The sequence below is a fragment of the Rattus norvegicus genome, chromosome 1 (assembly GCF_036323735.1).
Source record: "Rattus norvegicus strain BN/NHsdMcwi chromosome 1, GRCr8, whole genome shotgun sequence".
NCBI classification, from domain to species: Eukaryota; Metazoa; Chordata; class Mammalia; order Rodentia; family Muridae; genus Rattus; species Rattus norvegicus.
Window position 1 is genome coordinate 133,595,654 of NC_086019.1, and position 72,089 is coordinate 133,667,742.

Sequence of the window (72,089 nt, forward strand, 5' to 3'; positions counted from 1 at the left end):
TAGTGGATGCACTGCAAATCCTGCCTCACTGGGATTTGAACTAATTAAATGACATAGGATCTTAAGTGCTGGTTTTGGCAATATGTAAGTGAAACACCCTGATGGTTTTACAGCCATTTTGATGAACCTCAGGATTTTTCTAACTACTTTCTTGTTTCTGGGCCTCCAGCCTGAAGCAGAGCTTTCCAGATACTGGACCTCCACGTGGCTGATGCACGGTTGTGTTATGACTGCTAACGTTGGCATTCTGTAAAAGCCAGGGTCAGTCTGCAAATTGTGCACTGTAAAGACCCTCTAAGGAAGCAGCTCATCTGGAGATTATATTGTATACTTCAAGGACTGTTTTCAAACTTTGGTCACGCATACAGAGTCCTGTGCTGTTTACCACAGTGCTAAGTGTACTGTGTGAAAACGATAGTCTTAGGAATCCAGAGCAACTGTGGGTGAGGTTTGAAAGGCCAGGAACCCAGCCACTGCCAAATAGACTGCCTTTCTTTAAATAGGCTCATAAGACAAGAACCCAGTTTCCCCTGGGTCCCACAAGTGTGTTTGGTGCAGGCATCCTATGGAGGATGCTTCTGCAGCTTCCATTTGATGTGTCTGTTTACAGAGAGCTTAAACAGAGAAATGAAATTTGGTCTCTTACTGTGGACTTAGATTCTACTGGAGAATATACTCCTATTACAGCCAATGGACCTTGGGGCTAATCTCAAGGAGAATCTACTTTAGTTACATTTAAGGAAAAGAAAAGCTAACTCAACCAAGTACTGTAGAGGTTAAGGCAAAAACCAACCAACCAACCAACCAACCAACCAACCAACCAACCAAAAAAACGAACAAAAAATTGAGAGTTCCAGGCCCCTGTCTCAAACAAAACCATACCTAACTCAAGCATGAGTATCACCAAAGATTGGGACAGTGGTCATTTTGTCCTACATTTTAGGGAGTTTTGTTTTATGCCTCTTTCTTACTTTGTTGTAGATTGTTTTTGGAAGAACCAAACTATTTATTCATAATTTCTAAAGTAATGATAAATGTGCTATGGGTTCACCTTTCTATTTTATTTTTAAGATTTTTATTTATTTTATTTTACCCATATGTATGCCTATGTATCATGTACATTCAGTATTCAAGAAGGCTGGAAGAGGGTGTTGGCATCCCTGGGACTGGAGTTATAGACAGTTGTGAGCCACCATGTGGGTGCCAGGAAGAGAACCTGGGTCCTCTGGAAGAGCAGCCAGTGCTCTTCCCTCCTGAGCCATCTCTCCATCACTGAGTTCACCACTTAAAACATGATTTTATTGAAGCACTATTGGCAATAGATTGTGTATATTTAATGTCTGTGATTTTGTAACATTTGACATAGACCTCAAACTCTAATGTCATTAGCATAAGCACAAAGCTTTATTTTTCAAAGCATGTTTTAGCATTACACAATTTAAGAACAGGGATTGAATTTAGAGGCTAAATATTCATGTTCACTACTTCTATCTCCTTAACTCATCGAACACTCCTCTTCCTGCTTGATCTCTATATCCAACCTGCTGATGGTCTGGATTTCCTTATGCATTTCAAAATAGACTCTAGGAAATGACAGCCCAGAAGTGATACAATGCAGATTACTGATTAGGGTAGAGTATTTATGTACAAGACTTTTTTCCTTTGGAATTACAGGAATACAATGTGTAAGCTGTAAGTGTACATTTTGAGTTTTGTTATTAATGTTTTCATTATATTTATTTAGTGTTTGTATATATGTGTGCATGTGCACACCTGTGTATACCCCATTGGACAAACGTGAAGGTTAAAGTACAACTTTGTAGCGATAGATTTTCTCTAACCATGTAGGTAGTGAAGATAAAACTCAGTTTATTGTCTGACTTGGTAGCAAATACCTTTATTCACTGAGCCATCTCGATGGTCAGAGATGTACATTTTGACTGATCTTTGCCAAATGCGTACAACCAGGGAACTCAAACAGCTAACCAGATCTAAAATGTTTCTATTAACCTAGGGACTCCCTTAAGGTCCATCACAAACAATCCTTGTTCCGATTTCCTTTTTTCCTAAGAGACTATATTTTTTTGAGATAGATTCATTTTATCTGTGTTGAAATTCCATAATCCTAGAAATAGCCCATAAGACAATCTGTGCAAGCCTATCGGATTCACATTCTGGAATGAATTGTGTGTATGCGCACCACCAAGCACAGTTTTAAGAGGCAGAGAGTATGCGAGTTACAGTAGAAATGCTAGGGGATCCTAGGCCAAAGTGCCTAGGATGAAAAAATGCTGAAGGACTTGAGAAATATTACCGTAAGAAGAACTTTGGGGGAGCAGTAGAGAGATGGATCAGTTGGTAAGATGCTTATGATGAAGGTAAGAGGACCTGAGTCCTCCATTATAAAAAGCTGGGCACGTTGGTGGGTGGTACACATTTGTAATCTCAGCACTGGGGAAGTAGAAACATCTAGAATGCTGGAGTTTACTAATAGCCAGTCTGGCCAAGCTGGTGAGCTTCAGGCCAAGAGAGAGACCCCGATTCAGGACAACAAGAAGGACAGCAAAGGAGAGCAATACTAGATGTGAACTCTGTCCTCCACACTTATACATACATGCACACACAACTACAAGACATACAGCCACATACCCTTACACACACACGCACACACACACACACACGTAAAGCATTTTAGGAAAGAGCATGCATGAGAACTACCTACAACTGTTTAAAGCGGCAAACATTTAGTACAACTCACAAGAGAGTAAACATTCTAGGTTTCACTGACCATAGAAGTCTGTGTTGTAATTACTTAATTCCACTGGCAAGTTAAGTGAGCTCAAGCCATAAATAATATGTAAATGAAGTCTCACTACATTTCAACAAAACTTTATTCATGGATACTCATATTTGAGTTTCCTAATTTCAAGCATTATATAATATTCTTTGCCTTTGATTTTTTCCCTACCCATTTGGAAGTTTGGAATTCATTCTAATCCAACCACACTCATAAAGAGATAAGCTACATTTGCTAATACTTTATATATAATGGGCTATCAAACAAAAGAGGATGATCATCATTATTTGTATTACATTGAAACCTACGTATCTAAGATTCATCCATATCTGTCTGTCTGTCTGTCTGTCTGTTTACCCACCCATCGATGTGTGATAGAGAATACACTCTTACTACAGGAAGCCTGCGACAGACAAAGGGCATCATGCTGGAGCGGATTCTCTCCTGCTGATTGAACTCAGGTCATAAGCCTTGGAGCCAAACGCCTTCATGTCTGAGTAATTTCATTATCCCACACAAAGGTAAAAATTTTTCTTCTCTTTCAGGTTAGTGTGCAACATACGAAGAGACAAGGAAGCAGCTTTTACTAAAATACTGAAGCTGAAATCCTCTAGCAATTAGAGTAATTCAAATGGGATGGTTAGTTGCCTTCCTTTCCCCGTCTTGGTAGCACAAGGATAAGCGGTGGTATCCACACTTGCCCTATGTAACTTACTTCCCCGGCTCTGCTATGTCTACTCTATGAACTGGGACAGGTTAGTTAGCCCCATTCTATGTGTGTGGGAATTCATCCGAAAATAAGAATAATAGAACCAGATATCTAGAGGTATCCTGAAGATTCAGTGTCTATAAAATCCTGAGAACAGGGGATGACATCTTCATCACTGTCATCATCATTATGGTTGGCCTTGGTCTTGTCCCTGAGAGGCCATATAGACATGTGTGTTGCTCCATTGTTTATTATCACAAAATACCTGAGGCTAGCAACTTATAAGGAAAATTTATCTTGGCTCAGAGGGTTCAGCACATACTCTGTAGTGAGGCAGTATATATAGGGCTATGTGCTGAAGGAAGCTGCTTATATTGATAACCAGGAAGGGGGAGGAAACAATAGTTAGAGAGCAGGGGAGTGGGGAAAGGAGAGGTGAAGCACATCAGTGAGCTTAGAATCCCAGGATCCCATTCAAAGGCACACTCTTTATGACCTGGTTCCTCTCATTGAGCCAAACCTATTAGAGGAACTTCCCAATAGCACTACAAATGGGACGGGGTTTGAACCTTTAGAATATGGACCTATAGAGGAAGACACTTCACATAAAAATTAAAACAGTGTGTGTATTTTACGGAAAGGATTCCATATCATGCGCTGGAATAACAGATGTATGTAGATGCTTGCATTTACTAGTGACTATCAATCTCCTTAAGCTACTGTCCAGTGCTTCGATCCCGAGACTCACCTGTATTAAAACTTGAGAAGAAACAGCACTGTGTTTCTAGCCATACTGTTAGTGTGGCTCCTGTAATAAGGATAAAGAATTTCTACTCAATCTTGGCTCCTGTCCTTTGTCTCAAGTACGTTATAAACTACAGAGTTTTATGTAGACACTGCCTGCTTGATTGTAATTCTACTTCAACTTTTGTTTTTTCATGAGAACATGTTCTAGTCACCTTTGCTTTGTAAAGGGAAATCTGTTCAGTTATGCCCTAACCAAGGGCAGCATTATCTCTATGGGTTATAGCCATTTATTAGGCCACAATTTGCCTGAAGAATGATTTGGCACTGTTTAGATGTCATATGACCCATGTCGTGGGCATTGCAAGCCCAACCCGATTCATGACAAGCCTAGGGAAGAGACCAGTCAATGTGGAATCAACACTAGGACTCTCCACTTCTCGTCGATCCCTTCTGGCATGAGTCTTATTGTACCAGTTTGGTCTCATCCATTACCCAAGCTTGTTTATCTTTACTTTGATTTTTGACCATGTGCCTTCCTTTCTGTTATCTAGCTGGAATGATAAAACCAATGTCCAGGAGCAGTAAACACAACAAGAGTCAGCAACCAGCAGAAAAGACCTGTAAGGCTGTTCATAGCGTCATTTCCATCTTTCAGATGAGGAAGCAAAGGGGAAGATGGCATAAAAACTCATGCTTCCAGCCTAAATGCTCTTCTTACCACAGTTCTTGTCTCTAAGCAGGATCTGATGTGGGAGGGAGGGGTGTTGTGAAGGTGGTCAGAAAGGCCAGGTGGACATGAGTTCATCCTCTGTCCCTTAAATGAAGTGCTTCTGGACAGCTGCCACTCAGAGCTGTATAATCGCTGGACTATTGCTATGGTGATGCAGATTCTCAGACAACATTAAGAAGTATCAGCAGTCAAACCAAGCCTATTTCTAAAATAATGTTTATGTTTTTTTGTAGAGTTTAGTGGATTTTATTAATATTTTCTGCTGGGGTTTTTTTTGCCAGCTTAATATTGTATTGTTATAAGTATACATTTCTTTTTTTGTAGTGGATTTTTTTTAAATTTACATTTCAAATGTTATCCTCTTTCCTGGTTTCCCGTCCATAACTCCCCTATCCCATCCCCCACCTTCTTCTATGAGGGTGTTCCCCCACCCATCTACCCACTCCTTCCTGCCTCCCTGCCCTGACATTCCCCCACACTGGGGTGGTCAAGCCTTGGCAAGACCAAGGGCTTCTCCTCCCATTTGTACCCCAAAAGACCATCCTCTGCTACATATGCAGCTGGAGCCATGGGTCTGTCCATGTGTACTCTTTGGATTTTGGTTTAGTTCCTGGGAGCTCTGATTGGTTGAAATTGTTGCTCTTATGGGGTTGCAACTCCCTTCAGCTCCTTCAATCCTTTTTCTAACTCCTCTAATGGGGACCCTGTCCTCAGTTCAATGATTGGCTGCAAGAGTCTGCCTCTCTATTTGTCATGCTCTGGCAGAGCCTCTCAGGAGACAACTATATCAGGTTCCTGTCAGCATGCACTTCTTGACATCAGCAATAGTGACTGGATTTGGTGGCTGTATGTATATGGGCTGGATCCCCAGGTGGGGCCCTCTGGATGGCCATTCCTTCAGTCTCTGCTCCAAACTTTGTCTCTGTATTTCCTCCAATGACAGGAAACACACCTCAGTGACAAAGACTGACACTACCTCAGAGAAAATGTTTATGTTTTTATATAGGAGTCTGAAAGAATGTCACTCTCAGACTTTCTATATACAAAAGCCCTAGAAGTGAGAAAGTGAACTCCTCTAGTATTGACGTAGATGTTTCAAGGCCTGGATAGTCACATAAGCAGATGATTCCAGAAAGAGCTTTTAGAGACCTAAAGCAACACGGAGGGGAAACATGAGCTGATGGAATGTTTGTCACATGGGGTATACAGAAGTGGTGGCATAGAGCAAGATACAAGTGAAACAAAAGGGAAATGACAACACACAAGGAAAAGTAAGAATTAGCAAGGAGGAAAGTGGGTACCAGCAGTTTCTAGAAAGTTAAGGTAGAGAAGGAAAGCATGCAAAGCACCCCAGGAAGAGGTATCCACCACCTTACAACTCATCACTTTGTACACTTCAAAGATCCCATGTGATTTTTGAAGGATCAAAGAATATGAGTGGACTCTTCACCATTTTCTTGTTTGACCCAAAGATGGGTGTTACCAGGTTCCAGATAAACAATGACATTTTGTGTAAAGGGGATAGTCTCCTAACCAACTGTCTAAATTTCCAATTTAGTATGTTCTGCCTTAACACAAGTGTACTCTCTCCATATAAAAATGCTTTTTAGAGTATAATATAAAGTGATATGCCGGTATGGACTTAAATGGTCAATTGATGCAAATTTTTATACAAAACGTTATATCTATGATGCAAATTTTTATACAAAATGTTATATCTATGAATTTGGAAACTTATTTCATTTTCCCATGTAAGACACAAATACTAATATCTTTTGATTCATTTAAAAAAACCCTGAAATCCTCTTTATGTTGGAGGAGAATCAACAGTTCTTTGTACAAACAAGCTGAAAGCATGAATATATTGACTTGCAAGTTCTAAGGTCACCCATGTCCATTGGAGATTTCAGTTTAGGGTCATACCACAGCCGAGAAGAGACAGTAATTAGACGTCTGTTTTTCTTTTCTAAGTCCCGTCTATTTTTTCACCCTCCTTAAAACACCCTTCAGAAGACAGATATATCATGAAGGTTAAAAGAAAAGAAGAGAAAAGAAAAGACTACCAGAAACAACGAGAGCTTTCTTTTATTGCCCAGTAGTCATGTGTAGTATAACTGCTCATCCTTAGCAAGAGAAAAATGAAGCCAGTGTTTGATAAGAAGATGTGCAACACGGTAGAATAATATTCTGTTTTGTCGAGGCATAGGGAGACAAGAGCCAGGGAGGGGCCTAGCTGTTTTCCCACAGTAGAAGAAAGATGGCTTCAAAGTTGCAGCTGAAGTATTTGCTTAGAGTGGGGAGGATCGAGACTTTCTGGTATTTACAGTGAAAGAACAACGGCGAGGCAACCTGTCTTTTCTGAAAGGAATGCTTGCTTTAAATTGGCTCCACTCGGCCTTAGCAACCTCAGCTCCCAGGCCACATTTTTCCCTCTCTAAGAAGCAAGTGGGAACTTGAAAAGTATGTACCATGTCGCGAAGAGGGAGCAGTGAACTTTGCCCAGGTCTGCAGCCAGCTCTGAAATCTGAAACTTCAGAAGCTGCACCACCAGGGTTTCCCTCCCCCTCCTTCCTTTTTAATCCTGCACATTTCTTGCCTTTGCAAACTCCCTTGGCCTCGAAGCATAGGAGTGTCCCTGCTAAGAGAAAAACCTGTTCTCTAAGTTTTTCTGGTATCAATAGAGAGGAAGTACTAAACAGAAAACAAAACATTAGACCCGACTTTATGCTTGGAGTGGCAAAGTTCAGACCATAGGCATTATGCACAAAGATTTATTTCACATTCATTTTCAAACCTAATCAACAACATTTTAAGATTCCCCCATGTAGAAATGATGGGGTTGAGGAGAATTCCCTTAGTTTATTGGGAGGGAGAGAAATGACAAAAAGTCCTGTGTTTAGGGTGCTTTCTGTATGAAGAGCTCACAATTGTAAGTGACTTGGTAACTTGAGCTTTGTTCGCTGCTAAGATTCTTTCGCGTAATTGAAGATTAATTTGATTCCCCAGATTGTTGAGGGTGGCTGACAGTGGGGGGGCTGGGCTGGGTGGAAATACATTATTCCCATCACAAAGAAGTAGGTGGACCCTAAATGACTGCTCTATGACTGCTCATAAATGTTTGCCCAGCTAAGTAGTCACCAGACTCTCTAGTGCAGAGATTGGGTTCTGCTGGTTGGAAGGAGGGCGCCCTGCCAGCAAGGATAAGGCAGGTGAACCCCAGAGCAACTTCAAATATTTTGTAAAGAAAGTAATATGTAGTAATGGCTACTCCAGAATCCATTAACTTGGAACAAGCCGACTCAAGGGCTCTGGCTTTCTCAAGTGTCTAATGTAAACAATATGAACGTCAATAGTGGGGGACATTCCAAGATAGTATTAACACGATTGATTTATTGATGGTTACACAATGGGAGGTTATCTTTTGTTAATTGACTCTGTAAATAAGCTTGCAGGCGGCAGGGCATGGGAGTGGAGGGAGGGGAGTAACCTGGAAAAGCCAGGCACCTGGACTGTAAGTTTTTCAACTTCCAGACTGTTTTGGGAAATCTCAGGGCACTTACTCTTGTAGTTTCAAACTCAGTTTAGCAGTGTTAACTCCACTCAAAGTTTCATACATGTCCTTCACTGAGGGGACACTGCAGAGTGATGCATCATGGTGGAGACACTCAATATGTCCAGTTAATGTTCTGCTTCAGGAAGATGTAAAGTCTAACGATTGTAGGGGTGGGGAACAGCAGGAGGATGTGTGTGTGTGTGTATGTGTGTGTGTGTGTGTGTGTGTGTGTGTGTGTGTGTGTGACAGAGAGAGATAGACTGAGAAAGTGACAGACTGAGAGACAGAGAGACAGACCCACACAGAAAGACACACAAAGACAGAGTGGGAGACAGAATCCATCAATTTGAGTTAGTCACAAATCTTGAAACAGGGAGCAAATGTTAACCTTAGTCCCTAGAGTCTTGGAACCTCTGAGCAGTGAATAATGACCAATGGACTCACCTCCTTTGTTGCTGATGCTGTTTCTGCAGCCCCTTCTGTAAAGGTGATTGCAATTTGGTAGGTCCTACTGGGAAAGAGAAAAATCCTTTCTCAGTTCTAGCCTCTCCTTAAGATTGATCAGTTGAAGTGAGTCCTTCTGGATAGACATGAAACACTGTGACCTCTTCCAGATGTGTGTGTGTGTGTGTGTGTGTGTGTGTGTGTGTGTGTGTGTGCATATATAAAGGGTAAGCATGTCCTTGCAGATGCATGACTGTGTGTAACTGTTAAAATCAGATGACTGTGCTGTCCACTTTTTGGCTTTATGTTTTGTTTTGATTTTTGATTTTTTTTAAGGTGAGGTCTCTTTCTGGCTTGAACTTGCCTAGTAAGCTGAGCTGGGTCGTCAGTAAGTTCCAAACATTTGTGATTCTGTGCCTCCAGTGCTAGAATTCCAAGTGCCCATAATCCCATTTCACTTTTCCCATGAGTTTCAAGGATCAAACTCAGGCCTTCATCATGGTAAGGCAAGTACTTTCTCAGATGAGCCAGCCCTGGACTGTTTTCTAGAAGTTTCTGCATCCATCAGAGACTGTCTGAGAATTTAAATGTCTCACTGTTCATCCATTTACATTTTTTAGAACATTCAAACCACATCAGCTCTCCCTTTATGCTGGCTTTCCTTCTCGCTACTGCCCATCTTCTTTGATCTGACTCTTTCCGACCGTGGCCTTTCCTTCTGCCTTGTTGGTTGTCAGATGCCCTGTTGCTCTTCCACCTGGCAGCTATGATTCCTTTCAGGAGAAGACAGAGTCACACCTGTATCAACCGGGCTTACTCTGTCTCCACTAGGAACCTACCCTGGCTTATTTCTTCCAGGACATTACTTTTCTATCATCAACTTCCCTATCCATTCATCATTTGTTGGTTTGGTTTGGTTTGGGTTTTTTTAAGGGAGGCATGAAGGTTGGTTTTTTTTAAGAACTAAAATTTTGGGTCTACCTCCTTCCTCTTTTGTACACATAGTACATGCTCACATGTTACTGTATTCTTTTTTGTAGTTCATCTTCTCTGAACTTGTGCCTATGAACTAGAATATGTCAGCCCACAGATGGTGCTTCTACACCGTGATACACAAACACTGTCAAATGAAGATGTCTGTAGCCTCACATGGGATTTGTGTCTCTGCTTCATGTGTTGCCTCTCCTGATTTCTTCTGTGATCATGTTATTTCAGAGTTCTAAAATGTCCAGTACCCAATACCCAGTGTTCTGCATTCAGTGGGCTTCTCTTCTTCTTCTTGCATTACATCTACAATTTATTTTTCGTGCATTCTCTAATATTAGCCAGATGTGCTGTGCTTTGTATAGATGGTTCTTGACTACAAAATTAATGTATAATTTTTCTCATTCTAATTTATTTGTTTTACTGATGACTGACTCTACTAGCCAGATATGCTGTGCTTTGAATAGATGATCTTTAAAGGTTTAATGTACAATAAGTTTTTTTTTAATTCTTATTTATTTATCTGCTATACTGAGGGTTGACATTAGGGTACCATTTTTCTACTAAACTGGTTGTATCCCCAGCCACCCTTCTTGTTTCTTTAAGTTTTATTTGAAATTATTTTTTTTAAAATGTACCCATGTTTTTCCCTTCATACCACTTTATTGAATATTAAAACAAAACAAAACAAAAACAATGAGCTCACTAAGGGTGTCAGTAACTTCTCAACAAGATCTGAGTAAGAGTCCCCTTCTGCCATTGAACTCTTTCTTCAGCCCCAGCCAGTCTTGAACTTCTGGTGCCCTGCTTTAGCCTCTCCAGTAGGCAGGGGCTACAGTTGTGCAGCATCTGGTCTGGTGTTACTCACACCCTCTTGATGTCATGATGGTAGGAAAGCAGGAGCATTCAGTCCAAGGTGAGCCTTCATTTTTGAACTTTAGTCTCCACCCAGGCTTGTGATTGTGGTCTAGTCTCTGTTAGGATTCTGGGCCACCACAGTGAGGTACATCTCTGTCAGCCATGTGCCACTGACTGGAAATCACTAAACTCTGCAGTGTTCTGTGCTACCAGTGTGTTTTGGATGGTGGCATTCAATAAAATCAGACAGGAGCTGGTCAGCGCATCATTAGAAAATGAGCTTTGTGTTGGATTGGTTTGCTTGGTGGGAGGATTTTAGGTATTCTAAATGTATTTAAGGCAGATGATTTTAAACTTAGATGTTCAACAAGGTATGTCTACTAAGTGTATTTTTTTATATTCTCATTTGCCATGGCTTTATCAGAATGCATTTTTATCTTAAATCTGCATCCCTCATTTTCCACAAAACTTATTATACCTCTCTACTTCCTGGTCTTAGCTCATCTTCAGTTCTTTAATCTGGATGCTTATATGCTTAATCATCTCCTTCTCCTTTTTCTCTTTCCCTCCCTACCTCCCTCTTTCTTTCTGTCTCTAAGGCAGGTTTCTCTGTGTAGTCCTGGTCATGGAACTTGCTCTGTAGAACAGGCTGGCCTTGAACTCACAGAGAGGTCTACCTACCTCTGCCTCTTGAGTGAGGGAAACCACATTGTCTAGCTCAGCTGTCTTTTGAGGCTGACTTTTTCCTGGGTTTTAAAGGCCCATCTTGAATGTTTCCTGTTCCATGGAGTTATCTTTGTTTCCCCCATCTTGCTCCTTGTTGGGGACTTAGTGCATTCAGCATGTTCTCTAGTTATTTCTGGACTTGGTTTCATTCTTTTCCAAAAGAATATAAACACTTGGGAGATAGAAGCTAAATCTTTTTTCTTCATGACTAGGCTCTTCATGCCCCACACATAGTAGGTACACAGAATGCTCTCACTCAGTTTCGTTGGTTTGCTGCTCCTCCTCCTCCTTCTCCTTTTTCTTCCTCTTCTTTTATGGTGTAGACATATTTCTTTCCCTTTCAGTTGCTTATTAGTGTTCAGAATTGTGGTAAGTGTGTGTATGGAGAGGGTTTCCCATGGTCCTGTCCACTTGACTCCTTTAATCTGGAAGACCACATTCATTAATGTTCATATGAAAGTACTCTCCAGGATGAACTCCAGATCATGGGCAAGAACCTCCTTCAGTTTGGATGCAGTTCCAGGCAGCACACTCTGAGTTTATCCCATGCCTTTCACATCTGGGAACAAGCTACACTGAAGCCCTGGGGCACACAGAGTTGCCTGCAACCCAAAAGGCAAATTCCGGCACTGTGGGCCACTGGTTAGAAGCATGTGGTCATCCAGAAAACAAAGACATCATTGTTTCCTCTTCTTGATAACAATGAAGACAGGAGATTAATAGAATCTTTCAGTTCTTTGAATGATGCTTCCAGACTAGTTTGTGTTTGCTTTAACACAAAGGAATACTTTTGAACCCTAAAGGTCTCCTAAGAACTAGGAGAGGCACAGCTTATGAATGTGTGCTGGCAGATTTTTCAAGAATGACATGAGTCCTTTGCATTGTATTCTGGATTAGAAGTTCCATAGCAGAAGAGGTCTCTGTGATTTACCTCAGACAAGCATTTCCTGGGCTGAGTCCCCTGTATGGAAGGGCATATGGCATTGGAAGGAGAGGCCACTGTGTTGAAGTGTGAAAGATGGCTTCTCAGTTCACAGTCTAGAATTTATGTAATGAGCGTAATGAATGTTCTTGCCAATGGATCTGCCACAATACCTTCTCCTAACCCTGCCACCAAAGATGAAGACTACCAGTCCTCTTTCTAATACTGTCTGCTTGGTAACTGTGCTGAAGTTGGCTTTCCTAGTTTTCAAAGTGCTAATCTTAGAATCATCTTTGCTCAGAAATAAATGAAGAACAGGGCTCAGGTTTCTCTACAGTGGGTGTAAAGGAAGCAAGGATTGAGTGCTAGTGTAAAACTCTTCCCAACAGTAGACAAGGTGTCTGCTGCTAAACATTCTATCATAGAGTGCTCTCAGTTCTCATTATTTTTACAAGGCTGGAAGTCAAGCTTGGGTAGGGAATACATCAAGGCAATTGAGGTCCTTTCTAGAGTTGCTGGTTAGAGGGATGAGACTATATTTAGCTCTGTAGCTGTCTCTCCAGGAAAGTACCCTCTCTAGGCAATTAAATAGCAAATGGTGTGTGTGTGTGTGTGTGTGTGTGTGTGTGTGTGTGTGTGTGTGTGTGAATGATGATATACAGGACGAAGGCAAGGTGGATGATAATACTGTAAGCCTTTGAAAAGATCTGCTCAGGACAAGACATTTCAAAACAGCTACACTGTGTCATATAGATGAAACAGCCCATGGACTGACCACAAGTCACACACATTTACTCTAACACAATACATACAGAATCTGATTGTCTAACTCGAAGTTAGCCTGTTACCTGCATCCTAGGCCCTCTACATTAGTAATGGCAACCATAAATTCTTTGCCTTTTATTGAGTAGCTACTGTATACCAAACATGGTGCCTCATGTGCATTATGTTATTTGGTATTGACAATTGTGCTCTGAGAAAAAGGGAAGGGGAGGGTTTTGCTCAGAGTACATGGCTGCTAAGTGGCAGATACAGATTGGGATCTAGTTCATTAACTCTGGTTTTAGTTACTTCTTTGCCCTGCTTCATGCTTCCCTCAAGATTTTAAATCCCTATGTGAGAACTCTTGGAACACCTATGCATGCATGCTCGCACACACGCAGACACGCACACACATGCATGTATGCTCACATCTGTATGCAAAACTATGTAAGACTCTTGTTTACATATTAATCTATATGAAGATCTCCTGGAGCTGAAGCTTGTTCTTCTCATTCCTGGAAACTCCCCCTTCTTGTCTCCTGTTTATTAGGGTGCCCATAGATTTTTGCACTTAGCACGTTTCAGATATGGGATCGTGGGAAAGGGACAGAGATGGCAGTAAACCTGTTAGGAAAGGAAACAAAAGAGTAGAACGAAGTGTTCCCCGCTCTACAGGGTAATGCTAAGACAAGTTCGGGGTGACATCTTTGAATTTAACCTCCATGTCAATCAGTTACACAGTAACCAGTGATTTCAAACGGAAATTGCTGATTTCTAGAAGTTAAGTAATTTGACCTAATCTAATTATAAAACTATTCTTCTAAGAGTGCCTTTCAAAACATTCAGGACAGCTCACTGGATAGAGATCTTATTTGTTCTTACATATCTTCTTCTTGTTTGTTACTTTCTTCATTTTTTGTTTGTTTGTTTTTTGGGGGGGGGGGCTTTTTTCTTTCTTTTTTTTTTTTTTTTGGTTCTTTTTTCCGGAGCTGGGGACCGAACCCAGGGCCTTGCGCTTCCTAGGTAAGCGTTCTACCACTGAGCTAAATCCCCAGCCCGACTTTTTTCTTTTGATAGTGTATTACTGTGTAGTCCTGTTTGGGCTGGAACTCATTATGTAAACACTGCTGGCCTCGAACCCACAGAGATCTAATTGCTCTTACTAGGATTAAAGGTGTACCATCATGCCTGGTGTCTTGTCTCTCTTCTTTATAGGACAGGTTGGACCCAACGCTTGGCACTTTTGGAAGATTAATAAACATCTTGTTTGAAACAATGAGAACTGAGTATATATAGAAGAAATAAATTTCTTAAATGATGTGATTGCTAGTTTAATAAAGTGGAGATTTAAAAATAACCATTCTAGTGCAGAGAACCTACCAAGATTTTGTTAAAAGTAGAGAAAAAGAATACTTGGCACTCTTACTGGACCCGGGTGGACAAGATCATCTCTCAGGGTTTGCAGATGATGCTATGAATAATAACTTTTAAATTTTCATTTTTTGCCCTATTTCTCTGGGAGCAAAGTAAGTGACCAAAGGTACAAAAGGGACTGATGAGTCCAGATATGGCTTCCTATATGAACCAAAATCCTCCTCTCAAAGTCCTTCACTCAGAGAGTGAAAGTCTTTTGATCTGTTGCTGTTTGAAGAACACGGAGAGGCATCCAAAATCATGGTGAAATTAAAGAGCTAGGCTTATTACAGAAACCTGGGAAGCAGTTCCCAAGTGATAATCTGGCTGCCAGGTACCTGGTATTATTTAATTATAGGCCACCCATGAAACAGGGGGAAGGTTATGGAAAATGCCAACAGTGAAAAGTGGCAAAAAAAAATCCTATAATCTGGCTTGGGAATTTGCTGCATGATTTTCCTCCCTTAGAAAGTTGCCTTCCTAATTCTGTTTTGTTTGTTCTGATAGTTGGTTTCCCAGGAGTAGCTCGGAAGTTAAACTGAGAAGGGAGTTGGTTGAGGATCATGCCAATTGGAACATGGAACATGAAACATCTTCTGGCATTAGCGTAGCAAAGCTATCCCCAGAGTTATTTTCATCTTAAAGAAAAGCATAATCGTGAACACATCACCAGCCTTTCACATTGTGGGAAAGGATTGAAGTTGGTTTGAATGGAGCTGTCCCTCAGACACTCATGTGGTTGGACTTGGTCTCTAGCTCCTGGTGGGGATTTAGGAGGTCAGGAACGATTTAGGAGATAGAACCTCACTGGAGGAGGTTGGCCACTGTGGACAGGACATGCCTTGAGGTTTATGAGTCTGGTGTCACTTTCTGTCTGCTGCTTCCTGCTTCCAGAGTGTGGCTGCAATGTGGCCAGCTGCCTCATACTCCTGAGAACTGGAATAAACCTTCCTCTTTGAAGCTACTCCTTGTCAGGTATTGATTCTCAGCAATGAGAAAAGTAAAGTGTATGATTTCATTTCTTTTATTGAATATGTGAGTCTTACTTTTAGTATCTATGCTTTTGTTTTCACCCTTCTTGGAGAAGATAGCAAACACTTAACCAGATTTCTCACATCCACACCCAATGCCTGGCAAATATAGGGGCCAGGAATGAAGTGAATGCTATTGTTTAGGACAGTCTTATTGTGTAGTTTTGAGGTAGTAGCACAGGCTAGCTCTGAAGCATTCGAACTAAAGGTGATGGAACTTGAGATTGTTAGGCTTTGAAGGTATTGCCATTGGGTTTGATAGCACTTCTCCCCTTCATTCTGTCCATGTTTCCAACCCTCTTTAATTTAATTTAATTTTTTTTTTGAGGCAGTGTTTCATGTAGCTCAGGTTGTCTTGCCTTCAACTCACTACGTAGCTGAGGGTGATCTGGATTCTCCTGTCTTTGCCTCACAAATGGTGGGTTCACAGACAATGCTGGTTTACACAGTCCTGGGGATCAAACCCAGGGCTTCCTAGATGTTAAGCCAGTGCTCTATTGGCTGACCTTAGCCCCCTTCCTTAGCCCTCCTCCCCCATCCTTTAATTTTTTTTCCTGAAGTTTGACTGATTTCATAGTTTAATGTTTCCTAAGTATGGGAAAACTCCAAAGTGGACAAACATTTCTTAAGCCTATGGCAAATCTGAAATAAATGTAGAGCTTCAGTTAAAACAGGATGACAAAATCAGCATTCAATTGAACATGTTGATTTGAAGTGACACATGAAAGGTTGCTAAGATTTGGTCACCATTCATGACTTTAGGTCATGTCAACTGGTGGACTCATCATGCTTTCTAAAGTCTTGCCTAGCTACTCTTGGAATGCACTAGAGAACTCTAACCTTCTACTTACACCACTGGAAATCATTGGAGAATGCGGCCTGCTAGTACATTCTCTGATCATCACTGGGTAAGAATATATAATTCAATTTCTATCCCAGAGACAGCTTTGTTGGCTTAACAAGTATCTAATTTTGGGAATACTTCATGTATGTATGCATGTGTATGTGTGTATGTGTGTGTATATGTATGTATATGTGTGTATGTGTGTGTATGTATGTATAAGTGTGTGTATGTGTGTGGCATGTGCACACATGTGCATGGGTGTGTATGCATGTGTGTTCTATACAGAGTCTTTCTCGGTGACTGTCTACTCTGTTTTGCAGCAGAGTCTCTCGCTGAACATGAAGCGAGACTGGCTGATCAGTGAGCCCCAGAGACTCTCTCCCATGCTGAGAGTTCGAGCATTAGCTACTGCATCTGGCTTTTTACCTGGATTTCAGGCATTGAACGCAGGTCCTCATGTTTGTATAGTAAACACCACGTTTCATACTGAACTATCACCCCAGAGGCCAAGGGCTATTTTTAATAAAACAAAATTAAAAATGGTGAAAACAGGGTTGGTAGATCCTGGTGAAGACATGGGAAGGCATGCGTGCACAGAAGTCCAGGAAGTCAAGCTTCATGAACTTTATACAGCCATCACGCTCAATTACCTCTCTGTTGTCTTGTTGTTTGCAGCAAAGGAGTCTGAACTGGGCATGAAGGGGAGCATTTCTCTTTCTAAAGATCTAACTTTAAGTATATGCTGGAACATCTAGGAATAGTTCTGAGACGCAGAAAATTGATTATGTTTGTTGATAACACAGAGATGGTTGAGAAATACCTCTGTATTCAATATTTTCCCACTGTACTTCCTAGTTGAAGATCTTGTGACACAGATGTACAGCTCCTGTCTTATTTTGCTGCACCTAAGACCCAGGTAATAGAATGTAGAATAGAGACAGGGGTTAGGCTCAGATTAATTTTTGTGCACAGTCACCAAAATCTACACAGACCCTGGGCTTGGGGTCTTGCCTACCTTTGGCCTAATGATCTATGGTCAGCTAGGGCCAAGGTAAACCTCAGATTGATATTTCTTTAGGGACCAACGGGACAAACAATACAGAGGTCATGATCTGTTTTAGGGACAATGTCTCAGAGTTCAGTGGCTGTAATCAGGTGTGTTGTAAGTTAGAGATGTGAGGCAAACAACAGGCAGAGGGGACATGAACAGATCAGACAGGCAACAGAAACCAGGCTCAAGAGAATTCAGGGCTATGATGGCAGTAGGCAGGGTAGGGCGGATATAAATGTCATCATTAAGCAAGGGATGTAAGACATTTCTATTTTCTTTTTCAGATAGATCTCAAGTCTGCAAGATTGTCCCTGGTCTACTATACATTGGCTCAGAAACCTTTTAAAAGATAAGACATAGATGTGGCTTTCCTTACTGTAAAGAGTTTAAAATTACTGCTGTTTAAATTTTTAATATGTTTATTTATTTATCCCTCCCCCCTTGTGAGTTGGTACATGTGTGCACATATATATGTATGTGTGTAAGTGTACACACATGCATGTGCAGGTATGTGTGTGTGTGTGTGTAGGGGGTGACAAGCATATCACAGCACATGTATACAGGTCAGAGAAGAATGTGCAGGAGTTTCATCCAACCATCGTGGGTTCCATAGACCTGACTTAAAGTTGCCACTCTTGATGGTAGGTGATGTTATTCACAGAACCGTCTTACTAGGCCCTGAAACTATTTTTCATAGAAGATTGGAGAATAAAATGGGATTGATAAAACCATCTTCTTCCTCAGGCTTTCTGCCTTCTTAAGACTAGAAAATCTTCTGCAGTGTCTCTGCAAACTGGAGGCCCAACTGCACGAGAATCCAGGGGCTCCCCTCTAAGAAAATATGTATATCTTGGAACATGTGAATCTTGTCCTCAAAGAATCTTAACTTCCTAAATCTCTACCTTACGAGCCCCTGTGGATTTCAAGTAAGATTATGCATTGTTTCCCCATGTACCATGCCATATGTGTGTGTGTGTGTGTGTATGTGTGTGTGTGTGTGTGTGTTAGTGATATACGCCCATCCCATCCCATTTCTTTCTAATAGAAACATTCAATTCTGTCTTACCTAAAAATTGCTTCTAAATGATATTCTTTTACCTGTCACTTTATACTTAAAACATTTTTTTTCTGGTTTCTTTCTGCTTTATTTGAGTACCACCCCCTGTTCATAGTGAGAAATAATTTTTGCTGGTTTATTAATTTACTCATTTATGAGACTTGAACTAGAACCTCAAACGTTCAGGGCAAGCACTGTAGCTGTGAGTCCGATCCCTAATCCTTGCTGGAAATTTTCCATGGTGGGGAAAAATGCTTTTGGGGAAGGGGAGGGCTTCTAAGATTGAACTCAAAGCTGTAAGATCTGGAATGTCAACATCTGTCTAACAACCAGATCTCTAGAACAATGCTCGGGTAGAGGATAAGCCCTCAGTCCCATGCGGCTTTATCAGTTATAATACCTGAAAAAGAATTAGCCATTCTGTTTTGATAAAACGATGAGTGTGGGGTGTATTCACTTTTTCCCCAGAAATATTTGGGGGATTTGCAAGCTTAAGGGTAAACAGGTTGTTTTGTTTGAGGGACCTCCTCTGAGTTAAGAAGGGTTCATCTACTGACATTAGCTGGAGATTAAAGAGAGATTGCCATGGCTCACACAAAGAATCATGGGAACTTGACTGGGCAGGCTCCTCCTTGACTTGGCACCCTTTTCACACCCAGTCACAGACCATTTAGGTTGGCGATGCTAGCTGCTCTATTTTTGTGGAAGCCAACAAATGTTCAGCAGGCAAAATAGGAAGCAAAAGAAGTCATAAGGAAGGATGGAAGGATATACTTTTTTTTTTTTTTTTTTTGAGACTGGGTTTCTCTGTGTAACCCTGGCTGTCCTAGAACTTACTTTATAGATAACACCAGAACTCATAGAGATCCGCCTGCCTCTGCATTCCAAGTGCTGGGATTAAAGGGGGAGGCGCCACCACCTCCTGGCTTGACTTCTGGATAGAACATTCCAGAACAACTTGTCACTCAGACCTGCTAAGGAGCCTTAAGACATAAAGGAGAAATATGTTGGAGGCGGGAGGGGAGGGGCTTTGATTTTTTTATTCTCATAATGTTTTATTTTCTGTTTAACCATCCTTCCTTGACTTTGAACTTTTCACATATGCTTTTCTCTTGAAAACAATTTAATCCTTGATGGTCTTATCAACTCCTTGGGACAATGAGATAGGTTTACCCAGGAACTTCGCTGAATAAAGATGAGTTTACATTTTTAAAACGGAAACAGCTGGATAGCCCCAGCCAGGCAGGGATGTGGCTTTTCATTAGCAAAGGGAAACTGCAGGGCCCAGAGTGAAGAACTGGGCTGGCAGCCACCACAGGGAGAAGAAAAGGAAATGCGCCATCATAAAGAACTAATCGTGAAAAATGGAAAGTGAGATAGAGCCAAGAACAACAGGCAATAAATAGATCTGGAAGCAGCAGAGACCAAGAGGCAAGCAAAACAGGACTCAGAAAGGGAGCAGTGAAATCGGGAGCATTCAAACCATTGGACGGTCCTCCAGATATGTCTGAAGATGCCATCAAATCCGGCCTGTGTCATTACACAGTCTGTTTCAGTGCATGAGACTTGACGAGTAATAAACTTCTGAGTGGTTGCTTTCTGCTTTCTTACAACAAAATAAAGCACATCTATGCAATCCAGCCTGGTGGTCGGAAGGAAGAGATCAGTTTGACTCTGTAGTTGGAAAACTGCATCCAAGCAGTAAGTTAGGGTCTCGTTAGGGGTTCTACAGGTCTAATTTTTAGTTTGTGTGTGTGTGTGTGTGTGTGTGTGTGTGTGTGTGTGTGTGTGTACCAGCATGCATGCATGTATGCATATGTATGTATGTATGTATGTATGTATGTATGTATGTATGTATGTACCTGTGTATGCACATGCATGCGTATATGTGTGGTAATGATGGTGTCACATAACACATGTGGCCTTAAAGTGAAGGTCCATAAAAGAAGTTTAGGAAATGCATTCTCTCTTTTTACCATGTGGGGTTTAGGGTTGGAAGTCAGGTAGGCTTGGTCTTTACCCACTGTGCTGGCTAGTTTTTATGTTAAGTTTACACAATCTGGAGTCAGTTTGGAAGAGGAAGCATCAATTAAGAAAACACCCCTGCCAGACTGGCCTGTTGGCAAGACTATGTTGCATTTCTTCTGTTGATGATTGATATCAGAGGGCCTGCTCATTATGTGCAGTGGTACCTGTGGGCCGCTGGTCCTAAGTTGTATTGGAAGGCAGAGTGAGGAAGACATGAGGAGCAAGCCAGTAAGCAGCACCCCTCCACGACCTGTGCATCATCTCTTGCCTCTGGGTCCTACTCAGTTTGAGTTTGTGCTGACTTCCCTCAGTCATGGACTGTGATGTGAAAGTCAAAGTACACTCTTTGCTCTCCAGGTTACTTTTGGTCGTTGTGTCTGTTGTCACAGCAATGAAAATCTAACTAAGGAGATCACCAAACCATTGCAAGCAGGCAGCTTCTAGTTTTGATTAGTTGTCTCAACTACAACCACAGATAAAGTATTATCTGTGGAAGAATTACGCAATGTCTATCTGTGAGGGGACAATGGGTCAGGACTACATGTCCAAACAGTCTCAGGTGAACTAGCATGGCTTTAAGCAGAGAGCCTAAGAGAAAAAAAATCAAGCCTCATTCATCAATCATCCTGAAATCTGTGAGCAACATGAGCAAACATGCAAAGGTGGCCAACATTCCAGGCTTTGCCAGGGAGAAGAGTCTTCCCTAATTATTTCAGTTTTATATTGGTTATGGGTACTACCTCACCAATGAGACAGCATTGACCTTTCATTTTTTGAGGGGGGCGCTTATTAGGTTTTTTCTTTTAAAATTAGTTTTTAATGGCAGCATTTGTTTAAGGAGGAAAATGCTTGGTGGTGTCTTCTGGAATGTACATTAATCTTGTTAATGACATTGCAATTCATGGTTGGCAAAACAGAACTTTTGAATCAACCTTTTTTCTTTCTTCTTCAGTGTTTTTTTTAAAGTTATACTTCAGAAATAAAGCCAGAGAGTTAAAGATACATGAAGAGTCTATGAGGACAGGATACAGGATTTCCTATGACTTTATGTTGTTCTTAATTAGGAAGTATATTGGCAACACATGCTAACATATGTTAGTATGATTAGTTATAGCCAAATAACTGTTTTCTATTACAACTCTGAATTCCATGCTTCCTTGGAAACCATTCTGCTCTGTTCATGGCTCACCAAGTCCTCTCACAAGGTATCGTGAGGGCCAACTTTCTCTTGGCTCCCTGAGAAACATTACTTGGACTGAGTTCTCCTATAAAGTCATCTACAGCATGAGAGATCAAAGTGTGGAGGAGAAATGCCTTCTCATTCTGGAATTGTTTTGCATGTGGTAACAAGTGGTTCTTAACTAGTAACTGAACTTGAACTCAGAGTTGAAAATCGGATGTTAGCAAGCCAAGACAGTGCTCTTGCAGCTGTATTTCTTTTTGTCTTGAGGAGATGCTAAGGCAAGATGATGCACAGTCTAGCAAAATAAGTGATGAATTAGGTGTACCCACCAGGAAAGTAGTTTGCTATGTACAGGGAAATGTGTACAACAGTGATGCTCGAGACTGCTTTTTTTTTTCAGTACAGGAAGTTGGAAGCAACATAAATATTTATCACATGGGAATGGAGAAATATACTGTGACCTGGTGACCCCTGGAGGAACACTGAGAACTGAAAAATCTCCACTACTTGTAACAATGGGGCCAAGCTCTTACTGTCACAAAGTACAGGGGGAAATAATCATGTTTCAGAATACAAACATTATAATATTTGATTTTTAAAAATACAAGGTTTTATGTTTTCCAGGGTATATGTAAAAAATGAAAACATTTCCTACACATTAAGAAATACAACAGATTTAAAATTCTTTTGTCTCTAATAATCTGAGAAGAGAAAAAATAGCGAAGATGGTCAAAGAGAATTTTTAATCTCTAGTAGTCTATGATGTTGGAGGGAATAGTCATTCTCTATTTCTAAAGTTAGAAACAAGTTGGAAAAGGTAGACCCAGTGAATGGTGATGAATTTATCTCCTGAAGTAAAATAACAAGGTACATTTTCCCTTTTGGATCTTACATTCCAATCTGACTATATCACACCCACCATGATTACTGGGGTAATTAGTGCATAGACTGTCTTATTTGAGTAAGAGAAATCCTAAAAGTTTTCTTTAAATTTTTGTTTTATATCATATATATGATTCTTTTGCCTGTGAGAATAAAGGTGGACCTCATACTTGCTTAGAAGACCTCAGATCCCCTGAAACTAGAGTTATGATTGTGAGCTGTCTATGAGTGCTTGTGATGGAACCTCAGTCCTCTATAAGAGCAGCAAGTTTCTTAAGTCATGAATCATCTCTCCAATTGTAAGACAAGATTATCTAACAATGCATGTTTCCTTGCTGTATCACAGAAATTTTATACCCAGCTGAAATAACACAGCAACTCCTCCATACCTGTGACTCAATTGGAGACTGCTTTCTTTCTTTCTTTCTTTTTTTAAATTGGACTTTTAATTTACATTTCAAATGTTTTCCCCTTTCCTAGTTTTCAGTCCATAAACCCCTGACTGCTTTCTTTTAAAAACACGACTAAATCTGTGAAATTTAATTCTTAAGGCAATTGGCTATCTGTTTACCATGCTAGGAACACATCAAGAACTCTTTGCTTTTTGTCTCTTTAATGCCCTTATACATGTTGATTCTGTCTTCTGGAACAATCTTCCTTTGGTTTTCACATATTTTCTACCCTTACTTTGTTCAACTCTATTCAACTGCCAATCACTATTATTGTTCCTCTTTGCAGTTATTTGTTTTTAATCCATCATTCACTTTCCTCTCCTCTTGTCTAGATGTGCATTTCAGGAGGAAGGGGATTAAGTTTTATTTTTGCTACTGCCCCTCAAAACCTAGAACCATGTGAGGAATATAGAAGATCAACAAATACTCTGCTCAAGGAATTTACAAGCCCATGGTATTTTTTTGTTATTTTTTTTATATCCAACGTTCTAACTGTTTTAAAGCACTGGGAATAATTGAATCAATTCTATGCATTTTATATGCAAAATTCCTATTCTTACTAAGACTCAGTCTTACATCCAAATTGTCTTTTTCTTATAACTAATTCCCTTCTGTACATGGGCTCGAAACATATTTGATAAAAAAGCTATAGTGTACAAAAAGAGCTCTCCCATACTGAGAGGCAGGGTTTTTCTATATTCTTAAATGAAGACCTTTACCAAATATATCAGCTCTTTTGTAAACCATGAAATGAAATGACTAGCTATCAGAAGTAATTTTGCAAAGAAAACCTGTCATCTTCAGAGCAGTAAAATCTCTATAAAACCACATAAACTAATTACCAGGTTAAGTAAAATCACTGGAATACATCAGGACCTTCTCTTGTCTCCAGGGCAGATATAGTACAGTAATTCCCTAATAGTCACTCTGGGAAGATTCTGTAATGGGTGGGATGAACTTGTTATAATCTGTTCACTCCATTTTGGTCCTGAGAGTCATAAAGAGAATATTGGTGGCAGATCACAGAGCACAGAAGAGATGCCTATTAATTTTGCATGACACTAGCTGGCCTTGGCAGACATTTTAGTCATGAGCTCAGAGGAACCCAGGTGGTGGTAACAAACTCATTTCTTCTGCCCGGAACTTGGATATAGATATTATGTATGTGTTTGCGTACATACACATATTTATATGAGCCAGAAGGAAGAGGGAAGGTGTGCATGTGTGAATGCGTGCGCACACACACACACACACACACACACACACACACACACACACAGGAGGGAGAGAGAGAGAGAGAAAGAGAGAGAGAGAGAGAGAGAGAGAGAGAGAGAGAGAGAGAGGAGACAAAGAGACAGAGAAACAGAGACAAAGACACAGAGACAGAAAGAGATGACTGTGGCTGAAACCCAGGACCTTACACATGCTTAGCAATCACTCAACCACTGAGCAACAGACCCAGTCCTCAGAGAATAGTTATCACTCTTGAAGAGTATTTGAATATACCTCCTTACCCCTCCTCATCAAAGGGGAAAATATAGTATTTTGTATATAACACTTTTATGTTAGATCATTCAGATACTTTTGTGCATATTATGTGTTTCATGGAAGGGTGAAAACAAACTACACAGAAGAGGGAAAAAAACCCATCAGAGGCCTCAAAGTAGCAGACATGCTAAGGAAGATGTCATGTTTCTTTGATTTACTAAAAACATTATTTTAAGTAGGTTTGTTGATAACTCAGGGCAAATCAGAAGGATATTCTCAACTCATTGGAACATGGACTGTTTTACTATAATTTTAAATACTCAAATGATTAAATTGATGGCATTGTTCTCTCAAGTCCTGATCCAATCTTATGCTCAACACAGATGCTAGTCATAGTTCATTGTTCTAGGTCACGAGTGGCTGTTTTGTTATGTCTCCCTCTTGTATCATGCAGGTAAGCACTATCCTATTTGCTTTACTATGCCACATGCATTGAGTGAAGCAGATGGATTACTCTGAAGGGAGACTGATCAGGAATTCCCTCTGCAGCCATTTCATTTTAGGGATTTAAATTAGATACACTTTCTTTCTTTCTTTCTTTCTTTCTTTCTTTCTTTCTTTCTTTCTTTCTTTTTTTCAGAAAATTGCCACTCCTCAGATTCATTACATGTGAAAGTTGATTTCCTCATGGTGATCTCTACCCTGGCTGAAGGCTGTGATTCATGAACATTGGAAAGAACCAGATTTCATAGATGTGTGAGCATTGGCCCCTAAGCTCAAAGATAGTATAGGAGGACTAAAATGGTATGACGTATTCACAGCTATTTGTCCAAATGCCTCCTGCAATAAAACCCAGATTGTACCCCCTCCCAATTAACATTGAAGTATATCTTTGAGCTGGATTTTTTTCTTCTTCTGTGTTTGAGCCTGCCACTGCCTGGCTAGACTGTGAGTCCCTTTGGATTTGATAATGAGGTTCAGGACAGGAGCATAGCCCCCACTAAGCATGTCACCCCTATTTAGCACCTTTTCCAGGATGGCAGCCACTATTGTTTTATTATGTCCCTGATCAGCTGTCACTATTCATAAAGTAATCACTGCCATTAACACGTCATGCCTCAAGCCATCTGCTGCAGCATGGCACATACCAAGCTGTTGGTTCCCAAGAAAGCAGGTGTCACCTAAGAGTGACAATACCAGTATTGCCAGAGCAACGGTAAGAGGACATTGTGGTGAGAGAGTATGTAGTATCAAATAATTCAGTTTTGTGTGTGTGTGTGTGTGTGTGTGTGTGTGTGTGTGTGTGTGCAGTAACAATAGCATTTCTTGCTCAACTTGAAGAAGGCTAAACTATAAAGTTTTATATGAGATACTAATTAATATTGGTCACTTCTGGAAACAAAAATGTCGTTGCAGGTGTTAATAATAGATCTAGATTCTAAGATGATTTCAACATTCAAGTTGCAATGAAGCTGAAGGCACACTTGGAAAGTCATTCTAACCCATGACATCTTTATCTGGCATATATTTATTGAGCATATATTAAGTAAGAGACAATCTCTTAAAAAAGATGGGCTGATCCAGTCGTAATTTGAAATCTCCATTTTATCCTATTTTATTTACATTTTTAAGGATGAGTACCAAATTCAAGGCCTTGTACTTGAGTACCAGACACTACCTCTGAGCGAAATCCTCAACCCAAAATTTCTACTAAAAAAATAAAAATAAAAATAAAATAAATTCCTTAATGTATGCAATGGGCATCACCAATTGCTACTGCATTCCTGGTTCTCGTTTAATACCTTAATGCTTCACTTGATTTGGGACAACTTTATGTTTCTAATAACTTTCCATGTTGACTAGATTTTATGGGGATAAGAAACTTGCATTGGAAAATTGTAATGATTGAATGAAACTTACTAGACAAGATTGGGCATATTCAGGGTGATATGGCCAGAGACAAACAATAAAGCCTATCCTAGCAGACAATGCCTCCATAGGATAATTAGTTATTCATACTGTTTTGTTACGAAAGGGATTTGCATTTCTCCAAATATGAATGGAGGTAACTGAAGACTTTTAAGTGTCATGAGAAGTGACATTAAGCGATAGTAGGGTTATGTTTCTGGTTTCCTTCATTCAGAAAATTCAGTTATCTTACTTACCTAAACCTCCAGTTAAAATATGTACATCTAAAACTGTAACCAGAGCAGCTGCCTCCATTGTAGTTAACTTTGCTTCTTTTCCAGGAGCAAAAGATGCGGTGTAAGAGTGGATTTACAACCCCTCAGTTATCCTCTGCAACATTTTCCCACCCTTTCATGGCCTTGTTTGAATATTTGGCTGCCTGGATGGTGGCTTATTTTAATATGTTTTATCTTATAGAGCTGAGAATTGAGCCAGGGGCCTCATGCATGCTAGGAAAGTGCTCTACAATGATGCTGTGTCTCCAGGTAGGTGGTGGTTTTATGTATAAACATAGTAGCTCTACTCACTGTACTGCATCCATGCAATGTCCCAATGATAGCTCAAGAGAACTTTTAAGGGTAAATTTGTCATATCCTTGAAATCTATGGAGTAGATTCCTCAACTACAAACCTAATGAGAATGAGGCATAATTTGAAGTTCTACAGAATACAAAGTTATGCACTATACGTGCCACCAATGCAATAAAACCAAGACTAAGTGGGTAACTGTGTGATTTCTGGCTGTTACCAGTCTGCCAGAGGTAGGCATCTGGATGGCATAGATGACAATGGTGTCACAGATGACTTAGAAATTTTCATAAAAGCCAGGAAATTGGTATACTATCTGTAAGAAAAAATCTTGATGACTTTATTGGATTGGTTCTTAAAGTGTCACAGGGCCTTGTGGTGGCCTTAGAATGACTACAAGGGCAGCAAGGATCCTGGGTTCTACTGACAAGGCAGGGACTGACTGACTAGTGCTGGTCTCCAAAGGGCAGTGGCTATGGTAGATACTAGAATGACTCTTATGTCTGCTAAATTTATGTTTTCAAAAGAATCTGTGTGTATGCTTTAGGGGTATGAGTGTGGGTGGGTGTTGGCTATGGCGTATGTATGGAGGTCAGAGCACAGCCTCAGGTATGGGTCCACTCCTTCCACCTTGTTTGCAACAGGGTCTTTACTGGTAGATGGTGAGTCTGCAGGACTAGCTCCTTCACAGCTCACTTCACCATGAGAGACTGGGATTAAGGATGTTTTCTGCACCTGGTTCTGGGGATTCCAGCTTGTGAAGCAAGCACTTTCCCCCTCAGAACCATCTCTCTACCCTAAAATTTTATGGTTTTGAAAAGTCACTAAGCTTCTGAAAATTCAGAGACATGTTCAAGAATATTTTATTATTATCTTTTTGTGCCCAAGGAAGGAAGAACCAGAGGACTTCAAGCCAATGGGCAGGGAGCTGGGAGAATAGTGGGCATTAGGGAAATGTGCTCCTGAGGCCTATCTCTGCAAGTATGCTTTGCCTCAGGAACAAACTTGCTCTGCCTTTGTGTGACCCACTTATACCTAAGGGAGGCTGGCTGAGCAAAGTACATTAGTAGGCTGTGAACCATTTTTGATGGTTCTATATCATCTCTTTGATGTCTTCAAGGAAAACTGTGCTGGTCATTTTGCTCCTGGGTGTCTGTCAGTCAGGATGAATCAAGTTTTCTTTGAGAAGAAACTTCAAGCCTGACAATTTCCTACTACAGCTCTGTCTCAATCCACCTATCTACCCACTGACCCACTCACCCAACTCCTCACCCATTCTTTAACAAACTCCACTCTTTCTTTTTTTTCACTAAACAAAGGAGTCTGCTAACTCTTGAGGCTAGGACAATGTAATGTAAACATGGTAGCCACACGTGTTACAGGAATAAATAGTGAAGTATAAATACCTCACGGACAAATTGAAAAAAACTGAAGGTCCAATTCTAAAGAGTTGTCAGGATGACATGACAATTTTTGTGATCTGTAAAATAATTCCACACTTATAAGATGCTTACAGCATTTATCAAAATAGAATTCATAAAAATACAATATTTTGCTTATTGAGCTACTAATTAATATTTTTAAACACACATACATTTGCTATGGGATAAGCACTGTATAAATATAGTCAGTTACTATTACAACGTAAAATAGAACCAATAAGGTAAGCTCAAGCCATGCTTGCCCTTTTGAAGCTTAGTGGTGTGGGGTAAGAAGGTGTAGACTAGATAGCAGAATATTTTGAAGGAAAGTTCTTAGAGTGGGTGACCTTTGAACTGGCCAAAGGAAGTGAGAAGAGTTTGTTGAGGGGAAATTGCACAAAGTTTTGAACTGTGAAAGAGATGCTTTCTGCATTCTGTATACAATAATCCTTTTCTGCTTGCCTTTATTGCCATCTTATATATTCCTTAATCTACTTGCCCATTTGTAGGTGTACATGATCTCTGACCTGCTATTTGGATTCTCTTTATGGTCCTAAGCCTTTTAACAAGGGTCTAATTAACACTATTATTCATTTGTGAGTATGGCTAATAATTATCTTATGGTTATTATATAATGATTTTTAAGGTTTGGCTTATTCAAAATCAACTTCTCTGAACCTTTATTATGGGCCTATTTTTTTATTTAATTTATTATTGATATCTTTCTTCTCTCCTTCCTTTCTTGACTTAGTGGTCATGGAAAAATGACAGAAAAATGAGAAAGGAAGCATGTTAGAAATATTGTATATAACTGCTGGCTAGTTTAAATACTTTTAGATTTATCTGTTTTATTTTATATGTATGAATGTTTCACCTCTGTGTATATGTGTACCATATATATATACATATATATATACATATATATATATGTATATATATATATATATATATATATATATGCCTAGTGCTTGAAGCAAACAAAGGAGGCCTTTGATCTCCTGAACTGGACTGGCATAAGGTTATGAGGTATGATGTGGGTGCTAGGAACTGAACCCGAGCTACTTTGCAAAAGCAAAAGTGCTTTGAACTGCTAAGCCCTCCCTCCTCTAGTCTTACTCTATTTTTTTAATTAAAATTTTTCTGATTATTTTTTATTAAAAAGTAATACTTGAGAATCACCGGCCACCAGAGGCTTGGTTGGTATCTTTTGGTTTTGGTGACCATCTATGTCTGCATTCATGAAGAGAATATTAATTTTCCTTGGGGGACCCAACCCTGTTGGACTCAGTCCACATGATGTAGGTACTTGGTTGAGTCTTCTCTCTAAATTCTCTAAGTTGCTGCTAGTACCTAAACTGTGCCTTAAGGTCCTTATACCAGGGAAACTGAGTTTTGAGGGGAGAGAGACATCATTAGAAATTGTCTTAAACTGGTTTTTGTTGTTGTTGTTTGCTTGTTGTTTGTTTTTGTTTGTTCCTGTGAGCAATCTTTAGGGTATGCTCATTTTGAATGTCTATACTCTGAGACTGGAGGCTCTCTGGTTCCCATAGTCATCTGGTGATCACAGAGTGATCAACACCTTGGCTCTTTGACCTGCTCCCCAGGATCTTCAATGATCTTCCTCTTCCTTCCCCTTCACCTACTCAGAATCTAGGTAGTAGGACCAAGAAGTTGATAAGAAATGCAAATCTATTGGTTCAGTTGGTAAAGAGTTTTCTCATATGCAAGAGGTCTAGAAATTAAATTCCCAACACTCACATGAAGCTGGGTGTATCACTGGGCACCGGAAATCCCCGTGGCAAGGAGGTAGTAACCAGAGGATTCCATGCGCTTACTGCCTAGCCATTCATCTGAAACTGTAAGCTATAGATTCATTGAAAGAGATCCCATCTTAAAAACATAAGGAGTAGAGGGAACAAAGAAGACACTTGACATCAAAATCTGATCTCTGTGTATATGTACCATCTCTCTCTCTCTCTCTCTCTCTTTCTCTCTCTCTTTCTCTCTCTCTCTCTCTTTCCTTCACACACACACACACACATACACACACACAAACACACACATACACACACAAACACACACACATACACACACACACATACACACACACACACACACACACACACACACACACACACGGGGGGGGGTGGGAAGGAAAGGCAGAAAGCATCAGGGAGATATCAACAGATAACAGAACCCAGATTCACAGTGGACATGTATTTTGAAAACAATGCCCTATTGCCACCTCCAATTCTGGGCCCTTATTCAGTGATAAACAGAAGAAGGTATTAAGGTGAATAAATGTTTTACCAGAGAGCAATGTACAATTTCTAGAAACTAAATTAATAGGCTAATGACATTCATTCAACCTTTAAGATAATTTTCTACACTATCCTAGATAAGAACGTCTAGTACAGTTTTCACCAACAGAATATTAACAAGAATCCAAGTAAGCCTCTTAGAGTTTGTCCTGTGGAAAAAGCAGGTAGATTGTAGATTTCAATTTCTCATTGACTGAAGTGTTAAGTAATATTTGCATAGAACCTTCTATAAACCATATCCATTTAAGCAAACCTGTAAATGTGTAATGGGAAAAAAAGTAAAACTATTGAAATAATACATTTTCTTCATGCCAATGCTATCTTTTTTTACAGTTTCTAGCATGTAACATTACCCTTCATAAAAACCAGCATTAAAATGAGATAACATTGGTAAAGGAAACAATGGGCAGTTAATAGAAGGAGGACTACAAAGCTGGGCTCTGCTGGAGGAGGGAGATGAGAAAACAGAATTCATCTGGGATTTCTCTGAGCTATGGGCCATGGTCCATAGCCTTTTAAGGGACAAGCAGTACTCAAAGCTGAGCATTTTATATCTTTACTTTGATTATTTGTTTTTTTCCTTAGAAGGAATCAAGCACAAGCCATTTGTAAAAATGAAATTCACTTCATTATAGTACTTTATGAGTGGAGTTGGGAAATGCTCACACCTACGAGACATTTTAATATTCTTCATGGATGCATGCCTAGATGCTTCCTCTCTTAGTGTAATGTGATTGACGTTCTTGTGTGAGGCTGTTTGGTGCTGCGGGAAGGATGTAGGCTCTGTTGCAGAAGGCTGAGCTCTAGCCCCGATGGCAGCTGCATACCTGTAACCCCATGACCTTAGGCAAGTAATTTCATCAGTGTGTGAAACAGAGGTCACAGTTCCTTCTGAGTAGGAGGTACTTCAACTGTGACAGTGTCTTTCCTTCACCACCATCCTCCCTCCTGGGGGTACCTTTCAAATTAGGAGCAGACAACTTACTCGAAACTAGGAGCCATTATAGGATTATCAAAGAGTCCCCTCTTAAGAAGCTCAAAGCCTTTTGATATGTGTGTGCCAATCAAGTCCAAATCACATCACGTGCTTACAGAGACTAAATGAAAAAGAAAGTTGAAATTTTTAAGTTTACGTGCAAATGAGAATCCATCCAATGGTTCATTTCGGAAAGAGAAGTCCCCGTACTCTGAAATGCTGTACTTCCCAATCAGTAAACCATGAAGACCTAGGAAATGCATGGCCCATACGAGATATTTAGAAGACAAATCTAAATTATGTGTGATTCTTGAACTACAAAAAGCAGGAATGCACGATGGAGATCCCATGCTGAAAGTTATAGGCTGCAAGATCACTGGAACTTGGAGTAGGAAGCTCGTTGGTTAGGGTGGAGTAGAATGAAAGGAAACAATTTCCAAAAGAGGGGCTCAGGGGTTAGCGGTGGTATCCATGTTGAGCTTTCAAGTGTGGGAAGAAATGACCAATATAGGCTAAATGGGAGAGCTTAGAGTAAGGTAACATTTTAGGAAGAAGAGCAGAGAGACCACAAGGCATAGGTAGATGAACCCCCAACAGTGTGTGTGTTTGTGTGTGTGTGTGTGTGTGTGTGTGTGACTGTGTTTGTGCATACATATGTAGTATACATGTGAATACCCAAAGCATCATCATGCAAATAATGATGAGAGTGATACTGTGGAAGGCAAGCTGCGACCAGAACATGGAAGTTTTCCTCTTCAGGCCACGTTACTGAAGCCGTAGGCATGAGAACAAGAGTGGTCCTGGGTAGATGCTGAAAAGCCCCTGCATAAATCTGCTCAGAGAATAGCAGTTGGGTGGTAAAGCCCATTAGGAGACTGCTGCTGATGTTGGGAGCTCAGGATTGGGCTTTAAGGGCTAGATCCAGGCAGGTGGGTGGGATGCAGAAAAGTAGAGGACCTCTAGGAGTTGGCAGCTTTTGGAAGGCATAAGAATAAAGGATAAGGGGGAGTGGGCAGAGTTGCCCAACTGTGACCACGGATACATTAGGCAAAGCTACCTGTCAAGGTAGGAAGTACGTAGATACAGATAGTGTTTAGGCCTTGATTTCCCACAGTAGATGAGTGATACAGAAAAGATGTTTATTACTGAATTGTGTGGTCCTTAAGGACAGGGGCATGATGGTGAATCTTTTTTTTTTTTTTTTTCAGAGCTGGGGACCGAACCCAGGGCCTTGCGCTTCCTAGGCAAGCACTCTACCACTGAGCTAAATCCCCAACCCCTATGATGGTGAATCTTAAGACTTCAGAAAGGGCATGCCATGGGCAGATCTTGGAGATGGTATAGCATGGCTCAGTCTTTACTCTGTGCCTTACTATCTTACCTGCCATAAGTTTTAGCATTTAATGTTTCCCACAGTCCATGCATGTATCCTGGCTCATGACTTTTGTGAGACGGTGGAATTTTAGAAGGTCGGGCCTAGTGGAAGGAACTTAGGTAACTGCATTTGTGCCCTAAGATACTGGAATCCCAAATCCTTCTTGACTGTCTTCTCAGCCTCCCTGGGGTAGGTGCGGAATGTCACCCTAGCCCACCATGATATGGTGTGCTGAAAGGCAATAACACATGTCATTATGGGCTGAAACGTCTGACGTTGTGAGCCCCAATATTTTTGTCACAATAACAGTTGATTCAGTGTGGTAGTTCTGGGCTCGCAGTTTTGCAATCATAAGTCTCTAGATTTTCCATTTCTTAGGAAGTTTGGCAAGTAATATCTATTTTTGATAACTTTGTTTACTAGCTACCATGTCATGAGTATTGAGTATATACAGCAGAAGCAGTGCCTTCTCCTCACAGACGGAAAAACCTGGTCCCAATGCTCAACACTACCTCCAAAAAAGCATGCACGCGATTCTTTCAGTTCTCTGTACCTTGTCCAAGATTTCCTTTTCCTATGTTTTGAGGCATTTACTAACTGATGCTGTAAAGGGTTTTTGTTTGTTTGTTTGTTTTGTTTTTTGTTTTGTTTTGTTTTAAGTCTTAAAAAGTTTTTAGCTCTTTCTTGTCACACGTAGGGGACAGGAGTAGGATGAAAGCATTTATTCTCCCGACATTAAGAGATGTTTTGGAAAGAATACCATCTCTTCCACAGAGGTTTCCTTAGGTGTAACACAAATCCACAGAGCTTCCCTTCTGAGTAAACTGTCCAATCTAAACACCTCTGAACTGGAGGGTTCTGGGACAAAAGAATGTATTATAAGTAAAACAATGTGTTTTTAAATTAGCACACATACCCCTTGAAATATATTGACTTAGTGCCCCTTAATGGCTTTCAAAAAGCCATTAGGCTCAACTCAGTGAACATTAGGAGCTTTACTAAATATGCACAGTGTAGCCCACATAGGCATTTGACCCGTGTGCACAATGGGATAAGCCAGTTTCTCTCTGAATTCCATGTTATTTTTTGCCAAGTTATTTTCTTGGGCCACTTTGGAGCAAAAGGACCCATTTCCTCAAGTTTCAAGCATTCATTTGCTCTGTTCCAAAGTTCAAGGCAGAAGTAAGCCATGTCTTTGTCCCTTGTTGAGCAGCTCAAGTGAGGGACATTCTATTGGTTAAGACCTACAAGAGTCATGGTGGTCATAAAGCCATGTGAGGAAAGCCCATAGCGATTCATAGAGAATATAAACGTCTTTAGGATGGAATAATTACCTGGGAAAACACCTCCCCCTACTCCCGCCATCCTCAATTCAAGCTTGAGACACTTTAATTGGACAGATTCAGTGTTCAGATTGGGAACGTGTTCAATTGCTACCTGTTACCAGAGAGAGAAGAGGCAAAGGGGTTAATAATTACCTACTATTTTTTTTTAAACAATCAGTTTTATTGCAGAAATGGGAGCTGAACCGTAACATTCACAGTCAGAATGAAAGGGCAGGCAGACAGGTCTGGAGAACTCACTGCCGTGTCGGGAGAGAGAGGAAGTTTTCATGGCTTTCTAGAAAGGCCAAAGAAAATGGCTTATTTTTATCTCTGAGAACATAGCATCTCATTTCAGATTTTTGAAGGAAAAGTCACCAAACATTCGCAGGTCAGAGTTCTACGGAGAAAACAGCAATGCCTCCAGTTGACAGCAGGGAGGAAAGCGTTCAAAGCCATGTTCATGAGGCATATATATCTCTTAGGTGATTTTGCAGGAACTCAACATGCAATTTGATAGACTGACTTTATTGATGAAGATTTCTGCCATTAACCTGGCTACTGAGCGGTTACTGAACTACCTTGAATCATGGTACGGAATAATGGGCCGTGCCTTCCGACACTTCCCCAGTTCGTACCGGAAACAATGAGAAGCAGAGCAATCACTGTAAGGTGATGAGAGAAAGGCCCACGAACGTGGTAGTGAGATAGGATTCAGTCTCGGCTCTTGCAGGCGTGCATGCATGCATGCTGGACAGATAGCCCAGTGGTCAAGAGCACTTGCTACTCTTGTAAAGAACTTGAGTTCAGTTCGCAGACTGCACACTAATGGCTCGCACCTGTCTGCAACCCCAGTGTAGGGGATTGAATCCCGTCCTGGCTACTGAGGGCACGAGATACACACGCAGCCTGGATACACACTTGCAGGCACTCACGCGTGCTCATGGGGGATAAGTAACTCACTCTATTTGATCGCAAACATAACTTACAACAAAACCATCTATCAAGCGTGCACATCCGCACATATACCTGTCTGTACCCGGTCTCCTGGGGTTCTGGGTCAAGGGGTCAAAGATCGATCTTTATGGTTTGCAGGCAGCCAGGGTAAATAACTACTGGAAAGTCACTGTGCTCCAGTGTCCTCACTTGTGAAATGAGAGTAGCACTTCCTCCCCAGCATGTAGGGTTACTGTAAAGATTAAGTACAATGGCAAACTCTTGGCAATGGCGCAATGCTTAGATGAGGGTCATTTGTTTTTTTAATTCCAGTGAGGGTTGGCTGTTCTAGGCTAGGGCTCCCTGAAGGGGTATTCTAAGGACCAGTAGCCACATGGGCTACCCACATTATGTTCCCTTCCTGCATCTTAATGCGATTATTAGAACCAGAGGTCCCTGACAGGATTAAAAGAAAATAAACTGGCTGAGTTGTTGAACTCAGTGCTTCCTAAAGTTACTGCATTATCTTTCTTTGGGGTGTGATTATCAATTGCTATTCGCTGTCACACACTTTAGGAAACACTTCTCTTGATTATTCCTAACTAAATGGTCTCTCATTCCAAAACCTTCCTGGGGGTTTTTAACTACTTCTTTTGGTCCAAGAGCCTGGCTTTCTGATCTACTTGAAAATGTGTTCCCTTCTGAACTGCTAATTTAAATGGACTCATATTGTAGATAATTCTATTTAATGAGTGTAGTTTCTGTTTTAACTGGCTGATCGTGTGACAGTAGACCATGAGCAGTCTAGGAAGGAATTAAGCTATAAATGTAGATGAAATTAATAACTAAACTGTAGAAATTCATAGGTTCATAGTTGGTACAGGGAAGGCAATTACATTTTGAGAGTTCATAGCTCTCCCTGAAACTTGTGAGATAAAATTAGAACAGTAAGTTATCTTTAGAGCTAATTTAATGCACTAGGTGAAAATAAATAGACAGAAATTTACATAAATACAATAAAAATTAAATAAATAAAAATGGATGTTGGAGAATTTTATTATTGCTTTGAAGTCAACAGTTTAAGAGCTTTGGGGGGGGAGGACTCAGAACATAATTATGTAGATTTGGGACAGTGTCATTTTAGAATAAAAGGGATATCGCCTTCTAGCGAATCCTCCTGGGGAAGGAAAACTTCGTTTCTGGTTGAGGCATGTTTGTAAGAAAGTCATCTATTCAGTTTAGCTTGAGCAAGAAGGGGATGTGCCAGCATAGATGCATAGAGTCAGGTGAGTAGCCAGGATGACACTGAACGGGTGCAGACGTCAGGAGTCCATTTAGGTGAAGTTCAAGCAAGAATTTCCTTCAAATACTCAAACACAGAGGGAGGGGGGTAAGGAGGGAGGGGGGAGGGAGGGAGACAGAGAGAGACAGAGAAAAGGAGAGGGACTGGGAGAAAGAGAGAGCTTTTGCAGGTTTGGTCTGAAAATCTCAGCACAGCTTTGCTCGTGAGCTTTCCGATATTTCTGCTGTGGGCCTGGCTACAAACCCTGTGAGAACACCCTTTCATTTGGTATTTGAGCCCTTATGCCTCCTTCCTGGCTGCAGACCAGAGGGAAGCAATTCAACGGAGCATTTCAGAACCTGAGAATAGGGAAGCAAGACTGGCTCTCTCTTTGGTTCTAAAAAGGACACACCCGAACCTGGCTCTAAATGTTCTCCTTGATCCAGATATTTGGAGAGCAATTTCTTAAAACAACGAATAGAAGTGAAGAAAAAAAAATCAACCAAAATAGTGAAAATATAGATATCCAGTCACAATAGCTAAAGGCTAGACCTTACGAAGATGCTTTACGTTGCAATGTGAAGTATTTGAAAGACTGAGGGTAAATTTACTGTTGCGTATCTGCTCTAGAATCTTAACCTGCTCAGTCCATTCCTAGTTGGACTAGGACATTCCATATCCTAGGACATATTTTTAAGGTTCAGTCTCCTATATGGGTGAGCCAGAGGAAGTAAAAAAATAATTATATTCAAGCTAGATCCTAATAAATTAAAATTTATATTTCCTGTGTTCAGAGAGAGGTCTGAGCAGTTAAGATCATTTAGTGTTCTTATAGATGACCTGCGTTTAGTCCCTAGTACCCATATCAGGGAGCTTACCAGTACCATTTCAAAGGGATCCAAAAGCCCTCTTCTGATGTCCATGGGTACTCTCTACATGTGGTGAACATGTAGTTAAGCAAGTACACAAACATAATATAGAAATAAAAATAAATCAAATACAAAAATTTAATTTCCATGATACTATGAAAACTAGTGAATCAGAGTTGGTAGGAGTTTGATTGTTACCATCAAACACATCTGGACTGCCCTCTCTGCTCCCCTTTCTAGCTCTGATGTGTATGTGTCATGAAGCTTCTGCTATCTGTCATTTCATTCTCTGTGATAATGAGATAGAGTTATCAGAAGCAGCAAATGAAGGCGAGCATGTAAAATGTTTGACCTATAGTCAGTGCTTTTTTAAAAAAAAGTCACTGGCTATTAATAAATTATAAAATGATGATAATAACAAGGATGCCTATTTCATAGTCAAAGTAGAGGCGATCTCTGAGAGCCCTCAGAACTGTTCTACAGACTTAGTAATACGTGACCTTCAGAATCTTTTTGGTTAACACGGGAGCAATGCCAGTCTAACTTGGCCGGATTCAGAATATGCATTTAGCTCAAAGAAAAAAATTCCCAAGAGGGCTGAGCTGTAAATGTAGAGGGGAGATAGGAAACCCTTGCTGTGTTAAGGCCATGTAGGAAGTCCTGCTGGCCTTGGCAAGTGTTCACATCTAGTTTTACCAGTAAAGAGAGGAAGGTGGGAAGGTGTAAATATTTGCAAAGACCAAACTAAAATCACTGTGGAATTAATACACTAAACACATGCCCTCTTACATCCAAAGTAGCAGTACACATTGCTTCTGATATTGATTCTTATATTAGAGATTGGATGCTGTTGTCTTAAAGACACACAGCCACTGGCAAAAGGCCAGCTGGCTCAAAATGTGACTTGTACTTTACTTTATATTCCTATATACATTTAATACGAGAAAGCTTAATAGTCATTGGATTTGGTAGAATGTTAAAATGTCATATCCTTTCTTCAAAAAAGGTTTTTCTAAACAAACAGACAAACAAAAAAGAAAATGAAACGAACAATTCTGCCCAGTAGGAATGATTAGCTCATGACTTCTCTGTGGTCATGGTTATATGAGGATTCTGTCTTCCTCCCTTCACATTCAGAGTTTTTGAAAGAATCTTCTCATCGATTTTGAGTTCCTGGTGCTATTGTCTCTGCATACCAATGAGTACTCATTCCCTCCCCCACACCCACCCAGTGATGTCTTTTCAGTTATCTTTATCCTTTGCCATTAAACATTAACCTTGGAAACCTCACTTGCCTAACTGCTTCCCTCCCAGCTTGAAGAACCCTTTCTCTGGCCAGAAATTCCTTTCTCAGGATTCTCCTCTCTATGGACCATTCTTTGTTTGATACTTTATCTTTAAGCAAACCCATCCATTCTTGTTATTTTACTTATCTACTCCACCCAAAGGTCTGGGTCACCATAATTTCTCTCCTAAACTCTTATCTATCTCCACCTGGATTTCCTCAGGCTCAGCAAAGAGTCAAAGTTCAGAGCTGTCTCTACAGGCCACTGCCCTGTCCTCTTTGTCGAAGCTATTTTGTTTGTATATGGTATAAATTTTTCCTGGTGGTACAATCTCTATATTTTGGCCTTATCTTAATCCAGTGATCTTGTCTGAGCTCTAGCGCCTTTCTGGGTTTAATTGTAAGCTCAATCAATTTTATCTAGGCATGCTGCCCACACTCACAGCTAGACAGACTGATGGGAGGGTCTGTGGTACCTCTGTGATGCTCGTTCTTATGCTCCTGTGTTAGTTGCTAGAAGCTTTCTGGCATCAAGTAAGAAGAAGGGAGAACATCAGTTTGGCAAATGGAATTGAGTCCACAACTCTTTAGAGAGAAACTTTTCAAAAAGCTCTACCCAGAAACCTTTGCATATGTAGAGAATACCAAACAGTGTTTTACTACTGTCCTGACCTACCAAGGAGACAAAGAAATACAGTTAAAGGAATTTGAGCATGATGCTGCTCCAAATATAATTGTTCTAGTGACCAGGAGAAAACTCATGATACACAGAAACATCTGGTGCACAATTAACAGTATCCACAGAGACCATCTTCTTTCTTTTTTGTGTTTGTTTAGGATAAACTCCTACTAAGACCAGCAATATTTCTCAGCAAGCAAAATTACCTTCCACCATGTCTGGTGGTGACCCTGGAGCCTACTGGATGGAAGGAGAATCAACTCTGGCTAGTTGGCCTCTGATGTTCATCAAGTTACTGCAGCATACATGTGCACCCTCATACACAGGCAGGCACACAAAGTAAGAGAGTGTAAGTAAATTAAAAACTAAAATGAATTCCTACTGAATATGGTAGTAAGAGTTGAGGAATTCCCCACCACTGTTGTCATCATCACCATCACCATCATTACCATCATTGTCACATCTTCATCATCACTGTCATCATCACCCTCCTCATCATTAGCAACAACAACATAGCCTTTTACTTAGGGGCACAACTGTTCCTTCGTCTGCTGCTACTATTTTCCCTGTTCATTAAGTCACTTATTCAGGATAAAAGCACTGATGATGGACACCATGCTACATGCTATGGATGAATGACTGTGACATTTGTCTCAAGTCTGATCATTACACATAGCAAACACATCCAGTTAGCATACTGTACCCTAGAAATATGCATAGTCATTGTACAGCTATTGCACATAAACAAATAACCATGACCTTTGTCTTCAGGGACTTACTGGTTGAGTTGAGCAGCCCAACATGGCACGAGTATCTCTCAGTGCAACATAGTAATCTGCACAATAGAGATGGATAAGAGAATTGTGGAATCAGAGAGAAAGCCAGGAATTTCACAAGGGGATGACTGAGAAGGCTTCATTGGGGAAGAGATGTTGTCAGCAGAGCTGTGTGTGAGCAGGAGCCTACCGTGCTAGCATCTAGATGATAAAATTTTTGTTTTGCAACTATAGTGAATGAACTGAGTGAAACACAGAATAGTTATATCCTTAACCTCTGGTGAATCTAAGTCTTTAAAAGAAAGTCACGGTAAGTGAAACAAGTTAAAATATAACGTTTGGGGTCACAGGACTGATAAATGAGAGAAAAACTGGCCTTAAAGAGTGTACCATACGATCACCATGCCCTGAAATTAACTGAGAACTCATTTGTCAGGAGTGCATGTACCCTACAGAGAATTCTTCCAATTAACATCAAAAGCGATCATTCTTAACCTCTCATGCATTAAGAAAAGCTTGTCTGCACCCAATGTTCTGTTCATAATCAATGGAGCCCTTTATGTATGTTATTTCAAATTTATCACCTTGCATATTACTAAAATGAATGAATTAAGAGATGAATCTGCTGTAGATCTAGAAAGCAGATTTATTTGTTGTCTGCGGGCTCTCATGGGCTTTTCCTTTGGTCTCTGAGACCCATCACTCAACACTTTCTCATAGGTTGGGAATCTTTATTGACACCCACTGACAGCATGTCTTGGTGTTCATAGACGGGCAACTAGAACAGAACATATTGGTTTGGAAGGGTTACTTATATTCTGCAAATGTCACGCACAGCGCTTTCAGACTTCGTTGAGGAGGCAGTAAGGTGTGTTAGCCCAACCATAATGCATTATTATAAAAAGCATGCATTACAATAAATAATGCCTGATGCTTTTGAGGTGATGTGAAGATCAATATATTCATACTTGAGAGTAAAATAGTGCAACATTCTTACTGGCTACTATCATAATACTAGGTTAGGATGTATTATTCAATATAGCCCCTAAGCACATTTGAAAGAATCTACAAGAAAGAATCTGTGAGTTGGGCCACAGTAGGCAGGCCTCCCCCGTTCCCAGCTCAAATTTTCAAACCTATGCCTCTAGTGTCTCCTCATCTCTTATAATTCAGCATTTGGGCAACTCTTCACCTGTCACCTTTACGACATTCTTCTCTTTGCTCTACCCCACCTTTGCTTCAAGTTTCTAGAATGTTTTTCCTGGATTAATCTCATTCTTATTTCCCAACATAATTTACTCATTTCTTCTACTGCAGTAACCAAGTTTTCATTTGATGCATGGCTACTTATGTCTCTACTGAGTTTAGACTCCCCTCCCCCAAAAGCCATGGTATCTCTTGCATTCCTTACAGAGTGATAGCCTGTGTCACAGCCACCTGAGAGTTTGTGAACACTGCTTTTAAGTGTTCGCACCACAGGGCTCCTGGAGAACTGCCCAAGAGCCAGCTTTCCTAACAAGTTTCTGGGTTTTGCAGCTGTTGCTGCTGATACGAGGTTGAAACTTTTGAGAAACACCACTCGCCCGAATATGAAGAAAAGTGAACCTCAAATGTAGAAGCCTCTGTCGTAGGGTGGTGGGGAAGACAAGGCTTAAGGCATGCTGTTTAAGAAGCAGAAAGTCACATTTGGATTCCATGTCTCTCATTTAACCCTTGATCCAGCAGCAAACCCTTCAGAGTTTTCACTTCCGGGTCAGACAGCTGGTGCCATCATTAAGTCAGTTAAAGGTTTGTCCTGCAAGGCCAAGTGGGATCATGCTTGCAAAATGTCCTGGAAGTGCTTGCTACTAATCCTTACCTATGTATTCTACACGTTTCCTGTATGAGAAAGGTTTTTGTGCCCAGCTACAACAGTTTATCTCAAAACATTTCCCTGGACTTTTGACTAAAGAACATTTCCTTTGAGATTAATGCAATAGTAATTTCCATTTCATTTGAAGAGGCTTTGAAAAGTAAGAAATCAGGGACATCAAAATAATTATTTTATAAAGGAGCTAGCATTTTAAAAAATACAATGTATAAAACCAGGTTGCTGAGGCAAAATGTCATCTCCTACTGCTTTGTCAGTCCGGAGCATTTAGGAGTTGCAGGAACATTACAAAACACAGTTCAATTTTCTTTATTGTTACTTTTCTTGGGGGGGTTGGAGTTATTTTTTTTATTATGGATTTTATGATAAATAACTGAGCTTCAACAGCACTTTTGAATTTGCTAGACATTAAAACAATAGAGAAAGACCATCTTATAAATTGAAACTCACATGTGTGAACACTAAATGCTGGGATTTGATTTCTTTGTTTCTATAGAAACAAAAGAAAATTGAGATTAAAATAAGCTAAAATGGAATGTGTTTTATGAAATAGATAAAGGAGCTTATTTTACTTGTGGGCTGTGTGGTGCGGGGAAAATTTTTTACATTTAAAATGCAAGCTGTCTTTGGACCATTCTGCCTTATGTAGGGGGTTGGGTTGGAGACTCTGGAAGTGGAGGTAGGGACTCGGGGTAGGACATCCTGTTGTGGTGGTGAGTAGGTAGGAAGTCAGTAGAATAGCCAGTGTTTTTTGTTATTTCCTTCCTAGAAACATTTTTGGTGCATGATTGGATAAGAAGTGATGAAAACAGTCTTCAATGTAAAAGGACAGACCAATAGCCTCTGTGGTGGTAAAGTCATGGTAACAGTTTAGCCAAGACATCAGGGATAATGAGTCTTTGGGTTGCTAAAGATAGACCAACAGCCAGATAGTGGTGGTACATGACTCCCAGCACTTGGGAGGCTGAGACAGGTAGATCTCTTTGTTCAAGACCAGCCTCACATGTAGAGTGAGCTCCAGAGCAGCAAGGGCTACACAAAGAAACCCTGTCTTGAAAAAGAAAAACAAAACAAAACAACAACAAGAACAAACAAAAACAAAACAAAAGACCGGCCAGTAGCAGGATAAATCAAAGAGGCAATGTTCTCTGTAACAATGCAGAAGAAAGAGATGATCCCCAAGAAAGAGGCCTAGTCTTGTAAGACGCATGGTGCCATCTGAGGAGGATTGAGGAGGGAGGTCATCTCAACTGAAGGTCATGTTCAGGCCCATGTGTAATTGGGGTTCTATGCATGTGTGTGGAGACCAAAGGATAAACTCAGAGGCTGTTGCTCAGAAATACTATTCACTTTGCTTCTGGGGGACTTTACCAGACTCCAGGTAGATTAGACTATCCCAAGAATCCACCTCTCTCTGTCTGCCTTCTCAGCATTAGTTTTACAAGGTTATAGCAGTAGGCCTGGCTGGACTTTTGAAAGATAGGCTCTGGCTGATTGAACTTAGTTCTTTTTTTTTTTAATTTCTATATATATTTTTTTATTAACTTGAGTATTTCTTATATACATTTCAAGTGTTATTCCCTTTCCCGGTATCCGGGCAAACATCCCCCTCCCCCCTCCCCATCCTTATGGGTGTTCCCCTCCCAACCCTCCCCCCATTGCCGCCCTCCCCCCACCAGTCTAGTTCACTGGGGGTTCAGTCTTAGCAGGACCCAGGGCTTCCCCTTCCACTGGTGCTCTTACTAGGATATGCATTGCTACCTATGAGGTCAGAGTCCAGGGTCAGTCCTTGTATAGTCTTTGGGTAGGGGCTTAGTCCCTGGAAGCTCTGGTTGCTTGGCATTGTTGTACATATGGAGTCTCGAGCCCCTTCAAGCTCTTCCATGAACTTAGTTCTTATGCTGGTAAGTCAGATGCTTCACTGACCCAGCCACTATCCTAGTCCTGCCAAAGAGCATTTTCCACACGGTGTTTAACGTGCTAGTTTGGCTGTACTTAATTCAGTGGAAAATTACTTTGTTAAAATGGTATGTGTGTCAATGTGTGCACCAAGGAAATAAATGTTGGGTGTGTTACAGTAACAGGTAGAAATAATAATATCTACAGCAGATGAGATGTGAGTGTTTAGCATTTGAAGGGTGGGGAAACAGAAATTCAGAAGTCACCACTATTATCTAAGTCATTAGGACTTTGCAGAAACATTTTAAAACGGGTGTGTGTCAGCTTTCCATTAATATAACAAAGTATCTGGGATAGTTAACTTATCAAAGGAAAAGTTTTATTCTCTGTCACAGTTATAAAGTCTCTAGTATATGGTTGATTGGCCTCCAGTGTTTTGGGCCTATGGTAAAGATCTTTGGGGGGACCATTTAGTTGAGGAAAACTGTTTATCTCATGTCCAGAAAGAACAGGGGTGGGGAGGGGAAGTGACTGAGAGTCCGCAATGGCCTCAATTAGTTGGACTAGACTTCTTACCAGAGCCCAGCTTCTAAGGGTCCCATTGTCTCATAGTGCTGCCATTTTGAGGAAGGGGCTTTTAAAATTTGGGCCTCTGGAAGAAATGTAATCTCTGAAGTCTGTAGCCAGAATGTAGACAAAGTGAGTAAACTGTCATTACGGTTTCATCAGTAATAGTTGGACAATATTAAACACACCTGTTTCTGGTGTCGCAGCCTGTAGATGTTTTTGTCCTTGGTGTCTAATTCAAAAGTGTTTTCATGTATTACAAAGGTTCTAATCAAGTTATATATAGACTCTTGAATTCCACCAATGACTTTATTCCTGTCCTTTTACAAAATTACAAGTGACTTGAAAAAAACAATCTTTGAAGATGTTAAAAGTCTAAAATCAATATCTTAGTGAGTGCTAAAGTTGATGCTTCTGAAATATAACAAGTAGAATCCTTTACCAAAAGTCAAAACGAGCATTTGGAATTAATTGCTAAACCTGTTGAAATGGGTAAAGGTTCTTTAGTGCCTAAACATGTATTTTTTTTCACGTAAGAAAGGGAGTACACATAGCACATATCACACACACACACACACAAACAACAACAACAACAACAACAACAAAAGAGGAGGTAGAAGGAGAGAGAGAGGCTGTTTTTCAAGCTTGATGAGCCAACCTTCACAAGTTCTTATAACACTAAGAATTACAGAAGATGATTAGGGCCAGCTTCTTAAAGCTTCTCAGAAGGACCTTTCCTTATACATGGTTCAACTCTATGATGCTCAGGATTATGAAACCAGAGTCTCTTCATTTCCATTTTATTAGGTTCTGCAGGGTACGCAACCAGCACTGAAGGTGAGCGTGACTCTGTAAGCTTTAGTCATTTTGTCCTTGAGCAATCTTACCTGCATTTCCACTACCGCAACCACAGCCAGATGTGTTGTTCCATGAGATCTGGGTGGTTTAATCCCCAACCCCAGGGAAAATTTGATTGGTTTAAAGGTAGATTCTTGAACAAATTGCTTGAACCCGTGGTGTGATACTGCTTCAGAGATCCTGTAGCCCACTGGTTCTCAACCTCCATGACACTGACTCTTTAACACAGTTCCTTATGTTGTGGTGACCCCCAACCATAGAATTGCTTTCATTGAGATTTCATAACTGTAACTTTGACACTGTTATGAATAATAATAATGTAAATCTGTGTTTTCCAATGGTCTTAGGTGACATCTATGAAGGGGTTGTTCTATACCCAAAGGAGTCACCACCAATAGGTTGAGAACTGCTACTGTAGACAGTGTGTGTGTCCTAAATGGTAGCACAGGGGAGGTGAGCAGCTTAAACATATATGGCTTCTGTCTTCCTCCTTTAACAAACATAGTATGGAGAGTTTGAATATGATAGGAAATTTAAATATTTTTATAATCAAAGAACATCCAATTCAATCTATCATCCATCAGAAGCCATGTTTGCTAGGACACGGGAGCTCAACAGAAGAGAGACAAATGAAACAGAGACAAACAGACAAAACAAAACAAATCCACCTTGGGGATTTGATAATATAACTACTAAGAATTCATGTTGTATCCTTGATAATCCTTCTAAGCACATAAAAATGATGATTCTGTTCATTCTTCTAGATAGTACAGCCCAGTGGGGAAAGTTTCAGATTGACAGCTTACTCTTCTGTGATTTATGAGATGTTCTGCTCTTCTGGATTAACAGAATTAACAGAATTCATAATTTCCCTCATCAAATCCACAGTACAGTATTCAGAACTAATAGTATGTTACAGAAAGTGGTTGGATCAGGCATCAAGAAGGAAGTGAATCTCAAGCCTCTCACTTTATGTGCTTCTGCTGAAGTCCAAAAGGAATTAAGCTATAATCGGTATTTTGCTTAGGTCTACATGTAGGCATCCTTGTGACTGATGTACTTGTTCAATATTAGACGATTTCACACATATCTGAAGATACAGTTTTCCTTAAGCTAAATTAGGAGAAGTGCTGAGAAAGTGCATTCATTCAATAAGCACAGTGTCCCAAACACTACACTGGTGGGAACTTTCCCTGTGTATTCAATGAGGAAGAGAAACCAATAAGACCACATGTGACAGAGACATGGGCAACTGTGTAGGGAATTTGATCATGATGTGTTTGACAGCCACTGGGAAGGCTAATTTCTCTTAAATGATCAAGATATTGTACGGTATGACAGTCAGGAGGACAGGTGGCAGCTCTGAAATAGATTGTTGTTGTTGTTGTTATTGTTGTTTGGTTTTGTTTTTCAGTCAATCAAAATGACACCATTAGACATTCAGGCCTAACCATGTCTGTGCTCTGTCATTCTAAGTGTAGCCTTATCCCATATTGAATCAGAGTTTTGTTGCAATGTAAACATCACTTAGTTGAATTTAGCTCATGACAGGGGCAATATACTTTGCCCAAACCCTGACAAAAGCATAGTATTTCTATAATGGCTTCAACTCAAGAACTCTTTTTTTTTTCTTTTTTTTTAAAGATTTATTTATTTATTATATATAAGTACACTGTAGCTGTCTTCAGATACACCAGAAGAGGGCATCGGATCTCTTTACAGATGGTTGTGAGCCACCATGTGGTTGCTGGGAATTGAACTCATGACCTCTGAAATAGCAGTCGGGTGCTCTTAACCGCTGAGCCATCTCTCCAGCCCTCAAGAACTCTTGAAATCAGTTCTTTCCACTGTATTGTGGAGCCTAGCTTTTAGTTATTCTGCCCAAAGATCAGCTTGGGATTTTTGTTTGTTTGTTTGTTTGTTTGTTTTTAAGATTTACTATGTATATAGTATTCTACCTGTATATACTCCTGCAGGCCAGAGAGGCTACCAGATTCCATTATAGATGGTTGTGATCCACCATGTGGTTGCTGGGATTTGAACTCAGGACCTCTGGAAGAGCAGCCAGTGCTCTTAACCTCTGAGCCATCTCTCTAGCCCTGGAGCCTAGCTTTTAAAAATAACTGTGGTTTAAAGACTTAGCTTGGTGGTGGCAGTGGTAGTGATGGTGGTGGTGATGGTGGTGGTTGTGGTGGTGGTGGTGGTGGTGGTGGTGGTGGTGGTGGTGGTGGTGGTGGTGGTATGGTGGTAGCAGAAAACAAACCACAGATAATTTATGATGTGAGCAAGATTCATTGAGAAGATGTTTGCATTCTAAAACTATCCAGAGAGTTCCTGCATACTCCCGTACATACATGAAGTATATGTATAGTTACCCAGTAGGGGAAATATGGCCTTTCCTAAAATGATTTTTTTACATCCAAGTTGTAATGAGGAAATCAAACAAAGTTCCCAGATTTTAACACAGAGGAAACAAGAAATCTGAAATGGTAACATTTCTCTAGAAGTCTCCTTACTCTCTCAGGTTTTAGTATGATTGCCTTTGATCCGGCTGGAGGACTTGTGGAAGACTGTTTTATTTGGCTTGAGCCCACATGGCTCCTCTCATTTGCCTGGTTCTCCATTTGCTTGATTTTATAATCTACTCACTTGCATCTTGAAGAAAGGCACTTTACAACTGAGAAGGTGCATACACCAATTTTGAAATTGTATTAAACTTCTTGAACTTGCCTAAAACTTTTAAACTCCATTTACTGTGGAAAGGAGTAATTTGAGCTAGGACTCAAACCAGGAAGTACTCTACTTAGGAAAGATTGACCTAAAATCTTTTTGGTAATGCTTTATAAGGGAAATGTAAAATTTAACCAGTTAGCTGGCCCTTGGCTGGAAGTGTAAATCTGAATGGCTTTGTAACATGTTAAAGATATGATGTAATTTTAGATCTTGTCACCATATAGCCTGCTTCTAACCCTGCAGTGAGCACCACACATCACTTTTAGTGTGTATGTATGTGTCAGTGTGGGGTGTGCATGAAGGTGTGTGTGCACCTGTACCTGCAGTGTGCTGCGAACATGCATGTATGTGTGTGTACCTGTGTATGCCGATGAGTATACCTGCGTGTAGAGGTCAGAGGTTGACCTCAAGCATCCTCCTCAAATTCCTCTCCACCTATGTTTTTTTTGGGGGGGGAGAGGGGTTGACACAAGTTATCTCACTGAACCTCGGAGCTCCAGAATTTAGTTAGGCTAGCTTGTCAGCAAGCTTCCAGAGTTCTAATTGTCTCTATCCCTACACCTTAGGACTGAGGGCTGGTGATGTGTGCTGCCATCCCTGGCTTTTTATGGAAGTGTGAGATTGAAACTAGGCCCTTGTGCTTGTATGCACGTGCTTTACTTACAGACCTGTCTCCCCAGCTCTGAGCACCACATGTTTCCACTTTATTGCTCTCTTGATAAACCCATCATATTAAGAGTATCTTCACTCACATTGACTCAGATAACAAAGCTACCAAAGGTTAGATGAGTTTGTGAAGGTTCTGGATGCTTTAACATTAGAATTCTGACCCAAAGGAGATAAGTCTTCGTAGGTGTTAAAGAATTTCCACTTATTGCTAGGAATCATGTGCCTGTCTTAAAGGCAAAAAATTTGACAGTACAGACAGCTACATTATAGACTGTCCTTCTTTCTGTGCTTAGTCAAATCTAGGATTCTTTTAGTCCTGTGGATTTCATTAATTCTCTAACATGACTGTACATATAAGTTGCCAATAAAGTTAGATGATAAAACATGTTGTAGTTGTTCAGAGGTAAAATAAAGTGTATTTTTTAAAGAGAGCAATTTCATCATTTCTAATCTAGACATTATGGATATCTTGGGCTCCAATTTCCCCCATTCTACTCCTTAAGCTTGTTAGTTGTTAGGAAACCCATTGATCTTTGACATCTTCCAAACTGGTACTATATGATTTCGTACTGTCTCACCATGGTGACACAAGCCTGTAGTCCTGGGAACTGGGGAGGCTGAAGCAGAAGAAGATCAAATCCTGGGCTACAGAGCAAATTGTAACCGCACTGGCGCAGCTTAATGAGACTATCTCAAAAGAAAAAGTAAAACAACAAGAAAAGCAAACAAAACACACAAACAAAAACTGCAGACCAAACAAACAAAAAACCCCAAATAAAACAAAAAAAACCCAAAAAGTCCAGGGTGTAACTTAGGGGTAGAGTCTTTGCCTACCATGCATGAAGCCTTCAGTTCAATCCCAAGTATGAAACAAAGAAAGAAAGAAAAAGAAAAAAGATATTGAAGTCATAATATGAACTGTCTTGTCTGGCCTCAGTGGGAGAGGATGCTCCTAATCCTATAGAGACTTGATGCCCCCCACCCCCTACAATGGGTGCACCCGCTCTGAGGCAAAGGGGAAGGAGAGGTAACATTTGAGATGTAAATAAATAAAATAATTAATAATTATTATATATAAGTATCTGTTGAATGAATAAATGAACTTAGTAATAATGTTAATTATTTTAATCATTACAATATCTGCACAATGGGAAAATAATTTGTTTTCAAGTACTTAGAACACAGAGAGGGTTTATGTTACAAGAAGGGAAACTTTGTGTAATGGTAATTTTTTTTGAAGAAGGCATAAGTATAGAGCTCCCCTTAATTACAGGAAGCCCTCCCAAACGCGTGTTTGTAGTGGTATGTCTATATTGGCATGCAAGAAGTGTAGGGATGGCAACATCAAATGTTTTGCTCTTTGTCATTAGACCAAACTTACAGAGTGTCAGTGAGACATTTCCTTCCATTGTTTTGCATTTAAAAAAAAGGCAATGAATAACTCTTGGCAATAGAGAAGGCACTTTTCAGTATGTCAGTTTCTAGGCCAAAGGTCAGACTTCCCTCTGCTGCTGACATTTAAAACATTTTTTTCCAGTTTTTAATTACAATATAGTCACATCACTTCCCCCCTTTCTAGTCTACCTCCAGGTCCTCCCAAGTCCCCACACCTGTTCCTCCTCAACTACATGGCCTCTTATTCCTTATTTCTTACTCATATGAATTAATATGTATTTAATAAATATTTGTTTTTTTGTTTAATAAATATTTAAATATAACCTGCTGAGTCTTCTCAATATTGCTTACATGCACAATGGTTAGAGCTGAAGTTTTGATCATTTTACAATTCCTTGATATCTTTACTATGATGGGAATAGAGTGAGAGCCAGTCATAGATTCTGTCCTTTTCTGACAGAATGTTTATCCACAAAGATGCTGGTGTGTGGCGAAGAACAAAATAATGGGTAGAGAAAACCATCGTTGGGGGATCAGTTTGAACAGAAGTACCTTGCCCTCTGGATCTCAAGTTCATTTTGGCTTGTAGCTGACCTGGAAGGCTCTCATTCTGGTATGGTCATGAGAATCAGTAATTTTTCTTAAAGATTTATTTATTTATATATCTTACATATATGAGTGCTCTGTCTCTCTGTATGCCTACATGCTGGAAGAGTGCATTGGATTCATTACAGATGGTTGTAGGCCTTTGTATGGTTGCTGGGAATTGAACTTAGAACCTCCGGAAGAGCAGTGTTCTTACCCACTGAGCCATCTTTCCAATCCTGAAGATTTATTTACTTTTTCGTGTATGGGTATTTTTTTCCTGCATGTATGTTTGTGCACGATGTCGTTACAGTGCCAGCAGAGGCAAGAAGGACAGTGTTGGATCGCCCTGGATGTGGAGTTAGAGATGTTTGTTAGCCAGCATGCGGGTGCTGGAAGTCAAACCTACATCTTCTGGAAGAGTAGCCAGTTCTCATCATCTGAGCAATTGTCCAATTACCAAGGGTCTTCTGTACATCTCAAAACACCAGTTGAGGTAAGTTCAAGATGATCAGCAAATGAAGTGGATCTCTTCTTCTGTGTTTCTTTTGGATGACCCCACTTCCTTTTAGACCGCCATAATGTGGTCTCAACGTAGACTTTAGAGCAAGGATACTGAGTTTTAGTCTAGCTCCAGCTGACACTACCAGGGAAGTAGCTTAACTACTTACACCTTAATAATCCCAATGCCTACTTTTCAAGACTTTGGAAGGGCTAAAGGTCTTCATATATGTAAACTACTTAGAACAGTGTGAGGCACATGGTAACATACTTTAAACTATCAATGCCAGTTTTGAAATGTTCTTCCTCTCGTTCTGTTCCAGGGCTGTTGTACAGCAATTCCTTCTAAGATAAAACATTCGGGATCACTGGGAGTGCCACTGGGATCACTGGCAGAGGAGATTGTGCAGCAATCATTCTGTTCCTGCTGTGAACATTACAAGCTAGAGCCGAGTACACAGGCTGGCCATCATGTCACGTTACAGTATGGAGGAGAAAGCAAGGGATATGTTGGTAACCTGGGAACTGGTGTGGGTAAAGGAGAGTTAGAAAGAGCATTCAGTTACTATGGACCCTTAAGAACTGTATGGATTGCCAGAAATCCTCCAGGATTTGCCTTTGTGGATTTGAAGACCCTAGAGATGCAGAGGATGCGGTTGGAGGATTGGGTGGGAAAGTGATTTGTGGTTCTCGAGTGAGGGTTGAATTATCAACAGGCATGCCTCGGAGATCTCGTTTTGATAGGCCACCTGCCTGTCATCCCTTTGATCCTAATGATAGATGCTATGAGTGTGGTGAACAGGGACATTATGCTTATGACTATCATCGCTGTAGCCGACGAAGAAGCAGGTCACGATCTAGATCACATTCCGGATCCAAGGGAAGGCGATACTCTTACTCACGCAGCAGGAGCTGCGGAAGGAGGTCAAGATCAACATCTCCTCTATGATCAAGGTCTGTGTCTCTTCCTAGTTCAAGATCAACTTCACTCAGAAGATCTAAGTCTGTTTCTATAATAGGATCGAGATCCCACAAGGTCGAGATCAAGATCTAGGTCTATTTCATGACCAAGAAGCTGCCAATCAAAATCCAGATCTCCATCTCCTAGAAGAAGTCATTCCCCATCAGGAAGTCCACATAGGAGTGCAAGTCCAGAAAGAATGGACTGAAGTTCTCAAGTTCACCCGTTAGGAAAAAGTTTTTATTTTTTTTTTGTTTAAATTATTATAAGGGATTTGTTACGTCTGTAAGTGTAACCTAGGAAGGATCAACAACCATCTAATCAAAATGGATCTGGATTATTATTCTGCAAAATTCACAGCGGCAAATGTTATTTTTCTTGAAAGTATTAACATCTTATGATCTGAAAATGTGGGTTTTTATTTGACACATTTAAATAAAATGTTTCTAACTAGGAAAAAAACCATTCCATTATAGAAGGAAGCTTTTTAAGACTCAAGATGTTCTTAAGGGAGATAATCAAGATTCAGGAAAGAAATAACATAAAAAAACCTTCAGAAGTTCCTAAAACTGACTAGATTCCTGAGGTTCTTCATTGCCCAGGAATGTATAAACAGTAAGTTCTGCTGGACTCTCAGACCAGCTGAGCTTCCCTGAAAAGCTAGTTTCCAATCAATTAAGCTGTCAATAAGTCATATAACTGAGCTGTGATTCATACTAGAGTGGACTTTTGTTAAACTAGCTGTCTTTGAGCTTGTTCTACTTCTGTAGGTAAACCCTCACCCATACTCCCACAAGTAACACCAATAAAATTCACTAGTTCATCAAGCTGGGCTCTCTGGTGGTATCCTTATTTGGCCTATCATTGGTTCCTTATTTGGGATGTGTAGATATTTGTTCATATCTCCCTGGATAAAATGACATATGCTTTCTTTGGTAAACCTGTTTCTGAAAGCCAGAATATTATCAACTTAAAAATGTAGGTGTGAGTATTTGAAGACATGGATGACTTTCACTCTGTAATGAAAACAGTCTGTTCTAAGAGTGAGACTATTGTACTATGGATGTGTAAGTCATGTAACCTGAAGACAGATCCCAAGGACATGTTATTAGAACGGAGCTCCAGACAAAGAATTTATGTGACCTGGTGTATATTCAAATTTGGAGCTGTTTGGCCTCAAAGATTATCAGAAAATGAAAGAAAGGTATCTCTGTGTCTCTCTGTCTGTCTCTGTCTCTGTCTTTCTCTCTGTGTGTGTGTCTCTCTCTCTTTCTCTCTCTCTCTCTCTCTCTCTCTCTCTCTCTCTCTCTCTCTCTCTCTCTCTCTCTCCTAGATTTGATTCATATACCAAGCTTGAACTGGTAATCCTCCTGTTTCACACAACCACATCTGATTTACCTTCCTTTCTCTGTAAATAAAAACCAACAATGGACAGCCCTTCTACGGTTGCTGTTATTAACATAAAAGTAGAAAACCAACCCTAACAAAAAGATTTTGCACCAGAGAAACATTTCCTATGAGTGATTCATGTAACAGGCTCTAGGGGCAATTGTCATTACTTGGCACAGGTGACCACGGCAGGAGTTGGAGTCATGGTGGTGACACGCCAACCTGCCTCTCTCAATCTCCAGGCTTGTTTAATGGCAAGAGACCAGATGGGAGGTTTGCTTAATATTAACTCACAAACATGGAACCCAGTGAGGGATGCTACAGTGTAGCTGGGTGGCTGGGGACTTTTAAGGGTAGGGACTCTTTCCTCTAATTTCATGTCAGCTACAAGGATTTTGATTTTGGGAAAAGTGAAGTTAATATGTTGCTCTGTGCTGACAGGCTGACTGAACAGGAATTGCTTTATGCATGGTGTATGCTTTGCACACGTTTGATCATATACATAGATGCATGTCTAAATATTGAAGATTAGTCCTAAATATTTTCAAGTCCATCTTCACTCATGCATATTTTCCACCTTTCTCCCTAAGACTATTGCTACCCTGTTTGCCCAAAATATTACATTGTCTCAAGGAAAATGGAAGTTATTCAACTGGAGAACAGAAAGAAAGGGAACACAAACTTAATTTGCTTTTCAGTTCACCTCATGGTAGTGAAAATGAAACAAAAATCAAAATTAAATCAAGATTTTAGAATTATGGTATAAGCGTGGAATTAAATGGTCTATAGATATCCTTCTTCAGCAACCAGAACATTTGAAAACTCTTGTGACCAAAGGAACTTGTTTTCCCCCAACACTAAGAGCAGACTCACTGACTCCAGACAGAAAGCAATTACGTGGGGATCTTGTGTTGCTATTGCCTGCAATTTAGATAAAGCAAGCAGAGAGCTAGTGGCTAAGGCATGCGCGAGCGCGCGCGCACACACACACACACACACACACACACACACACACACACACAGGAAACCTTTCTCCACAAAACTAGTCTGACAACATACTTAAGCTTTTCTTTTGTTTCTGGAACAAAGTAAAAACCTCCCCTCCTAAAACACTATGGGTCACAAAACAAACAACAAGCAAGCAAAAGACCCTCACAACGTGCTTTTAGGAACAAGTAGAAACTACTTCTCAGGGCACACATCAAGTTCAGGTCATGTAGTTGACACCTCAGTAGCATTTCAAACATTTAAAGCAATCACTGTCCAACTCTATTGCCATGCAGGGAAATGTACAAGGAAATGCTTTTCTATGCTTTGTTTCTTCCTCTTAACTTAAAGATAAGAGCTATGATCTTCAATTAGATAAGGACTTACCTCCATTGCTTCTCATCTTATGCCCAACCCCATCAACCAGGTTGGTTGCCCTGCATCTCCTTGCACAGACACAAAGCAGCCTCTGAACCTTAAACTGTTATAATAGACTATAAAATGTGACCTTCCTCACATGGTGAGCGATGGGGCCACAACAACACAACATTGTTATTTGATAAGCTAGGGTCAGGAGTCACTTGATTGCTCTAATTAGATGGTCCAGTGTTAAATACTTAATTTTTTATAAGTAAATTACCCAAACATGTATGGTCCTGCTATACATCTTACCTGAGGCCAGAGGGTATTTGCACCTGTGGATAAGGATGGCCAGGGGCTGTTTATCTGGCGTGGTATAACTCTGTGAGAAAAGCTTCTGGTCAGAATTAGAGGTTGATTTGGGGGAGCTCATGTGCATCGTGATCACAGAATCAAGCAAAAACCAGAAGATATGATATTGTATGAATAAATTAAAGGTTTTTTTTCTTTCAAATGTTGACACTGTCTATACCCTGGGGAAGAAAGTCCTCTTGTCAGTAGGACCTTAATAAAGGGAAGAATGTTTTCTTAAAGTCTAATTCATTGTAAAGATAGAGTTAGCTTGTAGAGATCTTTTTATATGTATAAATCTACATAAGTATTGTCTGCACATGTTTATGTGCACATATGCACATATTTCTATGCATACATGTGATGTATAATACACACACCACACACATCACTCACTCCTCACAACTCAAGCCTGACTATTCTTACTTCTACACTGCTTACCACCAGACATCTGCATGAGCACAGTGATAGAATACCTTGGATCTACAGAACGTAAGATGAGTGCCCTTCTATATTTTACATCACATTCTTGGTTTGGGGTCACCATATTAATTGGCATGACTCAGAGAGTCAATTCTATAAAGCATTTAACCAGTGAGAAGTGTAAGCTGACATAACTCTGAGGATCCTAAATCTGAGATTTCAATGGAACCTTCTATCTCACATGACCTTCTAAGACTGACCTTGCATACATCTTACTGAAAAGGTAGGTTTCTGAATTTCTTTCCCTAGACTTACCCATCAAGTGTATTTCCCCACAGGAATACCCAGTACCATTGAAGTGGATAATTAACATTCAAGGTGCCGAGACTATGTCCACATGATGAAAAGTGTTTTGGAAGGGAATAAATGAGTGCATTACTAATGAACGATTTTTTTCCCTTTACAAAAAGTCACTGAATTACTCTATCCAGTCAGCCTACTGTCCGATAATGCATTGATAAATGGGGGAATAGACAATCACATTAAGAATGCCAGAACATCATTTGCGATACTCAAAGTTGGTATTCAGAATCAACAAGCAATGGGCAATGGACTTCCTCTCAGAATTAGACGTGCTAACTCACTTTACAGGGCTATAGCAACGTCCTCAATTGAGGGCTGGGAAGTAGCTCTAACATAAAGTATTTGCCTAGTGCATGCAAGGCCTTGGGCTCCTTCCCAAGTTTTGCCAGACAAGAAAAAAAAAATGGAACAGATAGCCTCTACTCTCTAGGGCTGTTATTTCAGGGAAGTAGTTCCCAAACTGTTTTGGCTGGGACCTACAATGAGAAATATGCTTCACATTTTAATGCAAATCCATACGATGTACAGCTGAGATAAAGGTCTCTAAAGTAATGCTTACTTTACTATTGAAACTGTAGGCTGATGCTTTTTAATTTCATTGCATTATATTTCACTGTAAAAAATAAATGCTAGTTGCAAACCGTGAAACTAGTATCGCTAAAGGGGAGTCATGGTACACAGTTTGCAAAACAGTGGTTTACTAGTTAGACCTGCTTTGTATTTGTGTGTGTGTGTGTGTGTGTGTGTGTGTGTGTGTGTGTGTGTGTGTGTGTACAGGTGTGCTCCTCCATTCAGTTCGGAGCACATCATTGATTGTTTTCTCCCAGCACTTCCTTACATTATTTTGGAGGGACTAGTCCTGTAACCAAGCCTGAAGCTTTATGGTTCTGTTAGAATAACCGTCTGGTGAACTCCCTGGATCTGCCTGCCACCCATCAAACTCACCTCCACCCCATCCCCATCAACCAATGCTGGGAGTTCCAACCCATGCCACCTTGACTAGATGTTAACAATGATCCAAACTCAGGTCCTATACCTTTCACAGAAAGTATTTCACCCACTGAGCCATCTCCCTAACCCAACGCCCCTCATCTGGATTTTTATGAGTATAGCTCATAGATGAAGAAACTGTTCTCTAAAATGTGTCCTGGTGGGCTGAAGAGATTAAGGACTAAGAATGATAGACAAATGCAGGATGAGGTAGCACGTGAAAGGGTGTTAATAAAAAGAGGAGGAAAATATAACAGAAAAAAAAGTAGAGTAAAAAAGAAGGTGCCACAGAAAGACCACAGTGGATGGGCAGTTACGCCGATCAAAGAACTCAAGCACACAATGGAGGTTAGGTCTCAGTGCCAGATTCTCCCCTTCCTAGCTGTGTAAACACAAGTGTGCTCCCCCCAGATCAGAGGCCTGGTTCCATGGTCTCTAATCTTGGCAAGCTAGAGTCTGACTAACCAGAGTATGGTAAGAATTTCTAATAATAGTGTTTATAAAGAACACAGCAGGGCCTGGAGTGAAACAAGCATTCGGGAAGTACGTCAAGAGATACTCTTTTGCAAGTCAGACGTTGGTCATATTGGTAAGTAGCAGTTTTCTTTCACCTCCAATCTGGCTTTAGCATTCTAGCATCCTGAATGGAGCCCTGCGCATTCAAAACGTTTCATCAGGCAAGGTCATACCTCCTGTTAAGGAGCAGGCAAGAGCAACAGCTCACCTTCCTCCCTTCCTGTCTGTAAACCCAGTTGACCGTTAGTGTGCCAGTGAGGAAAGGCATTCCCCGGCCGTGGCTCTTAGAGATCAGTGTAGAGGTCCCAAGCCTGCTTTGAATCCTGCCTTATTATTGGTGCCACATTTTAAAGCCAAGTTTTGGGAGCTCCATCTTCAGGAAGAATGGGATAAAACAGCAGACTATGCCAGGTGCCCAGTTTGGAACTTTCTGGAAGTGACGGACTGAAGCCATGTTTCCATAAGCCTAAGGGAGAATGTGTCACAGGAACCTTTGGGTAGTTAGAGTTTGGGTGATGTGGCTCTACTAGGTGTTTAGCAACCCTGAGATTGCTAAAGATAGATCTTTTTCCCTTTTTCTTCCTGTCCAAATATCTTCTCTTTTTTCATTCATAGTTGGAAGATGTATAATGTTTCTTTATAGTCATCTCTATTTTTTTGTCTAGGTACATCGAAGGAAAATTAATTTTCACAAGTTGTATATGTTTAAGATATAAAAACATGGCATTTTTAGGAGTGTGTGTGTGTGTGTGTGTGTGTGTGTGTGTGTGTGTCGTGTGTCGAAGCTGGTGGTCGCTTAATACATTTTAAAGGACTGTGCTTAGATATGCATACATTGTATTGGCACCTCTTAAACTCTTAAGTACCCATTGCATAACGCTAAGGGCTTCGATATTCACAAACATTTTACATTTCAATTTTACCTAGTGAGACAACATAATAATGTATATCGATCACTTGGTTTGGCACAGAAGTATTTAGTTATAATTAGACTATAAAGAATAAGGACAAGAGACCCAACCGCCTGGTCAGGTGGGCACTCCTGAGGCTGCAGAGCGGAAGAGACCACCAGCTCTGCTCACCCCTGCCCACATCCCTGGCCCAAGAGGAAACTGTATAAGGCCTCTGGGCTCCCGTGGGGGAGGGCCCAGGAGCGGCAGGACCCCTGCCAGAGACACCGCCGGACCCTGAAGGAAACAGACCAGATAAACAGTTCTCTGCACCCAAATCCCGTGGGAGGGAGAGCTAAACCTTCAGAGAGGCAGACAAGCCTGGGAAACCAGAAGTGACTGCTCCCTGCACACACATCTCTGACGCCAGAGGAAAAAGCCAAAGACCATCTGGAACCCTGGTGCACTGAAGCTCCCGGAAGGGGCGGCACAGGTCTTCCTGGTTGCTGCCGCTGCAGAGAGCCCCTGGGCAGCACCCCACGAGCGAACCTGAGCCTCGGGACCACAGGTAAGACCAAATTTTCTGCTGCAAGAAAGCTGCCTGGTGATCTCAAGACACAGGCCCAAAGGAACAGCTGAAGACCTGTAGAGAGGAAAAACTACACACCAGAAAGCAGAACACTCTGTCCCCATAACTGACTGAAAGAGAGGAAAACAGGTCTACAGCACTCCTGTCACACAGGCTTATAGGACAGTCTAGCCACTGTCAGAAATAGCAGAACAAAGTAACACTAGAGATAATCTGATGGCGAGAGGCAAGCGCAGGAACCCAAGCAACAGAAACCAAGACTACATGGCACCATCGGAGCCCAATTCTCCCATCAAAACAAACATGGAATATCCAAACACACCAGAAAATCAAGATCTATTTTCAAAATCATATTTGATCATGATGCTGGAGGACTTCAAGAAAGACATGAAGAACTCCCTTAGAGAACAAGTAGAAGCCTACAGAGAGGAATCGCAAAAATCCCTGAAAGAATTCCAGGAAAACACAATCAAACAGTTGAAGGAATTAAAAATGGAAATAGAAGCAATCAAGAAAGAACACATGGAAACAACCCTGGATATAGAAAACCAAAAGAAGAGACAAGGAGCTGTAGATACGAACTTCACCAACAGAATACAAGAGATGGAAGAGAGAATCTCAGGAGCAGAAGATTCCATAGAAATCATTGACTCAACTGTCAAAGATAATGTAAAGCGGAAAAAGCTACTGGTCCAAAACATACAGGAAATCCAGGACTCAATGAGAAGATCAAACCTAAGGATAATAGGTATAGAAGAGAGTGAAGACTCCCAGCTCAAAGGACCAGTAAATATCTTCAACAAAATCATAGAAGAAAACTTCCCTAACCTAAAAAAAGAGATACCCATAGACATACAAGAAGCCTACAGAACTCCAAATAGATTGGACCAGAAAAGAAACACCTCCTGTCACATAATTGTCAAAACACCAAACGCACAAAATAAAGAAAGAATATTAAAAGCAGTAAGGGAAAAAGGTCAAGTAACATATAAAGGGAGACCTATCAGAATCACACCAGACTTCTCGCCAGAAACTATGAAGGCCAGAAGATCCTGGACTGATGTCATACAGACCCTAAGAGAACACAAATGCCAGCCCAGGTTACTGTATCCAGCAAAACTCTCAATTAACATTGATGGAGAAACCAAGATATTCCATGACAAAACCAAATTTACACAATATCTTTCTACAAATCCAGCACTACAAAGGATAATAAATGGTAAAGCCCAACATAAGGAGGCAAGCTATACCCTAGAAGAAGCAAGAAACTAATCGTCTTGGCAACAAAACAAAGAGAATGAAAGCACACAAACATAACCTCACATCCAAATATGAATATAACGGGAAGCAATAATCACTATTCCTTAATATCTCTCAATATCAATGGCCTCAACTCCCCAATAAAAAGACATAGATTAACAAACTGGATACGCAACGAGGACCCTGCATTCTGCTGCCTACAGGAAACACACCTCAGAGACAAAGACAGACACTACCTCAGAGTGAAAGGCTGGAAAACAACTTTCCAAGCAAATGGTCAGAAGAAGCAAGCTGGAGTAGCCATTCTAATATCAAATAAAATCAATTTCCAACTAAAAGTCATCAAAAAAGATAAGGAAGGACACTTCATATTCATCAAAGGAAAAATCCACCAAGATGAACTCTCAATCCTAAATATCTATGCCCCAAATACAAGGGCACCTACATACGTAAAAGAAACCTTACTAAAGCTCAAAACACACATTGCACCTCACACAATAATAGTGGGAGATTTCAACACACCACTCTCATCAATGGACAGATCATGGAAACAGAAATTAAACAGTGATGTCAACAGACTAAGAGAAGTCATGAGCCAAATGGACTTAACGGATATTTATAGAACATTCTATCCTAAAGCAAAAGGATATAGCTTCTTCTCAGCTCCTCATGGTACTTTCTCCAAAATTGACCATATAATTGGTCAAAAAACGGGCCTCAACAGGTACAGAAAGATAGAGATAATCCCATGCGTGCTATCGGACCACCACGGCCTAAAACTGGTCTTCAATAACAATAAGGGAAGAATGCCCACATATACGTGGAAATTGAACAATGCTCTACTCAATGATAACCTGGGCAAGGAAGAAATAAAGAAAGAAATTAAAAACTTTTTAGAATTTAATGAAAATGAAGATACAACATACCCAAACTTATGGGACACAATGAAAGCTGTGCTAAGAGGAAAACTCATAGCGCTGAGTGCCTACAGAAAGAAACAGGAAAGAGCATATGTCAGCAGCTTGACAGCACACCTAAAAGCTCTAGAACAAAAAGAAGCAAATACACCCAGGAGGAGTAGAAGGCAGGAAATAATCAAACTCAGAGCTGAAATCAACCAAGTAGAAACAAAAAGGACCATAGAAAGAATCAACAGAACCAAAAGTTGGTTCTTTGAGAAAATCAACAAGATAGATAAACCCTTAGCCAGACTAACGAGAGGACACAGAGAGTGCGTCCAAATTAACAAAATTAGAAATGAAAAGGGAGACATAACTACAGATTCAGAGGAAATTCAGTTTAAACCAGTTAAACAACCCCATAACTCCTAAGGAAATAGAAGCAGTCATTAAAGGTCTCCCAACCAAAAAGAGCCCAGGTCCAGACGGGTTTAGTGCAGAATTCTATCAAACCTTCATAGAAGACCTCATACCAATATTATCCAAACTATTCCACAAAATTGAAACAGATGGAGCACTACCGAATTCCTTCTACGAAGCCACAATTACTCTTATACCTAAATCACACAAAGACACAACAAAGAAAGAGAACTTCAGACCAATTTCCCTTATGAATATCGACGCAAAAATACTCAATAAAATTCTGGCAAACCGAATTCAAGAGCACATCAAAACAATCATCCACCATGATCAAGTAGGCTTCATCCCAGGCATGCAGGGATGGTTTAATATACGGAAAACCATCAACGTGATCCATCATATAAACAAACTGAAAGAACAAAACCACATGATCATTTCATTAGATGCTGAGAAAGCATTTGACAAAATTCAACACCCCTTCATGATAAAAGTCCTGGAAAGAATAGGAATTCAAGGCCCATACCTAAACATAGTAAAAGCCATATACAGCAAACCAGTTGCTAACATTAAACTAAATGGAGAGAAACTCGAAGCAATCCCACTAAAATCAGGGACTAGACAAGGCTGCCCACTCTCTCCCTACTTATTCAATATAGTTCTTGAAGTTCTAGCCAGAGCAATCAGACAACAAAAGGAGATCAAGGGGATACAGATCGGAAAAGAAGAGGTCAAAATATCACTATTTGCAGATGACATGATAGTATATTTAAGTGATCCCAAAAGTTCCACCAGAGAACTACTAAAGCTGATAAACAACTTCAGCAAAGTGGCTGGGTATAAAATTAACTCAAATAAATCAGTTGCCTTCCTCTATACAAAAGAGAAACAAGCCGAGAAAGAAATTAGGGAAACGACACCCTTCATAATAGACCCAAATAATATAAAGTACCTCGGTGTGACTTTAACCAAGCAAGTAAAAGATCTGTACAATAAGAACTTCAAGACACTGACGAAAGAAATTGAAGAAGACCTCAGAAGATGGAAAGATCTCCCATGCTCATGGATTGGCAGGATTAATTTAGTAAAAATGGCCATTTTACCAAAAGCAATCTACAGATTCAATGCAATCCCCATCAAAATACCAATCCAATTCTTCAAAGAGTTAGACAGAACAATTTGCAAATTCATCTGGAATAACAAAAAACCCAGGATAGCTAAAGCTATCCTCAACAATAAAAGGACTTCAGGGGGAATCACTATCCCTGAACTCAAGCAGTATTACAGAGCAATAGTGATAAAAACTGCATGGTATTGGTACAGAGACAGACAGATAGACCAATGGAATAGAATTGAAGACCCAGAAATGAACCCACACACCTATGGTCACTTGATTTTTGACAAAGGAGCCAAAACCATCCAATGGAAAAAAGATAGTATTTTCAGCAAATGGTGCTGGTTCAACTGGAGGGCAACATGTAGAATAATGCAGATCGATCCATGCTTATCACCCTGTACAAAGCTTAAGTCCAAGTGGATCAAGGACCTCCACATCAAACCAGACACACTCAAACTAATAGAAGAAAAACTAGGGAAGCATCTGGAACACATGGGCACTGGAAAAAATTTCCTGAACAAAACACCAATGGCTTATGCTCTAAGATCAAGAATCGACAAATGGGATCTCATAAAACTGCAAAGCTTCTGTAAGGCAAAGGACACTGTGGTTAGGACAAAACGGCAACCAACAGATTGGGAAAAGATCTTTACCAGTCCTACAACAGATAGAGGCCTTATATCCAAAATATACAAAGAACTCAAGAAGTTAGACCGCAGGGAAACAAATAACCCTATTAAAAAATGGGGTTCAGAGCTAAACAAAGAATTCACAGCTGAGGAATGCCGAATGGCTGAGAAACACCTAAAGAAATGTTCAACATCTTTAGTCATAAGGGAAATGCAAATCAAAACAACTCTGAGATTTCACCTCACACCAGTGAGAATGGCTAAGATCAAAAACTCAGGTGACAGCAGATGCTGGCGAGGATGTGGAGAAAGAGGAACACTCCTCCATTGTTGGTGGGATTGCAGACTGGTAAAACCATTCTGGAAATCAGTCTGGAGGTTCCTCAGAAAATTGGACATTGAACTGCCTGAGGATCCAGCTATACCTCTCTTGGGCATATACCCAAAAGATGCCTCAACATATAAAAGAGACACGTGCTCCACTATGTTCATCGCAGCCTTATTTATAATAGCCAGAAACTGGAAAGAACCCAGATGCCCTTCAACAGAGGAATGGATACAGAAAATGTGGTACATCTACACAATGGAATATTACTCAGCTATCAAAAACAACGAGTTTATGAAATTCGTAGGCAAATGGTTGGAACTGGAAAATATCATCCTGAGTGAGCTAACCCAATCACAGAAAGACATACATGGTATGCACTCATTGATAAGTGGCTATTAGCCCAAATGCTTGAATTACCCTAGATCCCTAGAACAAACGAAACTCAAGATGGATGATCAAAATGTGAATGCTTCACTCCTTCTTTAAATGAGGAAAAAGAATACCCTTGGCAGGGAAGGGAGAGGCAAAGATTAAAACAGAGACTGAACGAACACCCATTCAGAGCCTGCCCCACATGTGGCCCATACATATACAGCCACCCAATTAGACAAGATGGATGAAGCAAAGAAGTGCAGACCGACAGGAGCCGGATGTAGATCGCTCCTGAGAGACACAGCCAGAATACAGCAAATACAGAGGTGAATGCCAGCAGCAAACCACTGAACTGAGAATAGGTCCCCCGTTGAAGGAATCAGAGAAAGAACTGGAAGAGCTTGAAGGGGCTCGAGACCCCAAAAGTACAACAATGTCAAGCAACCAGAGCTTCCAGGGACTAAGCCACTACCTAAAGACTATACATGGACTGACCCTGGACTCTGACCCCATAGGTAGCAATGAATATCCTAGTAAGAGCACCAGTGGAAGGGGAAGCCCTGGGTCCTGCTAAGACTGAACCCCCAGTGAACTAGACTATGGGGGGAGGGCGGCAATGGGGGGAGGGTTGGGAGGGGAACACCCATAAGGAAAGGGAGGGGGGAGGGGGATGTTTGCCCGGAAACCAGGAAAGGGAATAACACTTGAAATGTATATAAGAAATACTCAAGTTAATTAAAAAAAAAAAAAAAAAGAATAAGGACATTACTTTATGGACTTCAGAAGAACATATCTTTTCAAGATGCAGGGTTTAAAAAATGATAAAAAGCTGTGAACAATGATAATTTGTGGAATGCTTCATTCAAACTTCATTCTTCTATGAACAAGATGAACAACTCAAGGATGGGATGTTTGGGCTGGGGACAGGGTGCTGCCGACAAGGCCTGTGCTCTTTGCTAAAGCCTCGGTATCTCTTCGAAGGATGAGGTGTCACAGGAGAGGATGGAGTGTCTCTGCTGAGGGCAGAGTGTCTCAGATATTTTTGGTGCATTTTAAGTTTATTTGGGGTGTTCATCATGAATTTGGAGCTTAAATTCTCTATCCAGCAGATCCTGACTCAAAAAAGCTAGAGATGAAACTCAAGGATGACTACCAAGCCTTGCAGATCATTTTGACTCTAACTCGAGATGTTGGTCTAGGATACTTTCTACAGGTTTTGAATGCTTTTTGCCTTTAGAGATCTTGTTTAATTTTTTATTGTTATTAATTTTTTCATACAATATGTTTCGATAATGTCACCCCTTACCCAAGACCTCCCAGACACTACTCATCTCCCTAACTACCCAATTTCATTGCTCTCTCTCTTTTTCTTTGTGTCCCTTGTACCTGCCTATTATGCAAACTCTTTGTCCTTGCATATAATACCACGGAACAAGTCTGAAGCAGGCTTCTGTGGGAATGGACTGTCAGACCCAGAGGACTTGGGTAAGATGATATTTTATACACCCATTGTGTGTTATACCTAAAGTCTCCAAGGAAAACAAGATTTATGTCATTTCCGTGTTTAAGACAAATGATCTCACATGTGTAAAATACTTCGGCATCTACAGAGCTTTATGTAGGCCTCATTGCTGCCTTCATCATTTTTGTTTTATGAGCAGTAATCTTAAGAAAATAGACTCATGTGCTGTTTATGCTAGGAGACCCGAGATGGGCAGTGGATGGTTGTAGGGCACTCCCTGGTTGGAATTCTGAAGGTTCCATTCACTCAGCTTCTGAGGGACGAAGTTGGTAACCAATGTCCTGGGTTTTGGTCCAGCATAAAACTATACCCTGCAGTCAATCTCTGAGCATCAAAGCATTCTCTAGCCTCTGAGTCCTATACTGACACCTTCCCTTAAACCCATTCTTCTCTGTCCATCACCCTCCTGCACAAACCAGCAACCCTTATCATACACTATTTGGAAACATTCCTGCAAAGAACTAGAATACTACTCTTCCCAGTGTGTATTAGAAACAGACAAGAAAGAGGACAAGACAAGGGTAGGCATAAGCCAACTAACTCCCTGTGCACCTATGCCATTTACAAGGCAATGATATTCATGAAGCATAGATGGGTAATCACTCTTAGAACCCAATAATTGTGGATAATGATTTTTATGGGAATATATTGTATGAGGGTAGAACCACCAAATTCTCCTACATATTTAAGGCTTAACCCTACTTGGACACTAAAGGTGATCTCTCCTGTAGATATTCTCAAACTTTTATAGGCAGAAATACTTCTATTCCAGAAAGAAGTGTGAGAAGGAATGAGGAGGATATCTTGGGAACAGCAACAATCTTCTCAAGGCTAGGACAAAGAAACCATGAGTACTGTTTGGGTACAACTCAGCAAACTGACAGACACACAGAAATCCCACTTCCCAAGAAGCAAGAGAGCTTGTTGGTGACTACTCTTAGGGCTATTTTCTAGCCCAAGAAACAGGTCTCATTAAAAAGCATCATGCAAATATGTATTGTCTCTACCTGAAAGTCTCATGTGTTTTCTTCTAACAGAGGTTACTGGATGGTAGGCTGAGTGGAAGGAAGCAAGGACACTGGATCAAAGACACCAAAGTACAGTGAGACAATGACATTGAGAGCCTGCTCTCTGCTGCAGTCAGATGGCTGTGGCTCCCAACAGCCTACTGCACATCTTAGGAAGAATTAGAGAGGTTCCGAAACCCCACCGTGAAGGTGTAGAGAAGAGAAGGATGTGACAATTCTCTGCCTTATCCTTGCATAGTCCAACCAAGCACTGGATTATTACACTGGACTCTCAAAAATATGTCCTCTGATCTTTACTACACACACACACACACACACACACACACACACACACACACACAAACAAATTTTAAAAATTATAATAAAAATACTAAATTTGTCCTGCCGACTGTGCTATGTATTGCAGATGTGCTGGAAGAGTTCACTGATGCATTCTCTGCGTTTGTTGTACTTCTGCAGGAAATACAGATGAGTGCTAGCCATACATCTGACGGTCTTAGATCCAAAGGTCAGCATCTCTAGGCTCTGTCTTGCACATAATCAATGTGTGCTGAAGGCCTCACCCAGATGATGTCATTGTCTGTCTCTTCAATGTCTCCTGTTAATAGAGAATTCATCTTGCTCAATCTAGCCCTCCCCTCTGCCCGCCTTATTTGATCTGGGAGCAGGGGGAGGGTCATGTCTCCTTGCCCCTTGGCATAATTCCAGTTTTGTGGAACAGGGCCACCCGTGAAGGAAGGCTGTGGTAGCAGTCTACACAGGCTACCTCCAAACCTACTGAAGGTGACATTGAACTTCTGTTTCTTCTGGTTCTACATTCCTGGGGTTAGATCACTGGTATCACATGCCTGCTTTTATGTGGTAGTGAGGATCAAAACCATTGTGCATGCTAAGCACTTTATCAACTAAGATCCTTTACCATTTCTTACCAGCCAAACTCTAGAAGACCCTTGGATTTGGACCTCCTTTTCTGAAAAGGAAGACAGGGGATGAAGAGGATTAACCTTATCTTAATTTCTGGTGAGAATTTCAAAGGTCAATAAGGAGTTGAGTACAAAATGTTAAAGGCTCTGAATGATCAAATAATTGTTCCTTTTCTCAATTTGTCCAATGAAATTTGTTATTCTAAAAAGGATATTGAAAACATGCTCATTCATCCAGTTACGTTTGGTGAAAGGGGAATGTTCCAGAGGCCAGAGGGCTTTTTTCCCCCTTTACGTAAAGGCACAGCCATGCTCTTTGGAAAGAGCTGAGTCATGGAACATCTGCGAGCCTTCTCCTCCTCCTCCTCCTCCTCCTCCCCCCTCCTCCTCCTCCCCCTCCTCTTCCTCCCCTCCTCCTCCTCCTCCTCCCCCCTCCTCTTCCTCCCCTCCTCCTCCTCCTCCTCCTCCTCCTCCTCCTCCTCCTCCTCCTCCTCCTCTTCTTCTTCTTCTTCTTCTTCTTCTTCTTCTTCTTCTTCTTCTTCTTCTTCTTCTTCTTCTCCTTCTTCGTGTGTGTGTGTGTGTGTGTGTGTGTGTGTGTGTGTGTGTGTGTGTGTGTGTATTAATGAGAAGCTTAGCCCTTACTACAAGGTTAATTTACTTGGGATGAACTACAGCTGGTTCGACTTCCTATCACATTCCCCAGAAAACTCTGCAGTCTACCATCCTCCAGGCAAAACTCATTTACATTTTTTATCTCCCTACAGTCGAGTATGGAATTCCAGCGGTCATGTTCAGGCATAGCTTAACATAAGAGTCACCTCGGTGAGCAACGGCTTAATTTTCAGTGACATTTTGAGTCTGCAGATCTGGGCTGGTGGAGCCTTCTCTGCTGTGACACGTTCATTCTAGTGAGTAAAATTTAGTGTTTAAGATACTGATTTGAAAATTCAAAGTAGTTTTTATTTCACGGGGTTCTTCTGTCCAGGCAAGGAGGTGGCTTCTTTCCTCCTCCTTGGAAATATGCCAAAAAGAGGCAGAAAGAACTATGACTGTTCCCTTGTGGGAGATGGTTTGTAATGTGTGGGGTAGAGAGGTAACCATGTGGGAAACTGGTGGACTTGTCCTGAGAGCCCATCTCTGCTTCTCACTCACCATATGATTAACCTCTTCACTGCCAGGGGGTTGGGGGAGAGTCAGGAGTATACTATATTGTGGTATTAGATGGTAGACTGCAGAGTTTTCTGGGGAATGTGATAGGAAGTCGAACCAGCTGTAGTTCATCCCAAGTAAATTAACCTTGTAGTAAGGGCTAAGCTTCTCATTAGTACACACACACACACACACACACACACACACACACACACACACACGCCCCCCCCCACCCTCTTATGTAAAAATTAGTGCCGGTCATCAGTCTACTGTAGGCAAACTCACCAGGGATAGATTTGGCCTGATTCACCTGGGGTTATTCTAATTTCTGTGTTAAGAACTGAGGTGGCTCCATAAAGACCAATGTATTTGGTATGTGCTTACACAGTACTGGTTCCCAGCCCCGATCACTGGGTGAAATTCACTGGAAATCAAGACTTCGGAAGTCAAATAAATCCCTGAGAGGAAGAGAGGCTAGACCTAAAATGAAAGGGGCACATATTTAACTACTTAATGAGGCATATATTTGACTACTTCATGTGTAGATCCAGTGGGCAGTACAGACAGCAGTGGTCTGGGGCTAGAAGGAGGGCTTCTTGGGAAATACTTGACTCACAAGCCTGTGGATCTGAGTTCAATGCCAGCACCCATGTAAAACAGCAAGGACTCGTGCTACACTTGTAATCTCCGGGAAGCAACCACAAGAGGATCCTTGGAGCTTGTAGCCTGGCCAGCCAGCCCTACTTGGCAAGTTCCAGGTCAGCGGGAGACCCTCATATCAACTAAGGAGGTGGTCAGAACTTCAGAGACAACACGTAAGGTTTTCTTATGTACAGATATACAAACAGACACATACACATTCACACGCACATACACAATCACACAAGCACACACAATCTCACACACAAACACACACACACACACACACACACACACACACTCCCACACAGTTAAAGTCTCTACTCATACTAGAAGAATTAAGTGTGCCTTCCTCCTCCTCCTCCTCCTCCTCCTCCTCTTCCTCCTCCTCCTCCTCCTCCTCCTCCTCCTCCTCCTTCTTCTTCTTCTTCTTCTTCCTCTTCTTCTTCTTCTTCTTCTTCTTCTTCTTCTTCTTCTTCTTCTTCTTCTTCTTCTTCTTCTTCTTCTTCTTCTTCTTCTTCTTCTTCTTCTTCTTCTTCTCAGAGGGTCAAGGACCCCAATCTTTGGCTGGAAACCACAGTGTGGAGGCACAACTTTTCAAACAGTTTTACCTATTACCATAGACGTAGACCTGTAAATTCTTACTTTACAGGCCTCAGAAGGAAGCTTAGTGGACTCTGGGAACTTTTCTAGAGCCTCAGAACAAAAGGTGGCAGGTGTTAGGGTCAGCTGTCACATAGGTTTGGTGTGAAATTAGTCTTTCACCTAATTCCAGGTGGCTTCTGTGGTATGAGGAAGTTAAAAAGGTGTTGAGGCCTGTGGTCTGGAAGAGTCGGCCAGCTGCTTAAGAGCTTTACCTGAATGACTAACTTCGAGCAAAGGGCTCATGAATGACAAAGTGGGCAAAAGGTCACAGCTGCAGGAAGTTGTGGAGCAGACCACTTAAGGCCCGAGGTTTTAGCATCAGGACACTGATCTCAGTGAACACACGCTGCTCTACTAGACTTAAAACCAAGATGAACTGGAACGTTTGTTCTGACGTGGCCCTTGGGGAAGGAAGGAGCTAGAGTGACCCTTGCTGCTTCCTTGTGGGATCTGGACAGAACCTATTTCTATTCATGTTGCATATGTTGGTTGCAAATTTGGCCCCCATGATTAGGGCCTCCCTCTTGAACACAACAGCTTGGAAACATAACCTTAACACTTGTGAAAATGCACAAATGTTGCCTTTCTGGTTAGGTATAAATAGAAATGGCTCCCTTGCTAGTTTCCCTGGCTTGATCCAAACACTACCCCGCCCCCCTAAATCTATGCAGAATATCTGACATTCTTCCTGCCCTCTTAGAGGGCAGATTAGCACCACCTGTCTTGGCTGACATTCAGGGGATTCAGCAGGAAAACTAGTATTAGGGAGGGAGAACTCCCTGAATGTGGTATTTTAGGATTATTTCTTTGGTTGCAAAACCTCTACCTTTGTATTCAAAGGTGATGAGACATTTTTTTTCTGGCTAGAAACAGAGTTTGTCACTGTGAGGTGTCAAGTTCAAAGGAAACCCTGAAAAGATCTAAGCCCCATTTGAGCCAAAGCCTTGGGAGGAAGGTGAGTGATGGGTGGCAAGGCTTGCTTACAATTTCGACTTACTGTTACAGTCGGGGGAGGATTGTGGTCATCCCCTTGCTGAGCCATCCCACCCCTTCTTCTGTGGAAGGTATTAACATTGGCCCTCCTTCCAACTGGCTCTTTGCCAGCTAGCTGGAGCGGTTCAATGGCTTCCTCTGTGAGGCAGTGTTAGGGAAGTTGCAAGTGTCTCCATGTTCAAAGGGCTTCTAGCTGGGTGTGCTGGATTTGGCGGTCAGAAAGGAGGGCATCCTGGGCTGCTTGTTTAACCTTTTGCTGTCTGTGGTTTTCCTTTTTCCACGATGATAGTGGAGTGCTTCCGCAGGCATGTTGAGAAGATTACCGAGTTAATGTTTGGTGAAAGGCTTTGAGTTCCTCAGATGAGAGGTGTTCCACAACAATCACAGTCACACAATGTTCTTCCCTAGTGCCTTTCTTCCAGGGAGCTCAGACTGCTTGATAAAAACTATCTCATTAATCCTCACAGCATCCCTTCAGCAATTATTATCTTCTGTTCTCATATCAGAAATCTGGAACACGGGAAGCCAAGTATCATGGCTAAAGTGACCCAGCAGGTCACTAGTAAAATCAACAGTCGGATTCAGGCTCCATCCATCCCTCCATTGATTCATTCCTTGGCCAAATATTTGTCCACAATTATAAGCCAGACACTGGCACTATTGAGCAGGAAGAATATTTTGGGAAATTGAGGAACGTGCAGTGCATTCTCAGTCATTGTACAGATGGAGTCCATGTACTTGAGTTAGTAGATAAATAACAATATAACATTCTGTCACAAAGAAGAACCAGCATGAGTCCAATGTAGTCAAAAAAGGGGAAAAAAAAACAAGCAAAAACCCCCACCAGTTAGAAACTCCGGTTGACAAAGGATGT

At 40.8% G+C, this 72,089-nt stretch overlaps 1 pseudogene; it reads left to right on the plus strand.

Moving 5' to 3' along the window:
• The first annotated feature begins 37,447 nt into the window (after nt 1-37,447).
• On the plus strand, nt 37,448-53,688 carry Srsf7-ps1 (serine and arginine rich splicing factor 7, pseudogene 1; annotated as a pseudogene).
• The last annotated feature ends 18,401 nt before the right edge of the window (nt 53,689-72,089 follow it).